Here is a 63,525-nt window from a genome sequence, read left to right as displayed (position 1 = left end):
GGTGAGTGCGGACCCCGGGCCCCCCGCGTGCCCGCTCCCGACGGGCCCGCTGCCGCTGGATGTGGCACCAAGGGGCGGCTGGGGCTCCGTGAAAGGCCCCTCGGAGCCGCCGTGCTCGGCCGCGGCTCGCCGCGCCGCCGGGCTCCCCTGCGGGGACGCTCCGCTCCAGCCGCAGCGAGACGGCAAAGCCCGGCGCTGCAGGCGGTTCTTACGGCAGTGCCTGGAGAACTTCAGCCGCTGAACCGCGTTACTTGGGGAAATGGCACATAGAGCATCATTTCCTGAGCACCTGCACAGGGAGGTGTGTTTGCATGTATGTTTATCTCCAAGCAGAATACTCTCTAGGTTCAAGAATACTGTTTGCTGGAAAAAACTCAGGTTGCTGGTGTATGCTGACAGCAGCAGGTGTATGCGATCTGCTCTCTTAAGCATACATCTTTATGTGCAGACTGCATACACATACGCAAATAGATGCGATGCTATATGTACGGATGTATAGATGGATAGCCACATCCTCTCCATACTGGCATGGATTCACTGCTCCTGAGAAGACTGTTATTTTGTCACTGAGCAGGGAAAAGTATTGGGTCCACGGAAAAACACTGTATCACGCTTGCCTGCTCCGTGCGGGGAGAGGAGGGCTTCCCAAGCGGTGCTCGTTCTCAACGCGTCACTGCCAGCCCTCAGGGAGTCCGTGTCCCTCACCGCAGGGTAGCACTTGCTGCCAAAACCCTCCCTGGGTCAGCTCCTTCCTACGGGAGCAAACCCTGTGTCTGGCCAAAGATCAAACATGCACAGGTAGGTGCTGGCTGCAGTACTGCTTTCACCTACTGCTTCTCATTCCAAAGCTGAGCTGCTGGCTGCAAAACATCTCGGGTCGCATACAGGCGTCCTTCTTACAGTGCATGCTGCACAGGCCAGTGTATTTTTAACTTGATGTGATGGTCTATGGACTGTATCTTTCTTTTCCATCTCTTTGCTATCTCTGCATACACATTTTTATCCTGGTTTATCTAGCTCACAGCTTATTACTTAATCGTCTTCAGATGATATCGGTGTCAGACTTAACTTTGCGATCAGAGGATGTCTGATGGCAGCACCCTGCCCCAGCAGTGCCAGGAGGCGGGCGAGAGACGGGGCGCTTGTTAGCGAGCCCTGCCCAGGTGCAGTGGGAAGCGGTGCTGCTCCCGCCTCCCTCCCAGCAGAATTCCCGAGCGCCCCATGCTGTGCTGTTCCCTCAGGAGGGAGATGACCACTCTGCAGCACAGCACCCGTGGCCCCGCACAGCTTCAGGGGCACGGAGGGGCTGCCTGGTCCTGCCGCGACTGCGGATGGGTCTCCTGGCGGAGACGCCGGGACCGGCTCCAGGCCACGGAAGGAGACCACGTCCTTTAGAGAGTGATCTGCCACATGAGCGTTAGCAAGAGAGTCACTGCTCACCTGCCACCTCTCTGAAACTGCCTCAGGGCTGTGCTAGCTTTGGCAGAAAACAGAGGCAAAGTTAGTTCCTGCAGGTTTTGCTCTGAATAGGCGGAGGGACTTGGGAAGGGATTGGCAAGGCCGATCATGGTGCACACGCCAGGCAAGCCCTGCGCCAGGCCCCACAGGAGGATGGGGGAGCTGGCCAGGCTGCCCTGGAGCCCTCGCATCCCGCGCTGCCCCTGCTGCAGGCCACGGGCCCCGCTCCCGGGCTGCGGAGCCATGGTCGTCCCTGTCCCCAGGCCAAGCCCCTGCCGCAGCCTCGGCGCGGCCGGACCCACCGTGCCGGGCACCGCTGCGCCCCGACACACGCTGCGTCCCAACATGCGCTGCGCCCCGTGCCCCCCCACCCAGTGCTCCCAGGTGCTTCTGCTGCTCTGTCTACAGCCACGCTGCTAAGAACGCCCCAGCCCCTGGGTTCTACATGAGTCATATTTGAGCACTGCACTGTAACTGCCAGGGAAGTCACTCATCAGGTTATATACCACAAACCTTATTTCACAGACATTGCATTGAAGAAAAATGAGTGTTATAACAACTCTTCATGGAATTTTTCCTTTTGCATTTGGTGAAACAATCTAAGAAATGTGATGGAATTAAGAAACCAGCTGCTTTTCATTCTTTTGCATGAATTCCTGAATTACGTTGTCCAGTTAGCAGGACAACTTGATCTGACATTTTCTTAAGGACCTGGAAAAAGTAACAGTGACTTGAGTCAGAATCCATACGAATCAACATCAAGCTGTTTCTTGATCTTAGTGGATTAAGACAATACACTGCCAAGACATTTCTTCTAAGCTACGTTTTTGGCATCTGCTGCTTTCCACATAAATGTGCAAGTCAGTCCATGGTTCCATTTTGATTCAAACATCAACTGGCTTTTATCCTATGATGTGGCAACCAGGGCATGTGGAATTTCTTGATTGATCCCATTCAGTGTAGGAAGGGGAGAGCTTCGCTATCTCATCTTTGTGCTCTTTTTCAACGCGTTTCTTAAAAAATGGCTGCTTACATCCAAAAGAAACCCTACAAAGCAGCCTCTCTTTCTGTTACGTCTCAAATCATTGCCAAATTGACTACATTTTTCCCCAAAGATAGCTAACAAACTAGACAAGAATGCAAAAAGGAATAGATTTTTCTACAATGTCTGAGAGTCCCTTTTGCCTCAGTCCATAATAGAAAGCATAGTCTTGCTTCTGTGCCAGGAACTCTGAATTTGCAAAATCCTGCTGGTCCAAAGACAGCACTAAGTGCTGACAAGCCGTGGGCTTCAGTGCGGTACTGACCTCTGTTTCAGCATGTGCAGCCTGCTGAGGGACAGCCGGCAACCAGCCGCTCTTCACCTCCTCCTGCGGCTGCTCTTCTTCACTATCTCCACCCTTTATTGGCTTTCACAGCAGCACTGGCAGTATTCAGTCTTCACTTAAAATTTCTGTAACTATTTCTTTAGCACGGAGAGGAGAATGGCAAATAACTGCAATGCTTTGATTTCTCTTAGAATACTATTAATGTAGCTGCCTGGCATGACTTTGTTTGTGGCCAAGGAGAAAGTGGTTGAGTGGTTGTCAATTGAGATCATTTCAGAAGCAAGTTACAGACTTGCTCTTCCTTGTAGCAACTTTTTAATGGCAGATATAGATGTCCTGTCTGGTGTTACATATGTGCCGAAAGGCCAACGAGGACTAGAGGAAAATCAGCACTAGTTAAGAGCAGAAACACCCTGGTCAGCTGTACAGTCTCGTCCGTGCATGAGACGCCAGTGCATGTGTGTGCTCTCAGTGCCCTGCTGCTCTCAGCCCCATGATCCGAGTAGGTGCGACTGTGTCACATGCGCTTGTTACAGGGAAATGCCTTCCCGCCCTGTGCAATGCGCTCGACCAGGGGCCGCAGCCACAGGAAAGCCAAGAGCTGCACAGCAGATGATGGGGGTCTCCTCAAGAGCTGCTCGGCTCCTCGAGCCAGCAGCACCTGGAGCCGTGGGCACCACGGAACTTGGCCTGCGGGAAAGCCGCAGGGCAGATGCTGCCAGGAGCGCCTGCAGCAGCGCTGCTGGTTTGTGCATGACCCTGGGAGAGCATCATCTCCCCAGCTAATGCCCCACGCGCCTGGGAGCCCTGCGGCACCGTAACGAGCAAGTGACCAAGCGTCACAGCTCTGCCGAAGATGCCCGCACCGCAGCGCCAGGCAGGGGGTCTGGCCGCCACCTAGGAGATGCAGCCACATCTCATCACGCCAGGGTAGAGCTGCCTTTCTGTCCAGTGTTGGCTTTGCCAGAGCCAGGGAAAGGAAATGCAGCATAGCCAACTTCAGGAAACAACAGAGCAGATTCATATCTTCATACTGGGGAATCTCAGGTTCACTGGTTTTCACCTCTGAACTCAATCCTCCTGGTTTACACCACATTGGAAGGTTTCTAAACAGAGTATTTCTAGCTGTGCCAAAAATAGGAGTATTAGGGACATTAGAAAAAAAGTGAGACTTTTTTTTTCTTTTTCCCTCGTTGATCTCCAATTCCAGGCAAAAAAAAAAAAAAAAAAAAAAAAAGACATGGAAACGACAAAAAGCACTGTTCAAACTGAACTGTTATCTGACTTCTAAATAATTAAGAGTCACCCATCACTAATGCTGTGAATAAGCTCATGCTTTTTATAAAACAAGACCAATCAGTGCTTCTCTGAACCACCCCAAATTCCTGCCTGCAGTAACCTGTCAAAATGAGCTTCATGGGAGAGTTCTGCATTTTGCAAAAGTACATTGCCTTTTTACTGGCACAAGTTTTCCCTTCCCAGTCGCAGACATGGCACCCTGCGTTCCTTCTGTAGCCCCATTTATGATATCCAAATCTGAGCCGCTCATGTCTGCTGCTGCTCATTATTTTCCTCTCTTTTTTGCAGCACAGCCTTTCCCTTGTTCTCTCCACCTAGAGGTCTTTGCTGCTCCTTAACAGTTCTGACTGCCTATTACAAAGTCCTTTCTATTATCATCTAATGATTTAACTGAATTTTTGCTCAACTGTCAATTAATCTGGTCCTAAACAAACCTGTGGCTGTGAGAACTGATAAATAGGGGAAGAAGACTCTCTTCAACCAAGATACGACTTTATTCTTCCATTTTTTCTTCCATTTCACTTCATTCATTTTAACTGAAACATACAGAACAAAGACAAATGATATATTTTCTATTAACAGATACCACTTCACACCCTCCTTTCCTTTGCCTTTTTAATATGAAGAAAGATGTACTCAATTCTTCCAGGTATATTCTGATGATACTGCAGTATGCGGTTTATTGAAAAATCAAATGGCTTTTTTTTTTAAATGTCAGAAGCATTCTGCTGTTTCCCTACTAAAAAGCAACATTTAATTTTCAAGTTGTACATTTGCAGCAGTTGCTGTGGGCAGAGAGTCTGCTTATTTATTTGGTTGATTTTTACTACAATGCACTGTCATGGCAACTGTACTGAGGGCGAATGCATCTTGGAGGTAATTTATACAAGTCATATTGGTTGCAGTAACGCTGGTTCGTACCACTTAAACTTTTCCAACTAGTAGGCAATGGCAAAGTTTTCCTTTTGACATCCTCCTCTTTTGGGAATAGCTCAGATGAACAACCAGTGAATCAAATGGTACCTTGCTGACAGGCACTATTTCTTCAGCTAAATTAGCACAGTCACATTCTACAGTATCTAATTATACATAATCTTCTGTTCATTCATCTAGGTACTCCTGACCCTTTTACTGTAACTTCTGTGCTCTCAGAACATTGATTGGTGATTTTCAATAATTTAAATCTAATGGCTGGCTCTTTAGTTGGTGTAAATCAGTCTATTTTCTTTGGATTCAGAGCTGATCAGAAGAGAGTTTTTTTTTTTTTATGTAGTGGAGAAAGTGGTCTTAAATAATTTCTAAAGCATCTTCGCCCATCACACCTGTCCTAAAGTTAGCTGATAACGATGGCAAGGATAAGAACATCCACACATATTAGCAAAGTAACCATAAGGCCTTATCAAACCAAGTATCTGGAGAAAGTTCAGGTACAGAAATAAACACAAACATTTTTTGTATGCTACTCAACCCTATGCAATTCAGCATACGTGAACTTCAACAACAACGATGAAATACGCCACCGTAAGTCGGGCCTTAAAGACTGACTTGCAAGAGGAGTCAGCACTGATTCCTGCCCGGTGCCAGCCCAACCTTCTAGATGGATCTAGATGGAAAGGTGGTCACACAAGAAGAATAAACCTCAGCTGAGCTTTAATATACTTTCAGCTTAGAAGTTTTAGAGCTTTGTTTTTGATTGCTGCTCAAGATGGAGAGAAATTACATGAGTAAATGCATAAGGGAATAAGTGAATACTTATTTGGTAAGATACATTTTAGGAAGAGGCATATGTGAATATTCACACACACACACAAAAACCCATATACTGAAACAAGGAATACAGTGAGCATATGTTTCTTTGCCAGGACTGTGGATTTCATGAGTGTGTCCCAACTACAAGTTAAGCAAAAGCCATAATATTTTCTTTTCTGGAAAACACTAGATCTTTTCTTCACACTTGCCTGGATCCACAGAGAAATGTTTGACTGAGCAACTAGGAGACTGTATGGAGAAGACCGCTTTTGTTGCAGGAGGTTAGAAGGTCCCAGAGCACAAAGAGGCTGTTCTTACTGGGACAGTCCTTTCGGGGTACACACCAGCCTAACTAACTGCCTGGCAGAGTTCCGGAGTCACCAAGAGACACTTGGTGAAACTTGAAAAGAATTTTCTTTCAAACATTCACCAGCTTTTGTGTAAAAGCATCTACATGCTGACATTTATCGATAGAAATCTACTAAGAAAATTAGCAAGATCATTGCTTTCTTTTAAAGCAAGACGCAGAATAATTCACACAGCTCTCTCTATTGCAGTACAGAGCCCCAAGATATCCTTTCCAAATAATGCCTTACTTGCTGTTGCAAAGAGATTTAATACTCTTATCCATCGTGAGTTGATGCAATTTCATTTGTTTTCTATACACCCACATGTCTATTTCCGTCTGATCTGCATCTGTAGCTTAGCTACTATTGTGCTTAAAAGAAAGTACCCGATAATACTTTCCTAAAAAGATGCCTGTACTGCAGCCGCCTATTCCAATCAGTAACAAAGAACGGAGATGTCAGCTATTTACAAAAGAAAACAGATAACTTAATGTTCCAACCATCCCATGAGAAATGACCTCATCACAGAGGTATTCCTTGGGCATTCTAGGTTAAAGAAACAAGTAATACTGAAGATCTGGTTTTAGCTTCTGCTTAATCAATCATTCTCATAGGATTATTGTCTTTAAAGTGCATAATTATAAACAACAGATGGACAAATGCTTAGCTGAAAGAACCAGCAGGGGAAGCCACCCTGATGACAAGTATTTACTGTCTGGATCTCAACCATCCTTTTTTCACCCTCCCTCCTTCGTATTTCAGGTTTCAGCAGCAGCTGTTAAGCTCCACCGAACATGATAATGGAGGTATCCTCGGGTCTGTACCAACCCCGCCAGCCACTTGGGAACCCACTGCCCATGCAGATGTGAAGCGCCAGGCTCACCCCGACGTCCGGAGAAAATACTATTCCCAGGGAGAAGGCATTGAAGTGATGGGCGGAACTTATGGGAGGAATTGGCACCAACTCAAGAGGTGATTCAGGGTCCATTTAGAAGGCGTGAAGGCCTAGCTTCAGCAAGGGCATGGCCAAAGCTTTCTTCAGGTTACAGAAGTTTCTTCGGCGGACCCAATTTTTGCTTTTTTTCCTCACAGCAGCCTACCTGATGGCTGGCAGCCTTCTGCTACTTCAGCGGTCTCGCTTGGTTATCCAGCAAGGTTCACGTGGGACCTCTACTAATCAGGCGCTGCCTGTTTCGGATGTGATGGTAGGGGTTGGCATAGGGGTGGACATGAGGACGATGCAGAACCCCCGCCCGAGCGCCAGGCTCCTGGTGGGCATGGACGTGCTCCCAGAGTCGGCTCTGGAGCAGAGGCACAGCCCTCAGTGGCTCATGTCCCGCAACTCTGAGCTCAGGCAGCTGCGCCGAAGGTGGTTCCACAGGTTCGTCGAGGAGCAGCCCGCAAAGATGAAAGGATCTAAAGTGATGGAGCGTGTGGCTGAAAGCAAAGGTAAGAGACACTGCCCCTCTACCCCGTTTTCAGGTATCTATGCAAACTGCATCTCCTCCTAGGACTACTCCAGGCAAAGACTACTTACAGAAGTGCTTTTCTTACAGCTCTTCAACACTTCCAAGCCAGCTGTTAAGTGTATGCACATAACAAATTTAAGTTCAGACATGCCTATTTTTGCTGAGCTGTAAATTCCTTGAAAAGTGTTTTTATTGGATGGAATAGCAGCCCAGGTGGTGAAATATGCTTCCTCCTTTTAAATTACTCTCTTTTCAAGAGGGCAAAGATGAACACTATTTGATTTTCTTCCTCAGAAAAGGGAAAATTTTAAAAGTGGGTTTTAAACTGACTCTCCAGAAGCCCACGACACCTTCAGGTAGAAGGTGTCTTCTGCCAGTGAAGACCTTCCTGCAGATCCTGAAGGCTGCTGCTGCTGCAAACAGACCTGTTGTCCTAACCTGCCCTTGTAGCTGTCCTGGCTTTCTGCTGTCCGTAGAGGAGCATGATGTAGGTCAATATAGCCCCTCATCCCCTTACCGCTCCCATGAGATAAGAGCTCCTGGAACAGAGACAGCTCTCAGTGTTTGACAAGTTTGCTAGAAATTAGTAACAATCCAGCAGACTGCCAGAGGAATTTCACCACTGCACAGGGGAGCCTGGTGCCACGCATTAGCAGCCACAGCACAAGATACAAAACTGGATATTCCAGACTTCATGATTTAATGATATCCTAAATGGAAAGCCATTCAGGGGTGATGAAATTTGAGTTCACTTCAGTGCAAGTCTGCTACCCTAACTGCTGCTAACAAATAAATGCATGTACTGCTTTGGTTTAGTCAGTAGCAAACCTTTAGAGAAAGTAGCATCCAGGGCAAGCATAGCAGCAGAGCAGGACTCTGTAGATGTTTGCAATGTCTCTGCACAGCTCTGCAGCCCTGTGCACCCCTGTCTCGCCCTGGGGCAGCACATGAGCCCACTTGCCCGCAGTACAGGCGGTTACACAGCCTGCCTGCTCTCCACAGCAGGGTCACACTCGTCCTTACACTCCTCACACCATTATCCTTGCACCTCACAGCCAAAACAGCTCTCACCGCGTAGCACCGAAGCGCCCTCCTGCTCAGCAATCCCGGGGGAAGCAGTCGGTAACCCAGGGCTGTTCTGAGAAGACAAGTGCTATCTTTCATCCACTGCTTCTTAGAAGAAAGGTTCCTCTTTGAGGTGCTTCACTGCCGCAAGGAATGAGATTTAAACAACCAGACACAATGCTACTCAGCTGCTCTTTATCCTGTTGAATAACGTTATCCCAAAATTCCACAAAAGTGCTCTGTAGTTATTCCTACTGAGTGAGTTTTTGGAAGGGGAAATAAGTTGGTATGGATGGTGTCAGATAGATGAGTCATACTGCGTGAGTCAAGCAAACCAGAACAGCTGGAAGTATCCAAAGCATCATGCAGAGACTTCCCAGAGTTCTCCCATCTCCCATCTCCCCAGGTACTTGATAAATTCCCACACCAGCAGACGTGGCAGCAGAGAACAGAAATTGCAAAGTGCAGATGTTCCCCAGAAAACCCAACTGCATTTCAGTAACTTGCTCTGGACTGAGAACTACAATGTTCAGGGTCCAGCAGCAGCTGCTGGGCTAGCCTGCTGCGAGAGCTGCTCCGCTCTGTGCTGCACGTGGGTGACGGAGCTGAGGCCCATGGAAAGCCTAGCACCCAGGGTGCTGATACGCACTGAGGAGGAGCCCCGTGCGAGCGCCCCGCTGCTCTGCACTGCCCATATGGGACGTGCACGATCTGCACCTCCAGCCTGCACATCTTCTGCAGCTACCTGGGGGGCTGCAAGTTGCCCACGCACATAAACCTGCCTCACTGAACCCAGAAGGTGCCCCGGACTCCTCAACATCTCTCAATTTCAGACTGTACAAAATGGTAGGTTTGGATTTCTATTGGCTATAGCTGCTGGTGGTGTTCTAGTGTCTATAATTAACAAAAGAATAGATCATAAGCACAGAAACAAGGTGAGCTTTTGTGCGCTACTCTAATGCCTGACAAAGTACAGACCAGTGCCTGCCACCACAGATTTCCTGAAGGACTCTAAGAACACAATTAAAAACAAAGGGATTAACTTCAAAAAATATCAATATAAACTAGTTAAAGCTAATGCCCATATCAGCCATTAACCTAGTGCCACACTCAGGCTGTAATTGCTGGCGGAGAAAAGGCCAAAGGGGCTACTTACTGTTGCATACCACTGAATTATGCTGATTCAAATGTGCATCATTTGAATATCAGACTGAAAATGAAATATCATTATTAATAGCTGTGCTTTTAATAAGCATTGTAAACTTTGGAAATTATTATGCATCAAAAATTCAGCTTCCTATATAACATATTTATCTGCCCCACTCACATTTCCTAGTAAGCTTGCAGGCTGCTACTTCACTGGGTATCCCGTGCAAACAGAGTGGAAATCCCTGTGGTTACACCGCCCGCAGGGCAGCACATTGGTAGCACCTTGTCCCCCCGAGTGGCACAGGGGCTCCCACCGGGGTGTGTCTGGCCGCCTCGCGCCTCTCTAGACCAGCCCGGACCCCTGCGGCCGGCCCGGCGTGGGCTGCAGCCTCATGGACGCTGCCTGCTGCGTGCTGGAAGCCGCTCGCTCTGCCCTGCTCCATGTCCGAGCAGGACAAAGCAACCGCAGACAAAGAATTTCACCCTCTTTCCTGTTGGGGCATCACTAGCGTCCATTTGCACTGCTAACCTGTCCTGGGAGCGACTGCATCTTATTCTACCAGGGAAACTGGAAAATACTGTTAATACCACAAACACAAACAGCAGTTTGTTTCATAGTAAATTCTTTTTTTCTGTTAAGAAAAAAAGCACATGGGATGTTTTACGTTGTTTCTCTTAGACAGATTTATGCCATTACATAGAGTTTCAAAAGTGACAGCTACTGAAACACTCCCAAACCCTCCTGAAGTGGAGGAGACACCGCTAGACACCTCACACAGGGCTCCTGGCCAAGTGAAAGGCGTGCAGGAAGACACCAGATGCAGTTGCACTAGTTACACTCCACTGCCTCCTGAGGGAGACACTTGGATCCCATACATTTGGATCCAAGAACCAAAATTAGGAGTCTCCCGTAAAATACACAACATCCCTATTCCAGGTGCATGATTCCCCTCTCACTGACAGCTAACTGTGGGTGTATATTCAGAGTCTGTGAATTTGCTAATTGCATGTTTGCAAATTACCAATGTGCAATTCTTGGAAAGTATTGCTGTAGTATTTAAATGTTTGATTTATCTTCCTAGCTCTAAAATTCTCTGTTAGACTGTCTTCAAGTTTTTCATATTAATGTATTAAGATTCTTTTTAAATTTCATTTCTCACTACATCTTCTCCTCTTGCCAACGGCCCATGTGCTATTTGAATTTTCTGCTATTGTGATCTCAATATTATTACTTCCAAAATCAAATTTCTTTTCTTTCTTCATATTTTAATAACATGTACTTATATATACATGCTTGCTGTATAATAGTGGGAATCTAGGTCATCCTTGCAATCATATATTACAAAAATACAGACTAGATTTTACTGAGTTTTGTTCATGACAACAAAATAAGGGGCTTAATGTAGGATGCAGTCTAACAGAAATATTTATCTTTCATATGTTAAGTAAAGCAGGACATTTTAAGAGATTCATTGGCACTGTAGAGAAAGTGTTTAATATGATAGCTAGACAAGGCTCACTAGTTAAGGCTGGAGTTATCTTTCCATTATAAGCTTTTAATGTAACACTGCATTCCCATGGGAAATTTATTTTTAAAAGTATTTCTCTTGCACCACCTTATTTTCAACTAGAGATTTTCAAGAAAACCTGGGAGAAATCCAAGCAGATTTCTCAAACTTTAAACCATTTTAAAGATTACCTCGTCCTTTCGTTTAGAAGTCTGCCCCGCTCTTCCCCCTCCCAGCTTCTCCGGGGCCGGAGTTTGCCCACGTGCTGTGTCTGCAGTTTGCTGCCCTCGGCGTCTGCAGGCTCCCGCGTGGGACATGGGCAGGTGCTGGATGCAGCGCAGGGATGCAGGTGCAGCAGCTGCCACCACCAGTTAGTAGCTGGAGGGGAGAAGGACCAGGTGCCATGGGAGTGTTTTGAGGAATTGTATGAGGCAGGAAAGCTGTGACTGCAACTGTCGGAAGAGAAAACCGGGCCTGTGTTACTAGGGAAAGGAGTAGGGAGGCACAGCCCCAAGGAACAGTGGCTCTGGGGAAATGGGCAGCCTTCTTTAAAGTAGTCTAAACAAGAAAAAACTAAGAGAAATTTCCCTTCCTTTCCACCACTCATTTGGGTTGATCCTGTCACCACCGCTTAGGAGAGCTCAGTGCCAAGAGCCTCGACTGTGACTGGCCCAGGCTGCTGCGAGGCTTGGCTCCATCCTGGGTGGCTCCACTTGCCATTCACAGCACTGAATTCTCTCGGGAATGCCTGTCCTTCTCCTCCTTCTGGCACATGCACATTGCCTAATGATGTGGTTTTTATGCTCCTAGGAACTTACATGGGCTGCTTCAGCGACGACTCCAGGGAGAGGACATTGAAGGGAGCCGTGTTTTATGACTTAAGAAAAATGACAGTCTCTCACTGTCAGGAAGCCTGTGCTGAGAGGTAAAGTGATTTTTTTTTTTTTTTTTTGCACTGCAAGTTTTTTCTTTTCAGATAACTAGCTGAACCAGATTCATAAAAAAGCATGCATATGTTAGAGACTGCATCTCTAAAAACTGCAGTTATCTCATACCTGCAGGGATGGAACATCTCTGCAACCTGGCTTTTAATATACTATTTCTACTGCTGCCTATCCATGGCTCTTTATTTGACTACTTGCAATATGTTTTCTGTTTAAATATATTTTCTGTCCAAAAATGAACACTTCAACTGTTACAAATTGTTCTGGAGCCCAAATCTGTGGCCTAGGATCTGTGGCTGTCTGCTGGGCTCTGAGGGGCGGGTTCCTAAGCTGGTCAGCTGCAGATTTAGTGCCAAGGAGGGATGCACGCGCTTGAGACACTTCGTTGGGTGTCCCTGCAGGGCGTACGCCTACGCTGGGTTAGAGTACGGAGCAGAGTGCTACTGCGGAAACAGGCTGCCGAGTACGGCCTGCAAGCCCGAGGAGTGCAACAGCGAGTGCCGAGGGGAGAAGGGCTCCATGTGCGGCGGCGTGAACCGGCTTTCTGTCTACAGGGTGGAGGAGTTGCGCGCCGCAGCAAAGCCACGTAAGTGCAGGGTGGCCAGAGCAGCCTGCTCCCCTCCGGGGACCGGTGCTCGTGCCACAACGGCCACTGTCACGACGGCCCAAGCAAGTGGACGCTTCCTGCTGCTCATCCCGCTCCATTTTCACCAAGGACAAAATGCTTGAGGGGCATTGTGTCCCTGTGCCGCCAGCCGGCAACGGCTCCCTCCCCGGAGGCGTCCTGCCCCTTGCACTGTGGTTTCGAGAAGGTGTCTGTAGGTTGCCTCTGTCTCACTGCACAGATAGTGTCCCCAGGCGAGCAAATAAATACAGCGCAGAGCGATAGCAATGTCAGCAGGATACTGTCAGAAAAATGCCTTCTATATTCACTACTAAGGAGCAAATCTATGCATTTGAGAAAAAACTCTAAAATTGGGTGCTTTATAATTGAAGAAAAATGTACTTATCAATGCCATTTTGAGCTAAAAGTGTCCTAAACAACACAAACACAACTGGCATTCCAGCCAGGCAACACAGAGATTCTCCAGAGGAGCACACTTGTACCTCTAGGTGAGAGAAATGGGATCGCAGGTCCTGCAATCTCTAGGACTTCCATTCCCCCAGGAGCTGGCATTTCTGTTCCATCTTTATCTGATGTTCCTTGCTGTTTGTTCATCAATTAGCTGTCATAGCAGATGCAGCAGATAAACCTTTGGGCCAACCCAAAGCATTTAAAATATCCAAACACTTAAGCAGCCTTTATTCTTGGCAAACTCACAAGACCCTATGGATGCTGTTCGCTGAGCACAGGCACCAGGACCTGAGTTCTGCCAGTACTGGTGGTATTTCATTTCTTTGTAAAGTTTGTACATTAATCTACCCAGCTACACATAAATTATACATCAAAGGTACACAGACCTAAATTGCTAGTGTCAGGCTGACAGGCACATTGGCAGGTTTCCCAGGACTTGCATCATTGTTTACATTTTCAGTGTAAAAATATATATGCACATATTTCACTGGGAAAGGTGACATTTATTTTTTCTTAAGTATTAACAAATTAGTCATCAAATGATGGCCTGGGGCCAGATTTGTTTTTTTTTTTTTTTTTGTCCTTAGTAATACCTAATACTTGACTCTCAAAGACTCATGCAGGAATAAGCAAGCTGAGGGGCTAACAACAGTATTAATCAGGATGAACAAGCATATTGGGAAGTAACTCTGAAATGGCCATGAAATTCATGATTTACAATATATAGTATACAAAACAGATCTGGCATTAATAAAATAAGGCAAATCCTTGCGTTTTGCCTGTAACGCTCTGAGCCAGCTAGGGTTTTCCTGCAGCTCCGGCACTGCCAGCTGGGGCAGCAGCTCTGCCCGGCCCTCCCGCCAGCCCCGAGCCGGATCCCGCTCCCAGCCGCTGCAGCCAGGGCTCTCCTAGGGGCAGAGCCCAGCCACAGGCTCCTCCAGCACCTGGGAAATACAAGTATCGTATTGCCACTATTACTTGTGGGTTTTACGGGAATCCTTCTCCCTTCTAATTGTTAATGCAGCCTGCTCAAGTTTTGTTCCTGACAGTATTTAATACAATCCTAAATGTTTTTGTAACAGTTGTTCCAGGGATTTAATACGGGTGTTTGCTTTAGTGGGAAGTCCTTCAAGAGCAGCCTGGGAAGCAGAGGAGCTTCTGCTCCCCTGTCTTTGGTGCAGTGCTCACAGCAGCCTGGTCCCAGAGAGACTCCTTCCCCCTGAACCTGCATCAAGTTGTTTTATTTTCACATGCCCTGGATGATCACAGAGACATAACACTACCCCTAATAACTGTTTTGAGGGTTTGTTCCACTATGCAGTCAATTTAAATCCTCCAGGAAGTGCCAGATAATCTTGCAAGTAATCCTTAGAGAAACAACATCAGGAAAGGAATAAAATAAAGGCATGGGACAAAAGAATGGAAGTCAGTCTAGACAAAATATATAAATAAATCTTCAATCTTCAAAAAAAAATCCCCTTTTTCCCCAATAAAAACTTGGGCAAAACTATTGAGTCTAATCTAGCACACATTGAACAAGGAATTCTCCTCTTCATACTACTGTCTTCTCCTAAATAAAAGATATGTACATTGATTTTTCATTTTGAAAATATCCAAAGGGTCTCCCCAAACAAGATGCTTCTGTCTCATGCATAGTTCTCCAGGGAAAAAAGTTGGAAAGATAGTGTGGTGAGGAGGGAAATCACTATTCTTTAACACTCTCCTGGAAAGCTCTATAAAGATACAGCATAGCACACAACAGACATGAACCTTTTGTCTCCTCTAATTTAATCATTTTCGCATGTATCCTGGGCCTAACTTATTTATGGTTTGTTTCTTCCCCGTGAGTATTGAGGATTGTGCTTTCTGTAGCCCATTATATCCTTTCCTGGGAGGAATCAAAATGAGGCCAGTTTGCTTGGGAATTTCAAAGCTTCTAAGCACCATTTGGAGATGCAGTTTTCCTCATTGTTTTTCATTGGAACTGGGCACCCAAATCTCAGATGGGTTTGAAAATCTCAGGGATGATGAAAAAATGGTCTTTGAAAAGATAGATAAGCCATCTATCTTATTCAGTCTGCATATGTTCACAAAAATTAATGAACATCAACTCAAAGTTTCTAGTTCTTTTGGCGTGGCCTTTGAAATCAGAAAGAGGGGTCTTCCAGAAGAAATTCAAGTACCTGAAATTACGCTGCTGCTGTTAATTATGTCGGTGGGGAGGGTATTCCTGCAGACACTGTGAGCAGAGGGGCTGCCCCAGAACAGATGCAGGCTAAGATGGCCTGCAGGGTGCAGTGGGGCCAGGCAGCAGCGAGGAGCCGTGCGGGCAGGAGCAGGGGGCTCAGGCCCATGACAAGTAGCAAACGGGGATGCCAGAAACACATCTGCACTGTGCTGTGCTTGTTGCAAACCTGTCAACTGTCAAAGAGCAGATCTGGCGCCCTTGGTCCTGGAAATGGCCCACAAAGACACCAAGTCAATCAAGACATTTCAGGGACAGAAACCTACAGGGCAAATCTCAAACAAGAAGGTGGGTAGCACTTGAAGTGCAGCAGTGTCTAACCCAGTGAAAGCCCCACACCGCAGGGAACAATCCAGGAATGTGTAGACACTCAGGTGATGCCGCACTGGTTGGGAGACACTCCTGGCAGGAATTCAAGTTTGGGGGTGAGCACTGTAGTAACCAAGTAGAATTTTGCTCTGTGTTACAGAGAGGAGACAAACTAGAGCATCAAATGGCTTAAAAATTTTTGATTAAGAAAGTTCAGAGACAGAAAACACATCCCTGATGTGAAACACCTTGTAAATACAGTACCAGGGACACTAATGCAGGCTTATCTTCCCATACTCAAAAATACAGTGTCTCAGGCTACACTATGTTAGCAAGGTCCACAGCAAAGAGTGGGGCTGGACTGCAGAACAGCTGCTGCTAGCGCCCCAGCTCAATGCCCTACACACTCTGAAGCCTTTATTTTGGACTAGCTCTATAGGCTGAAGGCCGTTACTGAGCGGAGCATATCAGCGCTTGCCTCAGCACCTCTGCTCTGCTTTCACCAGAGGGAACCCAGCTTCCAAGGCGTAAGACTGCGCCCCGATGCAAAGCGCGGCACCGAGAGCAGGGAGACACACTTCTAGAGCGTATCCCCTGTCTAACCAGGTACACCCTAGTCATGGCCAAGGACAAATCTCAAACACTCTTGTAAGTGAGGAGCTTTTGAGATTTGCTTTTGGCTTGTGAAGGAGAATCTGGGCCCTCCTAACAGAAAATTCACATAGAATCAAAACCATCCTTCAAAATGACACCTTATCTCTGTTTATCCAACACATTTCCCACATGAGTTCTGTTGAGAATTGCTTAAGATAGGCAGCAGTGCCTCAAGAACAGAGCTATGGACCAGGACTCAGAAGACCCAATTTCATTCCCAAACCCACATGTCTCCCTATTAAGTGATGTTAGCAGATTACTTCATGTCTATTTATCCAAATGTCCATGACACAAAGATATTTTCCAATTTTGCAAAGCCCCCAAAATTCCAGGGAGTTCAGAAGTGCTGCACAACAAAGTTTCCTCTTTTTCTAACCTAGGCACACAATATCACTGTCTTCATTATCATCAATTCACCTATGTGAGCCCATTGCTATGCCTGGGGGAGTAAGCTTCTATGACACATTGGGGATTTCATCTGGTTTTATCAGGAGGCAGTTTGGTTTTATTAGGAGCAGAAGGGAGAATTATACTACTCTTAGTAGCAAGGGTTAGGGCCAAATCCTGATGTCACACTGATGAAAAAATGGAGCAGCTCTGCCAAGCTCTGTGGCATTTATACAAGAGCAGATGAGATCAGAGACTGATGCTTAAGACTTTAGGAAAGCTTTTCTCCCTGAACAACTCACAAAAAGCTTCCTTTAGATTTTGAAGGATGCAGCAAACTCCCTTGCCTTGAAAGGAAAGCTACTGAACGGGAAGAGAAGAGGGATATCTCAGTACCCCAGCAGCTGTGCTGGAAGGTGAGTCCCTGTAGAGGCTTTCTGAATTCATTTAAATTCCATTCCTTTTCTTGTGCAGATCAGGGGAAGCTTTGTAGATTTTTATCAGGGTTTTTAAGCCTTTCAGGGGAAAGTACATCCTCAAAAGAAAACTGGGACTTGCAAACAATAGCAATGCCCTCCACTGGTAGAATTTAACTTAAACTCTTTGCTGCAGCCCTACTTCTCGCAGTCAGTACAAAGCTAAAGGCATGTGCTCCTTTCAATGCCATGGGATTTGGAACACGTTTTTCTAGTGTATATCACAGTTTCTCTTATTTCTAAAGTATTTGGAATATAAAGTTTATTTTTTAGCTTCTGAAGCAAATATTGTTCTTGGTGCTAGGATACTATGGACATTGTTTTCTCAAGAGAAACCTATTTCATATCCCTGCAGGGAGGAACGTTATCTATCGAGGATGTTTTAGAGCTCCAGAAAATTTAACAGACACCTTTCCAGCCTCTTTGATACAGCCCAATTTGACGGTGGAGATGTGCTCTGAATTTTGCTCCAAGAAAGTAAGAACAGTTCTCATTTCGCATCCTTTTTTTTTTTTTTTTTTAGTGGGTGTGTATTATTTTAAATTTAATTCTATTAAGGGAATAGGAAAGATTAGTACCTTAGAGCTTTGAATTTGTAAATGAGTTTTGGAAGGACAAAACTCATCAGAATAAGTATCTAGTGATGTATCTGGTCCAGTTCCTCTTGCATGGGGAAGGTGGGAAGGAAAGTTATCAGAATTATGCCACTACGTGTGATGCGCAGAAACGCCATTCCAGACAACAAATATAAACGGCAGGACAGATCAATTCCGTTTCCTGGTGACATTCAACCCGATAGCAGAGGTGCCCCACAGCAGCTCACACCGCGCAGGCTGCGCCGCGGTGCCCGTTCCCGCCCGCTGTGCCAGCCTCGCCGCTCACCACTGCTGCCACCCCTGCTGCCTCCCTGGGCACACACGGAAAGAGTAAGCGCTGCTGCAGGCAGGACCACCACCCCGTACACATCAACCCTACCTGCAGCAATAGCTGTGCTGCAGAAATGAGGCCTTGGGAAAAACAGCTCTGACTTGTTCAAAGCAGGAATGCTGATCAAAGATCTGACTTTGCTTCCCTACTGATCAGCATGTAGCTGCATCTGTCCTCCTTAAAAACAGCTTCAGCACCAGCACCCTCAGTATATAATCTTAATTAAAAAATAGCTGCAATAGAACTATTTTAGCAGGTAAGCATTCCTAGAGCAGAGGAGCTTCCCTGGCTCTTCTTTACAAGCCTCTTTCCACACTAGGAGCATTGGCTCTGCTTTCACGGTTAGCCAGCTGGGAAGAGCATCCAAGATGAGCTGGGTTTGGGCTGCTTGGTGCCAGCAGGCAGCAGCCCACGAGCAGTCGACAAGCTCAGGTGTGATACTGCCTTCCGGGCACACGCCAGCACCCACCTGTCCTCGGGCAGCTCTTGCTCTAAAGGGACACCTTAGTTTGTCCTCTCAATTTATCGGTCGGGCTGTGGACTGCTGTGGACATACGAGCCGAAAGCGGGTTTGACCCAGACAGGTTCAGGCAGCCTAACAGGAGAGTAATGCCACTTCATCTCTTAGCAAAATGCTACACAACAGCACAATAGCAGAATTACACCTTTTCTTACGATTTCACATTTTCAAAGTTGCCCGTTCTTTTTTTTTTTTTTTTTTCTCTGAAATGTTTCTGTGGTGGCAATGTGATTTTCTGCATGCCTCAGCTGGCACAGACATAGCAGCTTAGTGTTATTAGTTATGGATGAAGAATGCAGAATGGAAAAACTTGCAAAATCTCTGTTAGAAATTTTCAATGAAACTTGCAACATGGCTTGCAAGGCCATATTTTTATTTCGCACTTTGTTTTTCGTGTGTACTTTCTACAAATAATCAGATTGAAGTGGAAAAAAACACTAAGATCAAACTGCCTGATTTCAATTTCATTCAAATCACTCCCCCATAAAAGCAACTCCATTAACCTCAGTGATTTATGCTCTAATAAGTGAGGATAAGATGCAAAATGAAGGAAGAACTACAATGTACACAAACTACAAGTAACTCAATGCAAACAAAGGCTGGTACAGGATGAGACTGAGCTTTAACTCCACATGATACTACAACTGTTCCAGGAGATTATAAACATTTGTCCTAGTTTTCATTCCCTTCCTTTCAAAAGAAGATGCCTAGCTTAGCTTCATAGACCCTATGAACCGTCCTAATTTTCCTGAAATCCAGAAAGCCTTGTCATTTTAGTACAGCATACTATGGATAACAGAATCATTTCACCAACCTTATGCATTCAGATTAAGCTAGCAGGCCTTTTAATGGGACTAGCTGAATACTTAAAAGCTAAAATAAATCTTTTGTTCTTTGGGACTTAAGAACAATTGCAGGCACACCATATTTATTTGTTACTCTTGCAAATTGTTTTATGCAACTGCAGTGGGAGTGTGGAAGCATCAGAGGAATGAATTTGAGGTAGCAACTTTAGATGAAACATACTGAATACCCTTAATTATCATTTTTTTTCTTAATTAACATAGTGATGACATGGTTTAATAGCAATCCATTATCACCCCATAATACAGCCAGGAAAGTGTTCCTCTGCCAGGTCCTTTGGCCAGAAGCCATAATTGTCATATATGATCTTCTATAAACCAACCTGAATCCCAGATGAGGGGAGCCTTCACCATTTGAATTAATGCCCCCCCACACTTTTTGTTTCTTAAAAAAAAAAAAAAAAAAAAAAAAAAAAAAAAAACACAGTCCATTTACTAGTGAGCGATTCTATGTAGTTGTATATAAGACTAAAACAGCACTGCACTGAGCACAAAATGTCAACATCTTGACCCACAAGGGTGTTTCTTCAAGAATATGCCAAACTATCAACTTCAGAAGCAGACCTGTCATTCTGGGGTCTGGATGCAGCTATGTGCTATTGTTTATCCTTCAACAAAAGACTGCTAGGATTTTGATCCTAATCCCATTGCAGAAATAGGAGAATGTTTCCGGAGGCTTCAGATAGAACTCATTTTGAAACAGTAAAACAAACGTAACTAGGCCAGCTCCTCAGCTACTGCAACAACTGCAGGCCCACTGACTTTGTTCAAGCAGTGAGAGGGGATTAATTCAGGATCAGGATTCATCAAGGACCTGCCCCCTTGCCGTAACAGACAGCAACATAGAACAAGCCAGCATTTTTATTCAAGGGATGATTTATTCTTTGCTCTTAGAACATCTGTGCCAACGGAACCTTGATGAATGACATCTAGATTTCATGCAAAGTGACCACACTCAATCTTAAATGAACCAAGCATTATTTTCACTTGAGAAAGACATTTCTTTTCACAGGTAGCCCCTCACTGTCTTATTCTTTTGGCACTTTTCTCTTTAAGTTATAACTTTGTCTTAGGAAAGTTAGTAAAGGAGCAGGAAAGGAATTTAGCAGAGGGGGGTATTTTTAATGAGGGGGTATTTTTAATCTATTGGGAATCCATAATTTGACTATAATCTAATAGAAACAGTGATTGAATGATCACATTATCTTGCTCCTGGAGATCGATTGCTTTCGTTAACATCGCAACTTAAGTGCTGTAAAGTGAAAGGCAGATTTACGTGCGTTGAACTTGAAGTGGACTAGTCCTGCAGTTAAAAAGATATGTATTTGCTTAAGGAAGTAACCATCGGTTGGGACTTGCATAAATTCACAAGATGAGTGAAAATGGACGGATTTTAGCTGTTGATTAAATAGTGATGGGAAGATATGATTGAATATATTATTTGCAATCAGTCCACATGCCACAATCAGATCGGCACACCAGCGGAATAATCAGTGAGCTGATAGGGCTTAGCACTGCCACTGAGGATCCTGGTGCATTCCCCAGAACTGTTCTTGTGCTTTTACAAGGATCAGAGCACACTTGTTGAAAGCGTTTTCTCCTCTGGCTTCAACATATGTTTTGAGAAAGAAAAAGACATGTATATTTATTTTTTATGGAAATAAACTCCTAGATATCTCCTACAGAACTGAAAAATGCTCTGCATTTTCAGGATCAAGACGTGGTGCTGAAACCTTTATGTTGTAAATAAAGCAAGATTATTATCTGAATTTTCCCAGTCATTCTGCAAATGTAAAAATGAGGTTTGACAGTTTAATTTACTTGACGAAACAAAACAATTCAAAGAGTTAAAGGCGAGGTCTTCCTTTGATTTAAAAATTGCTATCATATTAAAGTCAGCAGCACTGAAGAAATAAGGAGTAGGGAGGTAAAAGCGGCAATTCTTGTTATCTTGGTTTCTCATTGCAATTGACAAATGTACAAGGATTTGACATGAAAAAGGCACTGCGTTTGCCACGTTTAAATTAGCTACCTGAGCAAAGTGTCATTTTATGTGGTTGAAGGAACATTTCCTGAAGTGGGTAAGGGCATGATTTGTCCACATCCTTCACAATCAGTTTTGTACCTTTAGGGTGAGAGAGGCCAAATAATATTCCTAAAATAGGAAAGGGAGTGAGTGAAGTCCATCCTTTGTTTTCTCTGGGTTAGGGTCCCATTACCTACAGTAACCCTATATTGGAGGGCACAAGCACTCACCCACACAGCCACAGAGAAACACTCACGATCCCACCTTCACGCAACTACATGTCAGCTACTCTTCCCACTGCAACACCACTTTTTTTCCCCTCCTCCCACAGGAATAAAGAAATATTTCTTTAGATCTCTTAATAAATTCGCCAACCTTCCAAAATAATTAAACACTTTACAAATGCCAAGTAGCACAAAACTGGTACATTTTTATTCTACACTTTTATTCTACACTATTCTACTCTATTCTACACTTGAGGGCCAGGTCACGTACTAATTTCTCAAATGGAACAACGCTGCTTCATTTTAAGGAAAAAAACTTCTATCTGCAGGCAGAATTAGAAATATTTTGCCTTTGGATCAAATCCATAAATAGTTTTTGACAATGTCATATCTCATTCACTAAGCAAATGTTGGCTGTTTGGGCACAGATGGCACATGTGTTGTATTTGACTCCTTATCAGAGGAGAAGCGTGTGGGGGAAGAGCGGGAGATAAGCTGCTCAGCGGTTCTGTCACGCGCTTCTAGACTCTAGAAGATTTTTAAAAGGCAAAAAGTGTTGATATGGAATAGGTAGAATTCAATGCTCTGTGCTCAAATAACCCCCTGAGCTTCCTGCAACCATTCTGCCATTGAAGTCGAGCCTGCCCCTGCATGCCAGGGCACACACACTTCTGATCTACTCATCAGGGACACCTTGGAAACCCAAGAAAAAGCAAGCACAGTCTTCCCAGTATGAGAAGGGCTGAATTTCCGTGCCAATTTTACCTGAAAAATAAGTGTACTTTTCCTATAAAGCACATAAGCAATTGCATATTTATTCTGCAAATAATTAGCACACATTTTCTTCTACAACTTCTCTTATTATTATTAGCATAATTTGAGCAGGAAGCTGCGTGCCTGGGTAAAGAAAAATCAAGATTCATTAATATAGGACCTCATGTTTCCTCATACTGCACTAAACTGACCTTCACGGATTTATTCCATATCACCAGTTCTTCAGCCCCAGACCATTTATTTGCTGCAGGAGGCAGGGTTTCTTTGAGGACAAAGATGTCTCCTTCCTATCTTACAGACGCTCCTGGCCCTGATCCTGCAGCACTGCTTCATTTCTCGATAGAGCATCACTATTGCATTGCAGCCACCTTAGAAAAAGGTGCACCAAAAGTTTACCGACATCTCATTCCTCGTAGCCAGAAATTTTCACGGTTCACAAGCATGATTTCAGGGTACCACTGCTGCTTCATGCAGAGCCACACAGGCAGTCAGCGCAATGCCTCCGACACAGGCAGTAAAACTTGGTGATTTGGTGTCCTGTTCTTCAATATTCTTTCCAAAAATAAATTCAGTAACTCTCACATTTGCTTCACCCGATATGTGAACAAAGCATACTAGGATATGAGTAGTTTTTTAGGGCTTGTCCTCTCTTCTAAAAGATGCAGTAGTTACTGGGTCTGAATTCCCATTCTCCCCTTAATGCTGTAAGCTTTAGGACAGGTTTCCTTCATAGATCCTGATGAAGCCAACTAAGCAAGTTAAACCTTCTATCAGCCAAATGCTCAATTTAGAGTCTAAAAATGGAGGTTTAAGAGGCAGCATCTGATTCTTAATGCAGACTTGGAGGATAAATAAGAACTATAGCTTCATTGAAGATGTTGGGTGAAATTCTGCACCAAGTCCTGCAGGAATATTACTGAGTTACCTTTTTATAAAAAAAAAAGAAAAAATGCTCAGATATTCTAGTTATAGAATATGAAACACAAGCTTTACAGGTAAAGGCGAAATGCCGCGCTGCTCTAGCCATTGGCCCTGTGGAGATGAAGCTCCCCACGCACACGGAGGTCGTGTTGAGGCCCACGCCCTGACACGCTCTCCTTTGGCAGGAGTTCCCGCTGGCAGTGATCCGAGGCGTCGAGTGCTACTGTGGCTACCCCACGCGGCACTTCACGCTGCACGAGGGCGCGGAGGGGCCGCGCTGCCTGCAGCGGCACGATGGCAGCGGAGCGGGCGCCGCAGCAGCCAGCACCCACTGCCTGGTCTACCAGACGCCCGTGCAAGGTACGGCCGCGGCTGCAGCACGGGCAAGGCCTCAGCCACAACGACGGCTCTTGCCTATGGACAGGAGCGCAGAATGTCCCCTCATCCATCCCTCTCGTACCTCCCCTTATTAACGTGTTTTTCCAAGTATTTTCCTAATATCTTTTCATTAAGTAACATAGCCTCACGGCAGGAAAAGTTAGTTGTTTTGCAGATGAAGTATACGAGGCACAGGCAGGGAAAGCATCCCCAGGGTGGCAGGGAATGAGGATCCTGCTCCAATTCCCATTCCCGTTCACCACCCTCATCCTACCTGTGCACATGCATCTAGTTCCACTGAACTCCTGCTACTTCTAACTATGTTTGTTTTGGATGGCATCCAGAGAAATAAGGGCGGGATTTTCAAAAGCACATATGAAAAGCAGGTGTCCAGTCCCCACTGAATTTGTGTAACCAGGGTTTTAACTGCCTTAGGCCTTTTTGAGGCAAATCACAGCCTAGGAGGTTTAAGTGAACTCAAGCTCACATCAGCAGGAGGGGTTTCTCCAGCAGTTTGCAGGCACAACTCACAGTCCAGCCTTCACTGAAGAGCCAGCCTGCTGACAAACAGCTGGTGACAAACAGGCATGAAAGGCCTTTTATCAGGACTTGCTGGCAAGTACAATTGTTAGCTGGTTAGCTGCGGTTCCAACAATAAAGCATGTCCTAACACAAACCCCGCAAAAACCTCTCCAGAGGATAATCTCTTCAGCCTCTTATGGATGAATTAATTTGGGGAAGCAGCTGACTCACAACCAGATTCAAATTGATACCTTGTATTGATAAAAGTATAAAAAAGCTGAAATAGACCCTGTAATCACAAGCTGTTGGTAGGATTATTAAAAAGTCACAATACTAACGGTAAACATCTCTTCTGTGCTCCGCAGACACCCGCTGCACAGACAGGAAGTTCTTAACCACAAAATCCAAGGTGTTCGTTGCTTTGTCTAGCTTTCCCGGGGCTGGAAACACCTGGGCTCGTCACTTAATAGAACATGCCACGGGATACTACACGGGCAGCTACTACTTCGACGGCACCCTATACAACAAAGGTACCGTTCCCAGCAGTGGCAAAGTGTTTTGGACATGACCGTTCACCTGCTCTGACATTCTCCTGTTTAGAATGAAACAGACTGTCACTGTCATCACATCTGGTAAAGCTTAAACGTATCCCTGGAATGAATGGGCTCATGTGATGGAGACAGCAGACAGTTTAAAAGAAAGCATGTGAAGCCTGACAGGCAGATAGTTCCACAAAAACACTCTGCACAGTCTGCAGGTCACCTGCAGTGGTGTCACTGTGCAGGTGCACACGCAGAACCAACGTGCCAAAAGACACGCGGGCTGAACACCAACAGCAAGACCCTTTGGCAGCACATGGGAGTTGTGGGATAAGTTTAAGTGCTACCACTGCTTGGAGAGGCCCCCATGCTCAGGACGAGCGGCACAGTGACCCTGTGAAGTGCAGCGCTGTCCGCAGCAAGGGGCCCAGGCCCTCCCGCCCGCACGGGGAAGCCCTGGCTTCCAGCACACGCCTCCGCTGAAAGCAGGCACAGTGGCTGCAGGCTGCGGCCAGGGGCAAAGAGGACACGCAGAAAGAGGACCCAAGCCAAGTAAAACACAGATGCCTTGTAGTGGTCAGAGGCAAGGCCAAGAATAAACTCCAGCTCTAGCCACGGGTCCTAGATGATCCAAGTGGTGCTCTCATAACATTTTACACTATGTTTTACGATGTGGAAGGCACAGACATCCTTCCAAGTGAAAAAAAAAAATCATCCTGTCCTTACAAAACAGGTTTTAAAGGAGAAAAGGACCACTGGAGAAGCAGAAGGACCATCTGTGTGAAAACACATGAAAGTGGTAAGACAGACATTGAGATGTTTGACTCTGCCATCTTGCTGATACGGAACCCGTACAAGTCGCTGATGGCAGAATTCAACAGAAAATACGCTGGGCACCTGGGCTATGCAACGGACAGGAACTGGAAGAGCAAAGGTAAGGCATCACTCCCAAGCACAGCTTCAGCCATGTCTATCTCAACCCTCAGAAAATTAAACTGAGGGTCAGAAGCAGCAAGTGCAAGACACTGAGGTATCACTAAGCCCACGGCAAAGGCAGAAAAACAATTCCATAAATTATGTCCCAAGAATCCTGGCAGATGACCCCCAAGTCCTTCCCATGGGCCAGGAAGTGGAGAACCTTCCTTGTTAATCGTATTTCCTACCTGATCTTCCCAGAGCAGGGTGGTAAGTAGGCGGCACATCTGAAGTCAGGAGCACATGTGGCCCCAGCCAGGAGCATGGCAGCATCATGCTGCATACCCATGCACAGATATAGCAAAGGCCCGCCTGTTTTCTTAGGCTACATTTGAAAAGAGGATTAAAAGGCAGGGGAACCGCAGTGGTGAAAGGATTTGCTTCAGGTTACCCAAAGCTTAGACCAGCATTAGAGTTATCACCTTACACCAAAGTAACATGTGGGAAATGGTTAAAGCACAGCATGACTAACGCTGTCTTGTTCTCCCGTTTTCCCCCTAGAATGGCCCGATTTTGTGAATAGCTATGCCTCGTGGTGGGCATCCCATGTCCTGGACTGGCTTAAGTATGGGAAACGCCTGCTTGTCATCCACTATGAGGACCTAAAGCAAAGCCTCATCCCTACGCTGAAGGAGATGGTGGCGTTCCTAAACATGACAGTGACAGAAGACCGGCTGCTTTGCGTGGAAAACAATCGGGATGGGAACTTCAAGCGCTCGGGCACTAAGCAGAAGGGCTTTGAGCCATTCACCCCAGAGATGAAGGATCTGATCAACAGCTATATCCTGACTGTGGATGAGGCCCTGAGGAAAAGGAATTTCACCGGGCTGCCCAGAGAGTACGTGCCGAGATGATAGCCTTAAAAGCACACAGCTGCACTTGAGAATTGAAAGACAGTAATAGGGAGGTGAGAGCTTTGGAGCAGCGCACAGACACTGACAAAGCTGCGGAGGCTCCCTGGGTGCCGTGCTGAGGAGCTGCATGTGGCAACACTCCTGGCACTGTCCCCCACACCCGGGCCAGGCGTGCAACACCTCGACACTCATAAATGCTCCTCATAAACACTCCTCACCCAGCTTCTAATACGACAAGCTGCTCTTTCTTAGCTGGCCACTGTGGCGAGGGCCAGGAGGGAGCGGGAAGTCCTGTGGGGAGGTAGGGCACCGAGGGGCAGTTTTGTGTGCGCTCTGAGGGGTGGCTTTGCGTGCGCCCCCACAGGCCGTGGCGCCTGGCTGAGGTGACCTGGGAGCACCCGAGCAGGGCGGATGGGCGCAGAGGCTGCGCTGCTGCTCAGCCAGGGCCGCAGCGCCCGGGACGGGCGAGCTGCCACCCCTGGCCCTGTCGCCCGCCCTCGCGCACCGCGGCCCTGCCGAGCATCGCAGCAGGCGACGTGGAGCCGCAGCCTGCGCCATGCAGAGCCCAGAGCCCTCCATCAGCGGCGTGGAAACGTGGTTTTAATAAAGACCTTTTTCTAAGGGAGCTGCACTTCCTTCACGAGAACATACAAGGCTTTAAAATCACTACTTCTGTACAGGCAGAAGCAGCTAGTTGATCTAGCCTTGCTCACAAACACAGCCAAATCACATCAGGTTATTGGGGCACAAAAGCACTGCAGACAGAAAAGACACCATACATTTAACCTTGCCTCCATCACTGATCACTAATCACAGCCCACCTGTGGCTCTAGCAATGCAGAGATCACTTTCTTTCTGCATTTCTAGCTTTGGTAATGAGAGGTGGAGAGGAGATATCTGGACAGGGCAGCATTTCTATCCCGAGCTCCAATAATGTGCACGTTAAAACAGTTATCTTTGCCCCATTCTGCCCTAAACTTGGTTTGGAGATGGCTCACCCTCCCTATTCCCCTTGTGATTATCTCAAAACTGAGAAATCATGAAGTAGCACAACTTCTCAGACGCTAGTATAACAGATGTACCTCTTCCTATGTCTGGAGAAGCAAGGCAGTGGTTCGAGTCCAAAACCTGCCAGCAGGATCCAGAGGACAAGAGGCTCTGGACAAGTAGATCTGACTGCTCAGTGTAGGTTTAGACTACATTTTACTAGAATCTGCTTCATGCCAGGCCAGGGGTTGACACTACCCATAAAACTAATAAAACTGGTCAAATTAAGTCACATTTGGGATTGGTGTGTCATAGATCATCTGTGAATGCTAGGTTTAATTTGAATTACTTTTTCTCTTGTACCCATTTTAATGGGATACAGGAGCTGATGAAGAAAAAAGTATTAAAAAAAAAAGCAATTCCCCTGCAAGGCAGGTTTTCCTCCTCTCAACAAGCTCTCCACTTATTATACTGAGCTTTAATTAACCAGAATGTTTTAGCCAGAAATATAAGCTATCATCCTATTAAAAAAATATGTTGCTGTTCACTCCACATACATTCTCCTTATTCAATAGTAGCACACAAGAAACAGAAACATGAATGCAATTCCCTCAAGCTTTCAGTTTTCTTTGTAAAAAAGCCAAAACAATAACAAAAATCCCCATCAAAACAGAGATGTTGTATGCATAAGAGAAGACGAATTTTAAGATCTGAACTAACCAAACAACTATCAGAACAAGCAAGTTGGAATCAAGTCTCTGCCTTAAGCTGCCACCAGGATTCAGGTTACCAGAGAGCCAGCCTGATCCCGACCCCTCTGCCCTGGTGCCACCAGCTCCGGACACCAAGCCCGGCTGCAGCCAAGTTGCTCCACATGCACCTGACTACAAACACCCCCCAGCAGCACAAAAACAAATGTTAGTTTTGCTAGATTTGGTGCTTTTGGATGAGTGGGAAGGGAGCATTTTGTCATGTTTCTTGCACTGGGGAACAAGTGGCTATTTCGGTTAAACTGGCTATTTACCAGTAAAGTACACTTGCAGTGCTTATACATGAGGAGAAAGAAAAAAGCTAAACCTAACCAGGAACACGGCACATAATAGCAGACAAAATGGTTTTACTTCCTGGAAAACTGCTGAAAATATAAACCCCTTTAAAGCAACACTAGAACACATTAACGTCATCACTTGCCTTCATATGCAATGCAGCCATCCTATCTTGCTTTATTAATTTTCCATTAAACTCATTTCTACTGAAACCTATTATTCATCACCAAGATGAAGCTACCACTCTAATACATAAGCATTAACCTCCATAAAATAATTAAAGGATGGATTTTCAACACGAGACCTTGCGTGTCACCTCTCTGGATCCTAATGTGCCTTTCAATGGCCTCAGATATAATGAGATATTTAAATATAGAAAGCCAAGTTACAGTTTCTCATTGTGACATTTATCCAGCCAGAGAGATTCAACTTCTCAGCTACATTACTTATAATTTACTTTTGACCTTGGGTAGTTGAAAATAATCCTTAAGGAAGCAATGCTTTTAATCTCCTTTTTGTACTAGCATTTGATTACTCCAACAAGTTACCAGGATGTACAAATTATAAAGGACTAAGTCAATTCTTCCCTTTCAAACTGCGGTATCACAGAGGAAGGCATTTTTTAAGCTTTCTTCATGCTCAGACCAGCCGAACATTTTATCTCAGCATTTGTTCTTCTTCTTTAGAGCATCTATTTATTTTTAATTAAGGGATCTTAGGTCAGAAGTTTTTTCTAATGCAACACTGCCTCCCACTTGAACAGCACAGCCCAACAGGGCTCTCAGACAGCAATGGGATACTATTTTTCTAACAAATGCAGCAGCTCACACGTACATCCAAGAACACACAGGAAGCACATCAGGAAAGTATACCATTTAGAAATGTGAGGCACAATCACCATTAACAGAGCAGTGCTTTTGATCAGGCCACACTGCGGCTTTCTGCAACAGCAGCTAAGTGGCTGATCTTACTTGCGTTAAACAGTGTCAAACACTCACACAACTGGGAATAAATGCAATTAAGGTACATTATTAAAATGAAATGCTTTACACAATAGTTAAAATGGTATAATGAACTCAAAGATTTGTCTTTTAATAATAATAAAAACATCCAATGAGTGCCGTCTCACTGCAGCAGGTGAGTTGTCGCCCCGTTTGGGGCAGTGGCGCCGGCAGCCCCAGCTCCTTCTGCTGCGCCGGGCTCTGCAGGGGCCGCACACAGAGCCAGGGGACACTCGGGCTACCGGGCCACGGGAGCATCGCACCGCGGGCTAAGAAAGGCCCTGGGAAGGAGCAGACGGCAGGGGAGGGCAGTTCCGGACAGAGGCAGAGGAGGGACATGGTGGTAGCTCCCTCTGCCCAGAGGAGACCCAGGGAATCACACGTGAGTCTCCAGGACAACTATGGAAAAAGAAAGGTTTTGTGGCGCAGACCATGGCACAGTGATCTTGCAGGTCAATGTGGCATCACGGGCTGCATCAGGAAGAGCCCAGAGCTGCCTGCAGAAGCACTGGTTGCACTGTGAGCAGTTATCCTGAAATCACTGCAGAGGCAGAACCACCAGACTATGTTATTTTAAGATACATTGAAAGTCTGCATTAAGCTGTAATGCTTCTGAAGGAAAGCACTTAGCATTGTCTTCGCAAAATTATGTGGCCCATTTTGCAGAAGAAAGTGTGTCACAATGGATAAACCGTTTCCCTAAGCCTGTTTTTTTAAAGGAAACACCTTGCAAATGACACACACATTTTCTTGACAAGCGGCCTTAGAAAGGAATGGTCTGAAGTAAAACTGCATCCTTCCTGAGGCATCAAGTATTCTGGAAAATAACCCAAATCTTCCATGCTGCCATACCCTATTAAAAAGATGTTCTGGAGAATCATTAAACAGATGCACGTACGCGCACATGGTCACACGTACGGCCGTCTCTTCGCCCTGTGCTGAGGGATGGCGACGGCTGGTTCAGCACCAGGTCCCGGCACCCTGGCCGTGGGCATGGAGAGGTCCGAACTTGGCCCAGACCCATGGGCACCAGGGGCCCAGCTGCGGGCAAGGGAAGGCAGCCAGTGTCCTCATCCCATCCCTGGCACAAACGCAGCACGCGTTCATCTAAAGCTGTGCAGAACATTTGTTTCTTAGAAGCTGCCTTTCTTCTGCAGCCATTCATTTAAATGGACTCTGCTGCGCCCCTTTCATGCCTCTCTCCATTCCAGCAGAGACCAAATAAAGCAGTGAAGTTCACTGAGAAACCCCATGAGACTTTAGTGCTATTACCCAAAATTCTAGGAATTAGAAGAGGGAGAGCAAGAGTAGGAACTACTCCCTCCCTCCCACTGCTTCCTACAGCCTGTGCCTGAAGTGACCTAGAACAAGCAGGCTCTTTTCTCCAAGATATCAAAAACCTACACACTGCTTGGAAAACTAGCAGCCTAAGAAAATGGAAAAGGTTTCCCATAAAAGGAACAGAGAACTAATCATTGCAATTTTGTATAAAACTGGGTAGCTGCCAGCTTGACTCCAAGTACACAGGCTGTCAAAATGCCTATTTACAGCAATTTTCCCGGCATAGCTACAGTCCAAGGAAATCCAGTACTTTTTTTGTCTTCAGGGAGAAAAACAACAATTTAGCACAAGTTAGAAAGAGACCTCGTCTGAAGACTGCATCAATAAATAGGATGCATCTGGAGTTCACCAAATATGCACTAATTTGGTCACATTAAGGCTGCGCCTCCAGTATTGCAGAACTGCATGAACAACTACGTACTCAGAAGAAAGCCCAGATGTGCACGCGGATGAGTGATCAAAGTCCTAATAACGCGAATTACTGTATGTCCCTGAATATAATTCTAGAAACCATGTTCTACCAGAAATGACTGGTCTAAATCTGGTCTAGCACCACTGATGTTTTCAACCAGAGGAGTAGAGCAGCTGGTACAGCACTGGGCGTACGTTGTTTGATGCAGAGATGACGCTACAGGCAGACACACAGAGTGTGAGCTTTTCTTGCCCAGAACACTGCTTTCAAAATGGGTAAGGTCTTGTTTATGTATTGTAATGGCTATCACTTTTGCCCAGGCCCTCTCAATGAGCAGAATGATTAGTGTCATCTAATCATCCTTTCAAGGCCATCTCACTCCTCAGAGACTGTAAACAGTAAGGCGAGCACTTTGCACAAACCTAACAAGCTCGGTCAAGCCCTTAGAGAACAACACTGCATTCTGGAGACTATAAAAATTTTAGTGAATTTTAAATGAGAGAACAATAAATGTTATAGTGATACTTGTATCATATTTTGAACCTACCCAGAGCATCAAATATATCTTTTGGAGAGTGAAAAAATTATGAGCTGCAGACAAACTTATTCACATTACCTGTTTTATAGTGCATTTGCTGTGAGCAAGGTCAACCTGGTGTAAGCTAGAAAAGCCACCCACTTCTGCTTAAAATATCAGGAAAGTCAGTGTTAAAGAAGGAAATTCACTCAAATCAAACAGAAGCACCAGCCCTTTCAACAACTTACTTTCAACTAACCTCCATCGTGAGGTTTGAATTGAGCTGTATTAGTTTAGAAGGCCAGTGTAGCTCTATTTGCAAGACTTGAGTTTCTTCCAAAACGAGTCAAACTCTCTGAATGGAAGAGCCCATCCCAGGGCAGAGCAGCTGAGCAGCGTCTTTCAAGAGCAGCACAAGGTACCCACGACTCCGCTGTGGTTCAGGAGAACTGCCCGCGCAGAGGCGCAAGGAGCCCTGGGGAAGTGGGAAGATGCGGAGCAGGGGCTGATACTCTCCTCAGCTGCATGAGAACACCCCAGCCCGCGGATTAACTGCAGGCTGAGCACAGCGCCCTGCTTCCAACTCGGAAAGACCACACGCTTCGTTCTTATCACAGTGTGGTGCTCTCCATGGGCACAGCCAGCAATGTAGAAATCACCTAGTCACCACCAGACACATACATTCATGCTGCCTTTAATCTAAACCATGCAGAATGGAGTTTCTACAACAACTTACATTTCCATAATATCTTATAAAAAATGATACTGTATTTGTATTCTGCTAAACTCCAAAAAATAAGTCTGCCTTAATATTGCTGAGAAATGAACTTTAAAGCTACATAGCACCAGAATATAAAATTCCAGTCAACCCTTCTGATTTTAATCCTGCTGGGCACATAAAATTAAAAATAAATAAATTTTAAAGCATGAAAAAAGAGAAGGATTTTCATTTACCTAATCTAAAAATTAATTAAAATAAAGATTAGCTGTCAGTTGTAAGCAAAGGAACACAACATTATCCTAATAATAGCTTATCACATTATTTTTCTGCTAGAATGCAATATTGATTAGAAATCCTTGGTATGGAACAAATTGAATACTGGAGCAAGTTTAGTAACAAATGTTTGCTTATAAATACAGACATTTATTGTTTAATTTGAAATCAACATGAAGTTCTAGATGTTGGCAAAAAAATATCCCATGCAATTATGAACTTAGTTAAGAGCTGCATTTAATCCCAGGCAGTCCGCAACTGTGCAAAGGTCTGCTTGCTACAGCACCTACAGAACCTGATCCTCCCCCAATCACCCTAAGCCAGCAGGACGAACAGCCCCTAATGCCTGCGCTGAAGTGTCCATGGATAACTGAGCCCACAAGGGGGGAAAGGAAGAGAGAAGGGCGTAAGAGGGATTATTGGATTCACAATCTGAAAAGTAACTTTGACATGAAATAAGGCCTTTGGAAAATCCCTTTTCAGCATGACTTACATGCTTCATTATGAACTGTTTCACCCTGTTTTGTTGCCTTCTTGATTCTTTTTTAATTTCTATCCATTCCTGAAGAGCAACGCTGCACTGCAACACTTAAAAACATTTCTACAGCCCAGTGTTTTCTTCTGTTTGAACATATGAGCAAAATTTCAATTAGATTCTGGCCAAAACAAGAGTCACAGTGCATTTTTACAGCTTTGTAACAACAAAGCTCAGTTATCTAAAACACTATTAAAAAGAACTTTTTGTACTTCAGTCCCAAAGCTAGTGAAAACATATGATATTGATTTCAGGCCAGGGAACCTCATTTTCCAACACTGCCCCTTTGTACCCTACAGACAAGGGCAGAATGAGCTTTGTGCCCAAAATTCAATAAAGAGACTGCTGCAAGAACCCCAGGTAAAGATGGAGAAAGTCAAGAAACACTACAGTGCTGCAGGTTACTCCAATCCCTGCACACTGCTGACACTTGGCTTGTGGGAGACACAACAGCAAAGAAAAATGCAAACAAAGGCGTTGGGAAGGAACAACTGAGGGCAGCCAGATCTGCTCTTAAGTCACACAGCAAAGCACCAACACGCTAACTTGAAAAACAGGGCACTGGATAATACCCACAGGTCTTAAATTACCGCCATGGCTGAGTTCATGAACAATATTGCTGCATTACTGAATTCTTGCTCTTGCAAAAAAGTCAAGAAAAAGCAAGCATGCTTTTATTAGTAATTTATTTCAACATAAGTTTTAAACCTTCAATTTATTTCTGTCATTGCCAACATTTAGCTTAATCTGTTGCTCTGTCTCTTTCACACTGCTAAGAATTTCAGAAGGGTAAGAAGGAATTGATATACATAAAGAACTGAATCTCAATTAATGCAGGCAGTTGCTAATTTTTTTAAACATGTAACTAAGAAATATTTAAATTCACTATTTTCTGATTGCTGAGACTCTGGAGAAAAAGCTTCTACATATATATTTTTTTCCTGCATGTTGGTATTCATCACCAACAACAGCTATTTCGATGCCATGTAGGTTTGCAAGCAACACCTGTGTTATTAGATTGCATGGGGTACCACCTCAGGAGCCCCCGACGTCCTGCAAAGGGCAGAGCAGAACAGTGCAGAGAAACCCAAGGCAGCTACATGATACATGCTTACAGCTCAGCTTCTCTCGTGGATCCAGATTCACAGAAAAGAATCCTGCATAGAAAGAGAAGTGAACTGTTTATAAATGTTACTCCCAATTGCAGATGCTCAGCATTTGAAAATCTGTTCCCCAAGATTTCCCTAGTAGACAGCCAGTTCCTGTCTTTGACCAGTGTATAACCTAAATGTACATATTTAGGCTCATCTGTATAACCCAAAGGCTGTAGAGAAGTATCATGTGCTTTTAGTTTTGATATTAGGGTGTAGACAGTTTAAATAATAGTTTGAAATTAACATTAAGTAAAAATATGAAGCAATATTCCTTGATGGCTCCTTAGGAAACAGAAGAGAATTAAAAAGCCAATATCAATTTAAATTATTACGTATGCCAGATGTCATATGTAATATCACTGAGGACCAGCAACCAACTGCTCACAGGAGCGACACGTGTTCCTGCACTGTGTCCAACGCCCAATCCAAATCCACCAGAGCTGGACCCAAATGCCTGCCTCTGGCTCCTGCTTACAGGAGCAGATGGCAATTTTCATTTTGCAAGGATTAGCTTATTGGCAACAGGCAAGGTTCAAAGACCCTGTTTTCCTTGAGCTTTAAAAACACATCCAGTATCAGTAACCCGTTAGACTGCACTCTCTGATCATGGCAGGGATGACACAGATTTTCCCTTTTGAGGTTGCAAGGCTGACAGTACCCTAAGCTACCGCAAAACCAAAAATCCAGTGGTCTAAGAGCCAAGGTCCGCATTAATCCATAAGCTCCTTTGGCATCAATGTTTCATCATCAACATAATCCATTTTGCAAAATAAAAGGCACATTACAGAACTGAGTGAATATGTGAGCCTACAGAAACACACATGTGCAGAGACAGCACACATGGTGTCTAACGAAAGCACTGGCAAACACCAGTGCAGAACAACAAACAGAGCGGCCCCAGGCAGGCAGCCCCGGGGGTACCTTCTGGCCAGGGTGCCAGGGGCACCTCAGCTTGTTCCTTGTGGACAGCAGCATCCACAAATTAACACAGACATGCAGTGGAAATATGAGATGAGTTAGCTTCTATTAGGAATTATTTATTCATCTTGCGTAAAAGGCCAAAGTCGTATTTTTAACTTTGTTTCATTTTTCTCACAGCTGCAGATTTATCAACAGTTTTGCATTTTCTAGGACTCAGGAGTTCCTGCATTATTCAGGGCGATCCTTTCTGCAATCATTCTTCACCATGAACAATCATCAAAAACTTATGAGTTTCATAACCTGCCAGGTAGAGCAAAAAGATCTACCTGTCTCGAGTCTGAAGGAGGCCAAAGCAAATGAGAGCTGTATCAGGACAATGAAAGGAGCATTTTTCCTGCTCTACTGACTATTGCAAACTCTCAGCCTCACTTGGAAGACAGAAAAATTTAAGCTTTATTTATTTATTAAGCTGCTTGCCTGTGTTATCAGAAATTATCTCACTCAATAGTAAGCATTAAACAACCTTTTCCAAAGCACAACCAGGAGTCTTTTAAGTGTATACATTTAAAATGCATGGAGAAAGGAAGGCAGGCACAAATGGGCATGTATTGCTGTAAGAAGTAACTGCAGAGAGAATCACAAACAGGCAAATGTTTTATTCTTCTCAACAGCAAGCCTTGAAGCAGTAAAAACTAGAAACGCTTTCATTAATTTCTGGACAGATCAATACCACTGACACCAACTAAAACAGGGCCTTTTTTTCCTCAAAATGCACAACAGGACAGAGTCAAACCACAGTCACTGGGAACAGAGCTCTGAAACGCCTGGCCCTTGGCGCCGTGAGCGCCTGCTCTGGCTGTGCGGAGCCCTTGGGCTGTGGCTACCATCCCACGCTGCGTCCACAGACGCTGCGTCCCCGTCCCTGCAGCCAGCCTTGCCCAGGCTGCTGCGCCCTGCCCCTTGTCTGCATCTGCTTCACTGCGTTTTAAACATACCACTGAGGAGCTCCGCTCACTTCCAGACAGCAAAGGAATATAAAATAAATATAACTGCCATTTAATGAAAGATGCAGGATTATAACTAGAGTATCTAAAGCAAGAAATAGCTGTATTTCCTATTCAAAACCTTGTCACCACGTTGAGTGAATAAGCCATAACGATGCCTTCTTGTACTCTTGGGGAAGGGAACTCCCCACGAGGGGCCATTCTGTGACAGGGCAGAATTTCACCCCAATTCTGCAAGGGGTCACTTCATCTTCCCTAGAAAAAAAAGAAAAAAAAATCATATTCCCTTTTGGAACTTACCACTTACAAATACCAAGGCTGTACTTTTTGTTTACTAGTGCATATAGAATTAAACTTGTGTGTTCCTCACGGCTCACAGCCATTTCCATCACAGTCTGTTCCATTTGCACTGCTGGTGGAAGGCGACCAGCACCCGGGTGCTGAGCACCTCCAGCTTGTGCCTCGCTCCTACACCAACCAAAGCCCACGTGCAGCAGGTAAACTCATCACATCCCCATAAAAGCTAATGCTCAAGCTGGAACAGCTCTACTTTCAAAATGCCTTCCTTTAATGTGGTTAGTGATGCTTTCATAAAGAAAAGGACATCTAGTATTTAATGGTCTTCATCTTTCAAAAGTGAGCAAATACTAGTAATTAATTTAATTATGATAATCATGTAGGTGTCTTACATGCTGCAAGTTATGTTTTGATTTTCAAGACGTTACCTCCTAAAAGGAAAGGCGATGCTCCTTTCTCTACGCTGCCAGTGACAGGAAAGACAGGGAATAATTAATCACTGCAGGACCCATAAGGAAATGGGCAGCTTTCATCCGGCAAGCAGGGTTAAGCCTCCAAGAAATACAGAATGCAGCCAGCTCTGAGGGCACCTCCACTTGGGGGCAGGAACTGTCACTTACACTTCAAAAACAGTCCCACAATTTTACAAGCAGTTTATTTCCCATTAAGAACATTGTATATCCTTTGATTTAACCAAGCTGATGAGAAGGGCCTGAATTTGTCCAAGTCTGACCAAGCAGTGAAAGCCACACACCCAATCTCTTTTAAAGCATCCCAGAACATCAGCAAATGGGAATCAGGCACTCGCTGTTGCTTTTCTCACACAGGGTCTCAATGAATTTCTGCATCTTTTCTAGTTTGTTCTTTTGTTTGCTTTTAAAATATGATTTTTTCTTACCAGCACAGCTTGAGGTCTCAACCAGGGAAAACTCCTGCAAGCACAGATAAAACACTAAGAAACACAAACCAGGATTATGTGCAGATATTCCCAGAAATAGAAGCAGTAAAGCCAGCTCTGACCCTGTTTCCCAGGGGAAGCACAACAGCGGATGCTTTTCAAAACCTTCCGAAGGTTTAGAGCAAGTCATCTGTAGGAGAGAGAAAATACTAATTTGCTGCCATTGGGAACAGCAGACGGTTTAAACGCAGGTAGCAGGAATTTTCTCCCTTCAGCCATTCACTTTCTGCCGCTGTGAAGCCCCGGTCTGTGTGCAGCTCCCTGGTGCCCACGCGCACCGTGCGCCCCGCTGCCGACAACGGCGCCTTTGGGAAAGCAGCGTAGCAGGCGGGAGAGACTGACGCTTCTGCCTCTTTTCCCTAGAAAGGGCTGCGTCCCAATGCTGCATCAGTAGTTTGAAGAAGGGGGAGGAAAGAATAAAACAGACCCTCAGTTAAAACATCCTAAATCTGACAGAGTTACTGAGCTGTAAAGAAAAACTGAAGTCCTTTAATTGTTCCTGGAATTGCATGGTGTCCTCCCAATACTCAGCTTTAATTTCTGAATTAAAAAGTCTCTCTTTTTAACAGTCGCTCACAATGACTAACTGCTACCTTCTGTTAGTCCCATAAGGAGCTCAGTAGCCAAATTATCACTCCTTTATTTCTCAGTAATAGCTGGGCTCTCAAAGGAAGACCTTGGTTCAGGGGAAACTCATGAAGAAGTTCAACTGTACATTAAATAAAGCTGAATTACACTGGAATTTGCATTTATATTAATACCAGATGAGTTCATTATGATTCATCTAACAATAATGCATGCTAAAGGAATAAGTAATGAACATGATGTTACAATTGTGCCATAATTCTGTCGTTGCAATATCAGGCTCTTTCCTATCTTTTGCTACAGCACATGTTACTATCAGTTACTTTACTGAGGTAAAGAGAAGGCTAGAAACTGAAATTAAAGCATTTAGAATTTTTCTTTTTTCTTTTTTTAAATAATAAAATCCCAAAGCTGATCCACTGCAATGTAAACGGTGGGTAAATACAGAACCAAACTTGACCATTTTTTCTGATTCATCTCACTGAATCCCTCTAATACTGTCTGTCTTATAATGTAAATTGGGCTTCTGACATGCAGGTGTGATTTAAGTCACTGTGGACTTTTGATGCCAATGACTCAACTAATTTTGAAATTAAAGGATGTGGCCCAAGTTAGTGGTTTTACACTAGTTGAAAAACTATCTGAAGAAATATCCTGTCCTCATAAACCCTATAATACTGATTCTGTTTCAAATCTTTTTCTACAGTATTTTGCTTTCTTAATGTTGCTTTAAGCCCCCTTGGCAAGAACAGCCAAGTTTCAATAACAGCTTGGAAAAATTAGTATGTATGTTAGATAGAAACATCCTATTGTTTCCATGGATACCATTGCAAAAGCCTTTCTGTGATGTGTCTTCCTGCAAAATGTTTAATCAGCAACAAAAAGCCCAAACAATTACAAGTAGAGAATGAGCTTTAAAAACCCCATTAGACAGCTCATGATACTTCCTTCTATACTAACATGTACATGACATGCATGACAGCAATGCCGCCTCTTTGTTTACTTGCCTTTTGTTTTTCCTTGTTTGTTTCAAAAAATTTGGTCTGTGTTCTTAGTATGCACTTGGAAAGCTGACACTGTTTCCTGGCTGCTGGCCCTCTGGGGTCGCTCATGGCTGATCGGTCTACAAGCTGACACTGCCCCAGGTCTCCATCAGGCTGCCCGTGTCTGCATGCCAGGCTGCTGGTGGAGTGGGCAGAAATGAGAAGCCTCACATGGTTTTTCCCCTGGGTCCCTTTCTGAGGACTGATGCTTTTACAGCAGTGGTAAAAAAAAAGGGGCTCATGAAAGATTCACATTCCCCAGGCTGCACTGCACCAGGAGAGGGGCACAGAGTGAGGGCTCAGTTGTATTCACGGCAGCAGCGTCGTTTGATGATGGTGATTTGGACCAAGACAACAGGCAGCACTATCTGGCTGTGAAACTAACTGGCTAAATCACAGCAGCCACAGCTCCCCCAGGACCAGGCAGCCGAGACAAGTGACACATTCTGGCCTTGTGGACAGGGTGGCCTGGGAACACACAGCAGCTGGGCCTCCATTGTGTGCCTGCTGCTCAAAAATGGTATTGTCTTCCCAAAATAGAGGTGGTTACACCAGGGCCGAAGTTGCTCATACCTGTCACACAGCTTTTCCTCCACAGAAATAAACAAAACTGATGTGTCACAGAACCTTGGAACAGGTTCACACGAGAGACAGGACTGCTATGGCAGCTGGGGGTGCGGAGAAGGAGTGATGAGAAGGCAATGAGCAGATAAAATGCAAAGTATTAACCAAGGCAAATGTCGTTTTTCTGTGGGACAGGAATGGTACAGCAGAAATATCTGCTCCATGGAAGGGTCATTCTTAACCAAGAAACACTTGAAGAGGAGAAAAAAAGATCCTGTTAACACGTAACATCAAGTAGGCCCTACACTGTCCTTTCTCTTCCCTTGACGCTATGTCCTTTTAACACATTTGCTTTTTCCTTCCAGATGGGGTGCACACTTACAAGAGAGACTGCCATGAATGAAGCACACCCAGAAGAGCGCATCGAGCAGCACTGCCCAGCGAGTACAGCACCGACCAGAGAGCAGCACTCACACCTGCTTTGCAGGGTATGAGTTGTGCAACGGCTTTACTTTCCGACAGAGCATCTCCCTTCCATTACATCTCCTATTTGCAAAACACCCTAAGATAGGTGGATAGAAATACTACAAGACCAGTTATTACCTAATGGAAAGACTCTTTATTCAGTTATATCTATCTCAATTAAATAATATCCTGGAGTGAGTGCTCAGTTATTTTGACAGAGGTGAACTTCAAAATTAATTTGATTTCCCTTTGCTGGGCAATGTTTCCTCCTGGGCTGGTAGGTATCCTCAACCGTCAGCTCACTTTTCCCAGCTGTTATTTTCCCTTTCCTTCAGGCAACCCGTCCTAGCTCAAATGGTGCAAAAAGAAGGTAAGAACAAATCCGATCACAGTTCATTCAAAGCAGGGGACACAAAGCCAACGGGGCTGCTGTGGCCAGCACTCCGACCCACAGCCCCCACTGTGTGGGATTAGACTTAAACCTCCCCCTACACTCCCTCAGTTATGCATCATTAGTGCTTTACAGGAGTTGTTTTAGCTAGACATACAGAGTAGCACTTGACAGGTTATTGACTTACCATAAAATGCTTTATTAAAAAAAATCAGGAGGGATCGAAGCTCTTAGCTCCTTAAAGTGCAAACTTGTTAGGTGAATTTGGTGATATGAAAACTATTATGATAACCAGCAGAAACAGTCCTTCTGAGACATCCAGAAGAACAAAAGGTTAAATTAAAACTTCCCTGCTACAGCATAATCAGGACATTGCCAGGCACAGGTTCTATTTTACCATGCTGTTCACGCTTACGTTAGAACAGCAGAGTTGATTTTTTTTTTACATATATACACACACATATAAAAATGAAGATGATATAATATATAGACCTTTTCCCTCCCTCTCCAAATGGCCTTTTTTTCCCCACTTCTGACTAAATTTGAAGCTATTAGATCTTGATTCAAAGCTGACTGAAGAAAATATGACTTTCACAGCGGAAGATTGGCTTCAGATAGACCTGTGGTGCTCTAGTCTGGATGCTAGTAAAATCCTACCTGTGAAAGTCCTGACAGACGCCTATTTAATTATGGTCTAGGCAATATTCATGGCATTGATATAACACCATCAGCTGATGCAATGAACAATATCTTGACAGGGCCAACCTTGAAACATCTTCACCGAGTACTTTCTAGACGTGACCACACACGCAACTCACCACGACAGACTGAGCCTAGAGCCACAGCTGCCAAGCAGGTCCTGGGGCGGCGAGCAGGGCTGCCTCCCTCCCTGCCCAGCCTGCAGAAGGAGAACAGCTCCAGCATCCACACCACGAAACAGGGGGCACACAGACTTCCAGACCCAACGTGAGGCAGATGGCTCTGCAGGGACCAGAGTTACCGTACGCATTGCTGTTGGCAAACAGACCCCACGCCACAGCAGGGCACAGCCACACGCGCTGCTGGGCATCGACAACTCACCTCCTTCCCTGCCCACACAGCACAAACGCATCCAGACGCCTGCTTGCAAACAGCTCAGTCCAAAGATTTGCCCAAGCCTCAGAACAGCAGCTGAACAGTGTTGACAAACAACTAACATATACCCAACTAAGCCATTAAATCAAAGGGAAGTGGGGAATCCTAACAGTCAATGCAACTACTGTATTAGTTACAAAAACTGATGTATGTAGCTACTACAAGACAGAAACATCAGTTAAGAAAAAGCAGGAGCCGCTGGCCTGAACTGCTGCCTCTGCAGCTCTAGAGAACACCTATGGGGAGTCACGGAGCATGCCTGGTTTGAAGCGAAGGCAAAACTTATTACAAATATTAACTGGCAAGACTGAAGTGTCATGAACATCTGTGTTCAAAACCGTTCGTATGCTAGTTGAGGAGCACAAAATGCTAGTGTATGGGATTAAGTTCGAGGTATTTCACTTAGAAGACAGCTTCTCTGGGGCAAGGGCCCAACCCACCTCCTCATCCTGCAAGAAGAAATAACTTCCATTTCCAACAGAGATCACAGAGCCTGGAGAGCAAGCACAGCTATAAAATGGCAGCTGTTTGATCCTTGATTTTCTAACTATTATATCAGCTCCTCTCAGGAGATGAGAAAAAAAATATTAGCCAGGAAATTAATTCTAAGTTATTTCAAGTTGTGTTTTGCAATGCTGACTGAGGTGAAGGTGACAGAAACATTTCCTAAATATCAATAATATTACGCACACAATTAAAGTGCAGCCAAGAGCTTTAATATAACAGAAAACAAGCTTACGAGTTAGTGTAAGGATTCAATGACGTTGCTAGGTTAAATCTTTAACTAAGCAGAATATGTGAAAATGTACTTCTTCCCTCCTTCTACAAATCCCTTTTAATATTCACAATTGATTTCTCTGTGAGCAATTTCCAGCTCTGAAATGTTGTTTAAGTAGCTGAGGATTATCTCTGATAAAGCACTGTTATTGAGTACAAATCTCTACAGACATGTTTACTAAATAACTCTGGTATTTTACAGAATAAATTATATTAATTATAAGCACAAAAGCAGCAATAACAAAAATAGGTGGTAAAATGTTCCAGTCACAGCTATCATTAAAAATAATAATAAATCAGTGTAGAATCTTCTCTTAGAATATGTCCCTGACAAGCTTCTGTGAATCTTCATGCCTCCCTGGACTGAGAAAGGAGCCCAAAGAAGAGGGGCCGTTTGCCTCAGCTGCTCCACGAGGCCGGGCAGGGTCCCCGCGGGTGCCCCATGGCAGGAGGGCCCTGCAAGGCAGGGAAGGGCTGCACCCCAGGACTGCCCTCTGCAGCACGCCCAGCCCGATGCCAGCCACCAAGGCCCTGCTCCAGCATCTGCCATGCGGCTCTCATCTGACAAGGCCTCCAAGCTCCCTGTGGTCACAACAGCCCTTGGAGACAAGCCCTGGCACTGCCACAGAAGCGGAGGCGCTTCTGGGGATATAAACAAGGCTAAAGAAACATCCCAGACAAGTAAGGGCTTCCATAAGCATCATCAGAAAAAGGATCTCCCTGTTCTGAAAGAGCTACCCTGAGAGCAGCTACTCAAGCCCCACTTGGTGGCCTATCCCAAGGCTGGGACATTCCCACCGTCTGGCAGAGAAGCAAGCCGCTCCAGCGGCGATGTTTCCAGGATACACAGCTCACTGTAGTGAAGGAAGATAAACGGTCGTAATGAGGAGCTACTGCAGGATGCTCTGACTCAGAGACGGGCTTCTCAGCTGCTAAGTAGTTTCCAAAGCAGATGTTTCCTGTGTACAATTATTGTATTGCAAGTGCAGAACAGAGAAGGAAAGGAAGATGTTCTCTTGACCTCTACTTTCAGGAGTGTGATTGGCTGCTTCTTATTTCTGGTACCTAATCTAAACATATTCATCAAGGGGAAGCTAACAACAAAAAGGAGAGCAGCCGTGATAACAGCTGCCTCCCTCCCCCACCAAGTTTTTTTTACTTGTCTGAGTAACAAACACAGAAGAAAACATGGAAATGACATTGCGCTTCTTTCACTTCCCTTAGCACTTCTTTGCCTCAACATCCAGCGAGGGGGGGCCTGTCTCAGCTGCAGCTGCTGTCACCAGCACGTGGTGCTCCCTTCTCACCTGGGCAACACGGCTTTGCCCTGGCAGCATCCACGCTGGTCTCAGCAGAAGTTGCCACAAAGCTTAATGAGATAGAAGAGGAGATCTTTTTAAAAAATGAAAAGCAAAACAAGGATTTCAGCCAGCACAAGGTCAGGGCAGACAAAGTTCCTGTCAACATAATAAAGACAGAGTGATGAAGACCTATATATGCTTGGAGCAAATGACAACATTTCTGGTCTTGGGAGTCTTAACTAGCTAAAGTCAAAATGTGGGAACACCCTAGGGGGGTATTTTCCCCCGACAAGTCTAACACTTCTACAATAGTAATTGCAGTTCCTTGCTGGAATGACAGGCACTTAGTAACACCTTCAATTAAGGATTTCAATTGTCCCAAATAAGCTCTCTAATACAGATTTAATAAGATTGTCTATGTTAATTACATATTTATTGTTAAAAGAGCACTAACGATTTAATAAGAGATAATCTATATGTATTCTAAATATTTGAAAACTGCATGAAGTAATAAGGGTGAAATTAATTGCAATGCAGCAGGTCAGTGTTACTCTGATGCAAAACTTGACTTCTACTCAAACCCAGAGGCTCAAGCACCACATTGGTCTTGATCTGAACCTCCCCTCCCCTCACAGAAGCAGACTTCACTGTAAATGCCTAATGACCTGTTCATCAATACTAGATACTTGCAAAGAGGGTTTTTCTGTTTTGTTTTTAATCCATTTAATGCTTCACTTGCAATTCAATACCAAATGTCACTAGGCACATTCAGCTATTACTCATTTGGATTGCTAATATTCAGCTACATGATATCTGAACAAAAAAGTAAAACAGGTTTTTATTCAAAATACAAATATCAGTATTAAAATCTAACAGGTATCTGGCAGAGATATTTTTTAAACACTGCTCATGCATGTGTTCATTTGTGAGCAAGCTTATCAGATACTGCTCTACACTTTGTCCAGAGCCTGCAAAGAGGACCAGGAGTCAGGAGAATCTCAAGAGATACATAAATCCATCTTCGCTTCCATGACTAGGCCCAGGAGAGACATACTTAACCTGACCTCTAAAGCTCCACTGGTGTCATCACACTTTTCAGGACAATCAACTACAGCGCCCCGGGGACCAAGACAGCCTTTCCAGGTGGGGAATAAGCATTATCTGCCAGTGGTTAGACCAAACACTGGATTTAAACATCCACGGGACCCAAACTGGATCAGGACATTTCCCACATGACTACCCCCACCTTGCAAGAACAGCTCAACACAACAGCAGAGCTGCACAGCTGGGCTCAGGGTGCTGAGTTTACCCTGAACTGCCACTCAAACCCTGGATCTTTTATTCACCAAACCTTCCTCTGCAGGACAAAAAAGCAAAGAAAACATACTGACAAAATGCCAGTGCCTTACTGCAGCTGCTCCATCATCCTTCTCCCACAGCTTTTTCCCTTACTATTAACAGCACCTCTTTATAATTATTTCATTTTAGGGGAACTGCCCAAATCCCTGAATGTGTCACTCCATAAATGCCATGAATTACTAACAGTACACATGAGAATATCACTTGTTGCTTGATTTAAAACAATTATTTGATTTGATGAATCATTTTGTGACTAATGTCTCAGTAATTAATTACTAAAAAAAGTAAGAACAAGACAAAAAACACTGGGGTGTCCCATTAAGAGCAGTTTTAGGTGGAAAAGCTCTACAAAGGGACAATACAATGGCTCTTTAGCTAAACTAGGCCTACATGAGGAGGCCAGAAAGTAAAGCACAACAGGAGCATCTCAGTTTAATTAATGATTCAGAACCAGCTGTAATATAGAAGTGTGAAATAAGGTGCTTGCTGTAGTGATGATAGGGTATCAATTATGCTTTTAAGTTTCTTTGTCTCTGATGTGTTCATTTTCTTTGCTGGCTGGCCTCTGTTCTGAATTATTCAAGAGAATTTAGAGTCACTCCAGGATGGATTAACAGCTCCATGGCACAGACTGAGCCTTAGGTTACTTGCAAACAGGAGACTACCCTGCCTTGCCTCCACCAAACAGCCCAGACTGGGCTGGTGCTGGAAACCTCCGAACTGTGCAGGGATATCCCTGTCCCCATTCTCATGGGCACCCTCAAGCCATGGACTAACCAAGCAGCAGGTCTGAAGTGCTTCAAGAGGATGAACTGAGCAGTTTAAACCACCCAGGTAATTTCAAGCTGAGGTCCTCCAGAAGGACTGGTGTTTCTGACATCATGTGCCTCTGTCCCCAGGCACGAGCGTGTGACAGCTGTCTCAGCATAAAGCCAAACACCTTGATTTACACCTTATGGAAGTGGAAGGTGTAGTCTCAAGAAGCAGGTATTACACAAGAGTTTTGACTATGAAAAGCATCTAAGGAAGACAAAATTCATGGAACAAGCTCATTCAGATGAGGACTAGCTCCGATTACCATACAAGGAACAAGCAGGTAGGAAAAGAAGGGAAGAAAGCACATAAATCAAGTCTAAGCACTCCACCAATCACCAGCTCCCTAAATCAACAGATTTGGCAGATTTTCCAAGTGAGAATCAATCTTCCTGTCTCTTTTGTAAATACTGTAATCCTTTTTCCAGCATGGTTTAGAAAACCCAACTCCCATATCCAAGATTTATTGAAAAATATCTGTCAGATTGCTTGAATGTTACTTTTCAAGGTGTTTTTAAGCAATAGGTCAAGACAACTAGCACTCGTTAATGCTCTCCCCCCCGCCGCCAAAAGTTACACTTTGCCCTAACTCCATTTTTATCACAAAATGTTTTTACAAAATGGGAAATCTCCAACTGGCTTTACCACATGTACACGCCTCAGCCCAATAGATGCATCCCTCTTAACCTAAGAGTCCTAACAGAGACGCAACTAGACCACACATCTACAAAAACAAACAAAATCCTTATTTTGTGTTGTCTCAAGACACTCCAAAGCAGGTCCCTGCCAGCAACACTGGGTCTTGTTAAAGGATGGGGGTATTTGAAGGCTTAAGGACTCCTAGGCTTGTGTTGAAGGTTGTGCAGAGGACAGAAAGACACTCTTGGTCAAACCAAGTCCCCAGAGACACAGTCACCTGAGACACACAATACCTTGTATTTGTACCGTGATCACAGAACTCAGCATTCTGCTTCTCTGCAGGTGTGAGCAGAGGGGCCAGCTATAAGTTGAGCTCATGTAAAAACAAACCTAACCCAAGTCACCTTCATTATATTTTCTACAAATCAGAACAGATTTTCTTTGGCTCACCTTGTTCCCTGCCTGTCAGACATCAAGGGCTTCACTAGCTTATACAGCCCACACTTCTTCCGGTGTGATGGACACAGCATCCTGATGAATACACCAGAACTTCTACAAAGCCAGAATTTGCCATCTTTAGGAGCATTTTCCCTCCTTCCCTTTTTCATAGTCACTGAGGCCATCACAGCTGTAACATGGAAATGCAGTCTGCAATGGCAGCCATGGTGGTGCAGGTGACAGTACTTGCAGAGCAAGATAAGCAGATGCTGCCTCCTAGACCTCTGCGGTAGCTGCCCAAGCACAAGGTGGGCAGGGGAGGTATCAAAATAACCTGGAACAAGCAACAGCCCCATGCTAAAATCTCACCTCCCCAATACACTGTCCCAACTGCTCCCAGCTACTTCAGAGGTGCAAATCAAAAGTTCAACCCTTGCAACCTCTAATTCTGTTAGAAAGGAACTCCAACCACAGAGATCACTAGAAAACTGCCTATTAATTCCCAACACAAGGGTAAATCAGTGCTGCTTGTGCTGAAATATGTTTACGAAAGAAGAAAACAGTAATTTTGCATAAGTAATCCTGAGGCAATAGACTGTTTCCTCTCCCTTTGCCTAATAGATTAACAAATTACTTAAACTAATAAGCCACTGAAATAACTAAGGGAGCTCCCAATGCAGAACAACAGATCAGCAAGACCTATTCTTCTCTTCACACCTGGCTGAAGACAACATGGCTTCACCATGTGCTCGACTGAAACCAGGCAAACCTGCAAGTGTTCACACTGTGGAGCAGCGTTCGGCCCAGGGGCAGCTGCGCTTCACTACTGGGTGGAATGACAGCCAAGCCACATATCATGTGAGACTTCTCAAAGTACATTCTTCAAGTCAAAAGCTTATAAAAACAGAGGCTTTATTGCAGATCTGTTCTCTGCACCGTTAGGATGTAGGTTCCTTAAAGCAGAGGCTATGTTAAGAGGACAGAATTCAGTCTTAAATCTTCCTGCACATCAAATGAATGATACAGGTATTTTCCAAGCTGACCCTGAAGGTGGGGGACTGAGGCATGAGCAACCTTTTGCATCTGGCTTTTGGGAAGAGAACTGACCTCAGTAAAAGCTGCAGAAATTCAGGATGCTTATTGCTGCTAAGAAGTAGCCAGCATGTTTCCTTACTTGTTTATCCTGTATTTTCTACAAAAACTTAGGATAAGAGCTGAGTTAACGTTGGCTTATAACGAGACAATTTGTATGCCAGCCAGTAAAGCTGAGGTTTGATTTTCCTTCAAAGCATGTATGAATACCACAGCACATGTGTCTGCAAAGCAGCAGAAGGGAACCTTGCAGAATATTTTTTCTACAGTGGTAAGGATGGTTATTTTTCTTCAAAGAAATACATAGCTTTGTCTCAGTTTTCTTCATGTGTTTTCCATTTCTCAGAGGCTACAGCAACATATTTTGAAAATGCTGTGACAGTCCCCAGGAGCTGCAGCGCAGATGTCACCTTTCCATCTCCCTGTGAGCAGGGCCCATTCCTCACCTCATCTGTCAGGAGAGGCGCCCCAGGGGGAGAAGCATGATGCTTCTGTAGATGAATGTACAGTGAAGGAAGGAGTTGGTCTGGTGCTAAAAAAATGAGCAAGAATTTTCTTTAAAAATTAATTACTGATGGCATCTAATACAATTGTGGTAACTAGGCAGACACTAGCAATTAATTAATCTAGAGTTTTCAAAAAAGAGAGTATTGATTTGCTGTTACTCATAAATCCAGAATATTAGATTGAGGATGAGACAATTATGCAAAGCAAGTGAACAAAACAGGCATCGTGAATAAGACAAATAGAAAGGAGCCTGTTTTTCTCTTGGTTTCTTGCAGGATACTTGCATCCTCAGCAAGATGACTGCATCAGAAAAAACACACTGAATATAGCCAAACCATTCTTCCAAAAAATTAAGTCTCTCAAAAAACCCCTCAACCAACCAACCAAGGCACACACCATGCTGCTGAGCTGGGGCCTCTGTAACATGACACCCACAACCATGGTCCCCACCACTGAGGTAACAGACTGTCTCCAAACTTCCCAATATTCCCTCTCCAAAGCCTACAAGGCAGGAAACCTTCTGTTGTTCCCATTTCATGGAGAGGCTAGATTGTCTGTCCAAGGCTACACCAAGGTGTGCTAAAACGGAGTTCTGAGCCCGAGGACAAGGCTGACTCCACAGCCTCTGGCCTCTAGTCCCTACTGCAGCAGGGGACTTGGACAGCACTAGTGCCAAAGCCTGCAGCAAGCACGGGTCATCCTGGCTAGAAATCCAGAGGAAATTGTGCAGGCTTCCAGGCTACAACCACATGCGCATCTTTGATGGACAGCCCAGGTGCATGGGAACAAGAGGCAGCAAGGACCTTTATGACCCTGTGCCTGCGTGCAGTGGCAGCTCATGGTCACAACCAGGCAAAGAACAGAGCCCCTGCTGTAGCTCTGATGGAGCCAGAGTCATCAGGCTGTCTCTGAAAGAGGTAGTGCAGAGGGGACACAGGACAGGTTTTGCCTGTGGAGAACCTGGAGGCCACATGTGAGCTAAGGGTAGCACTGCCAGGTCAAGATCGGTCCTTGCTACCCATGGGCCACATGCCTGGCAGGCAAAGTCAAACATGGGTTGTTCCATGCCATGACAGTGAATTTCAGCAGGGCTCCAAAATAATTCGGCAGCATCTTCCGTAGCCTGAGCACAGCCCTGCTATTCCACCATGACAAGGCAGCCCGAGGCCTTCTCCAGGTGAGCTGCTTTAAACAATAGACCTTTTTACAGCTACAGAAGCCCTTCTTATTCCTTCTTGTTCCTATTAGATGGGTTTTCCTGGGGATGAAAGAACCATGTGAAGGAGGAGGAGGTTAGCAAGACATGGCATGTTATTGACCTTTTCTCCCAAGTGGAAATTCACTGATGCTGCTCTGAGCGTCCTTTGCCTCGTCAACAAATGTGCCAGGTCCACGGACAGCAACACCAGGCACGCTGATCTGCTGCCCACAAGGGGTTCTCCTCGCACGGGGTCACAGAGACGGCTCCCAAAGGCTGACAGCCCTGGCATGGCGCAGCCCTGGCATTTATTTATTTCCTAGTTCTGCAAGGTATCTCTTAGAAGCAAGGTATTGCTCCTGATGGTTCCTAGGTCAGGCTGCAGCAGAGAAGGGAGAAGATCGAATTAAACCTCCACATCATGCCAGGGTCGGCGATGCTGAGGCTGCAGATGGGAAACACAAAGTCTGAAGAACTTTTTTCCAGCATGTTTTTCTGTAGTGCCCTGTCAGGTATGTTCTGCTTACCTGGGGCGCAGCCCGTACTGGAATGAATTAGAAGCAAAGCTCTTCATGAATACCCATTTTTAGATATTTTCTGTCTTCTCCAAGAAAAACCACTGTACCTGGGAATAACCAATAAAAACTCTAGGGATGAGATGCACTGTCCATGTCTCGTACTCCATTCTCTGCTACAACTCCGGTTTACCATCCCAAATCACACCTCTCCGTCCATCTCTCTTCACAGAGATTATATCTCCTCATAAATACTAATTTTCCAAAGAAATGGAAGCTCCCATTTGCACTGGCTCAAGAGAAATGCATTCTTAATGTCTAAATGTTTTGCATTTTTTAACATTTTTTAAATTTCATTTAAAATGTGTTATGTTTCATTTTAAATGAAACATTCTCCACAGGCTCTATGTGCACCTCAGCTATCTGCACCCACAGTAAGTCACCTCCCTGCTGCCACCTGGCACCACTCATCCCATCCTGTGGCAGCTCTCCAAAGGAAGAGCACATAATTTGAGTGGTGAATATTAACTGTGATGACACAGTATTTGATGACCACACAGTCACACACACATACATATCCCAGTGAAAAATAAACACTGGGAAAATCTCATGCAGGCTGTTTCCATGGATGCAAGGCATAACAGTTGGCTTGAGCTAACTGGCTAAAAAACATATACTATTTTGTCCAGAATTTCACACACTTTCTCTCTGCAACTCTGTGCATGGTTTTTACACTGTTAATTGACGTTTCCATTTCTGCTCATAACACACCCTTGCCTGTAAAAGATGAGAACAAGCTATGTGTGGGTTCGGGAATGGTCCAGTGTGCCTTTGCACCCCACACTCCTGGGATGGCTGCTCTAAGGTGCACTTCCTAATTCGCTGCCATGTACCACTTATTGCCATGCGTGTGGCTTGCTGCTATTACAGTCTGCAGCAAGTGTGTCTTCCCAGCTCCAAGCATGGCATTTGTTCCTGTTGGCTAGAGGTTAGCTGGATTTCTCATGCCCAGATGGGCCGTAAGACATGTGCAGAGAAGATGCACACTGTAGAAAAGGCTGGGCTGCTGGGTTGAGGAGGCACCTTACAGACCAACTCTGCAAAATGAAACAGCTCTGACTCCAGGAACACAATGAAACTTGCTGTTCGGCTGACATGGATGTCAAGGCCATGTTACCATTGGAGTGTAACGCCACCCAGCGCCATCTGCTCCACAGGCAGCCAAACCTCATGCTCTGCTGCGGAGCTCTTGGCCGGGGGGAGGGGGGGGGGGAACACTCCTGCTTCACAGGCTGCTCCTCAGGCGCTGAAAGCCAGGACTGCTGCCCTGCCCTGCACTCACTGGGGCTGCGCCCTCCGTGCCAGGAGACCTGCGCAGAGGCAGCAGGATTCACCACTCTGAGCCTCACAGTAACATTTACAGTAGCACCTCAGGGAGCTGGACCTTAGGCTTTACTTTCAAGTCTAATCTATGACCATATTTTCACAGATATTCAAGGAGGCAAACAGGGAGCAAAGGAGGCTTTCAAAATGTTTGCCAGTGTGATTACGTCTCCAGACCTCTGGATACGTCTCTCTTAAGAGCCATATTGAAGCAGCATTCCCCCATCCACATTTTTAAATTGCCATTTAAGATCCTAAATCACCGAGGTACTCACAGCTGCTCAATCCATCAATCTCTACGTCAGCATCCAGTTTAATAGGAGGAAGATTTTCAGACAAGACTTTCAATCCCTCTATACTCCACAGTTTCTGCCTCTTCCAGAAACTATCCCCCAGAGATGTGAAAGCACGTTACCTGCCTGATTTACAAGACAGGTCAGGGAACAGGGAAGCCATCGCCTTTCGCATTTAGTGTTCAGCACACTGACAAACAACCCAATATTGCATTTTCAAAGAATTAAAGCCTGACTCAGAAAAGCAAGACTTCATTAACAGAATCTTTTTTGTTCTCACCAAGATGATAGAGGCTGTCCACCACTATAAATTTTGATGGGATTTTGCCATTGGGGTTATTCAGAGTCCAACTCTAAGCAGGAATAGTTCAGCATGGCTCCCCCCTTGGGTTGATGAGCGTGAGCAATATGTGCAGATTTGGAAAACAGTCTTACAGGATTGTTTCTTAACAAGCCTAGGTTCACCCCTTCCTCTGTAACGCCTCCTAGGATAGCAATAATGATAAAATAGCACACCCTGTACAAAAGCTAGCAAAAGTTAAGTGATATTTTTGTTGCACGTATCTTTTCAGGAAAGCAGTATACTAGTCCAAACCCTTCCCAAAGAAGCCTTGCAGACTGAAGTAGCTCAAATGTACCAGGAAATGCACCAGAAAGATGTTGCCTGAACTGTCCCCCAAGTGCTAGACCAATGGGAAACTCTGAGGTCTTGTCCAGAAAAGCTGTAGGTGACACTTTACTGAAGAGAGTAGCTCAGCCCGCACTTGTACCCTTTAAATAACATCTCAATAGAGCCAAAAGAACCATGTTAGCTTCAATACAAACACCCTGTAGATCCATTCAGAAGTACAAACAGCTTTTATGTGGTTTAATCCCTTGCAGAAAAGGGAGAACGCCCTGAGCTGGTGTGAGACACTCAAAAGGTAAGTATGCAGGTCATCATCCCACAATGAATAAGGAAGAGAAAGCTATGAGAGGATCTAGGTAGCGTAGGTCAGAGAACAGCTCTGTGGAACATCAGTTTTGGATTTAAGAATCATTGAGGATTGAGAATCTACGATAAAAATTGAAAAAAAATATATCAAATATTGGTAGAGAAGAAGATAAATAGCCTCTACTAGCACAGGCATGCAGGAACCAAGTTCTGCAATGCTGACTGCAGATCTGCGTGCTCCTCTGTGTACCAGCACAAGGCAGCTCCGAACTGGAAACTCGGTCTCAGTTTATCCACCCTGGTTTCTTGGCAGGGCTCAGCACCACACCAAGCAGTTTCCTGGTGTCAGACTGCTACCCAGTCAGATCAGCTAGGAAGATGTAGGCACAATATCGCAAGCTCCAGTTCTCCTGAGAATGCCTCATAGCTGAACACCTACCAGTGCTAGCACAAAAACCAGGTACAAGCCAAGGAAAATTGGACACAGGTAGAAACTGGTACAAAAAGAGTTGCTGGAAATGGCTGACCAGAATGCAGAACATTCATTTAATTCATTGAAAATGTCAAGATCTTTCCAGTTCCTCTGCCTGTACCATTATATTACTGATCAAGTCCTGTGTGAGCAGGGGGGTTAGACTAGATGACCTCTGAGGTCCCTTCCAACCTTAAGCATTCTATGATTCTATGAGTCTGTTCATTCCAGTGCCATTGCAGACACCAAAACCAACACATACTTTTCCTTCCTTTTAGTTCAATCTATTGTCCAAGTTCCAAACCCATATAGAGAGATTTTAGTTGCAGAGATACAGCAGCAACATCACTGCTTTGGATGCAGCCCAGTGCGACAAAGAACTGGAGGATAACAGGGGACAGCACTCCCAAGCTTGGCCAGCACAAAGATTTCCAGCCAGGCCTCAGAGACTTGGGCTGTTCTGGAAATTTCATTGTACTGGGGAGGCAAAGGAGGTCAGAACGAGAGGCACTGATTGCACAGACCAGATTCAGTCTCCAAAGTCTTGTATTTCTTTTCAGCATGCTCCACTTGTTGCACTGTGTATTTTTTCTTCCTATTGAGGCACTACAGAAGCAAATCTAGTTAGAAACATCTCACCAGAGGCTTTGGTTTCAGGAAGTGGAAGGAAGCAGTATTAAAAGCATACCGAATATTCATTCAACAATGAAATTATAATTCTGCTTAGCAGTTCATCACGTAGAAGAACATTTCAAAGTGAAACTTGAACATCAAGGTGAATATTAATTATGCTGATGTTTTTCTCTAACTCATTTCTAAGTCACAATTCTGCAGAAATTTTTTTTACAAGACTAAGCTTTTTGCCGACGCTGAGCAGAAGAACAACACAGATAAGATTTATGCGTGGGGTGTGTAGCAGCTACTAAAGATAGTAGACTGCAAGGTCTAAAGCATTTCAATATAAAACAACCATCAAATCCCTAAGTGTTCTCCAGAGCATCCTGGTTTCAATGGGAACTTTAAGCCTGAATGAGGAAGGACCAGCTGAGAGGTGGGGTCACGTTTTGGCTGACTGGCCAAACAGCAACATCCTTAGCTAGTAACCTGTGCCTTAGGCACTCATCACCTACACGTCCAGACCCTTAGAGAAACATGATAGGACAGCAACATAAAGAAAAGCGGCATCTTGCAGCCAGCTACACATTACAAGAAAGTGAGAGAAGGGATGGGCATCGTGCTTAAGGGGTTCTCATGCTCTTTAATTTAAAGTATTCCTTGTTTTTTCCAAAAAAGAAGCAATTGTCCCTACTCGTTGTTATCAGACACAATTTGCAATGTATGTGTGCCAAGAAAATAAGAACAGTCGGTTTTTATGGAGAACCTGCCTTACGGTTTTCATTCAAAATAGTAGTCCTCAATTTTATTAAAATCAATAGGAGATTTTATTACAGTATAAATTAAATGAGCAGTTATTTGCTCCTCAGATACCAGAAGCAATAGTATGAAAACTGCTTCAAGTCATGATAATCATCCAGATTTCTCAGCTAATGTTATTTACGTGCAAGCGTGGAGTTTTCATTTCTCTCTTACACCTCCATCCCTTGAACACAAGGCATAGCTCATGAAGCGTAGATGAGGCTTACAAACACTACCCAGGCATTTTTAAATATTCACACCAGCGCAGGTGATAATCCCGGCTCTCTGCCAGTTTCTGCGTCAAGAGAGACAGCACCACGAGCGCGGAGGCGAGCCTGGCCTGTGCCCTCGCAGGGATGTCACAGGCAGCGAGCGGAGGCACTGCCAGCCGCGGGATTAGCAGGGTGGGATGCTCCCGCGGCAGCCGAGTGCCAAGTCAAGCAGCAGCTTTGTGTTTAGCAGTTTACTGAGAGATTTGTGTGTTCACATCGATGGACAGTACCTCTGCTCTACTAGACCTCGAGAGACCAGCAGACACTGCTAGTAATAGCAGTGTTTTGAGAGCCGAAATTTCTAAAGCCATAGTAGGAAAACTGAGGTTTGATTGAAATGCAAGGATTTTGGTGGTGCTACAGAATAAACCTGAAATGCTGTTTTTCTGGAGACACAAGAAAAGCAGAAATAATAGCTAAGAGTCTGTCTAAATTGTGCTAATAGTCACTTAAACTGGACATAGGTGCTTGAAAGGCTAATGCAGTAACAATTCATCCTAACAAGCTGCCACACATTTCCGCAGACAAATCATCTAAATAAATACACATACACTGGGAAGAGGATCAAGCAGGGTCTGCAAGTGCAGATTACACTGAAATGCTGCCAGGTATCATCCCTCTACAGCAGAAATGGATGTTGAGCCGACTAGCACAGAGAGGGGCCAGCCTAAAGATCAAAGACGACATCCCACCACACTTGCTGGTCCTCCACACTGCCTAGATACCGGTTCGGGGCGAAAAAGATTCCAGCCAGGAGACTCTGCCACAGTGCTGGCTCTGGGGAAAGTCATCCACCGCCCTACAGTTTTTGTAGAAACTTTACTAATCCTCTTAATGTATTTTTGGATTAATTGCAAAACGTGGGAAACAGATTTTGAAATTATTTCCCCTCAGCTTTCTGCACCATTGATCCATCGGCAGCTCCATCCCTTGCGACCGAGTCATGATGTGTGCTGCAGACCAAGAAGGACAGGAGTGAGTAGCAGTACCTCTAGTCTTCTTCAACATAGTAGGGTTTAAAGTAATCCTCTTTTCACTTTAAATCAGACCTTTAGTTTCATTAGAAGTGTCAGAAGACAGGGATGAGCACTGAATAGCTATTTAGAAGTACAAAAAGAAAAGGATTAGGTGTTTTACCAGGCATATAAACAAAGAGAAACAACTACATAAGGTTCCTGCTCTTATGCAAGCACCATTGGCAAACGAAGCGAGAAATACAGAAATACAAAAATACAAAAATCAAAACCCTGGTTGTTGCTCATTGCCATCAAAGTTGAGGTGTGCTGGCACAACATCACCAGGGATACCTGCTAACCAGAGAATGATTGCTACAGACCCCGGGGTTCAGGGGCAGAAGCTACTGCATATTTGTTCTTTCAAAAGCAATATATTCAGTAATGCTAATTTAAAAAAAAAAGGCAAAACAAACCAAAGTAGAAAAAAATCACAAACTGACTTAACACATTAACGATGATTTGTTAACAGTAACAAATCACCCTTGATTGTGCATAATGAATCTGCAAACCTTTTCTGATCCCCACAAGGAATAACAAATCTGAGTGCTGTGACTGTACAAAAGGATCCGGATGCTATTTATTTCATGAAAGTTACTCTGCATATAAGTACATTATCCACTAGTACAGACGGCAAATGGCTTAGTCATTAGTGCTTTTTCACACTCCCCCTCACATCAACCATCCTCTGACTCATTTGTGCATGATGTTTTTAAACAAAGGTGAACATAGAAAAAAAAAAGCAGCCTTTTGCATGTTTTTCTACTCTGCATTCAGGGAGCTCATTTTCAGAATGAGCAAATTCCCTTGTTCTCCAGCTCCCTCAGTCTGCCTGGGCCTTATAAATTAGATAGAACTAAATTTATTATGCCAGTGCTTTATGGCTGCTTTCACCAGAATATCTGAATCTTCCAAACACTCAGCAAACAGCAGTGGCTTTCCTCTGCTGCTGCACCCTGCCTCCCCACCTGTCCCACTCTCACAGTCCCAATCTCTTTTCTTCCTCATCCTCTAGGAGAATTAGCTTTGATGCATGCCAACAATGCTTAAACAGGCAGTGCCTCCCATCTAATCACAGTTATCTGCATCGTACTTACTCCAGCCTGATTAAGCCCATCTCTCATCAGTGAGAGATGCATCCAGAAGGCAATTTGTCTCATCCCAAGAAAAGTGTTCAAAGCAGGAAGAATGAACTGACCACTGGCAGGGCACTTTGTTCACTCTGCAGCAGAAGACAAGGCCTTGCAGCTGGAGACAAGACACTTGTGCTCCCACAAGCGGCGTGCTGGGAACACCCTGCACTGCCCACCTTACTGTCATCACAAGACATTCTTCAAGATAAACTTGCCCAGCTGGAGCTTCCAGGAGTGTCCAAGAGCAGCAGTTCGTGACCAGATCCTGACAGGGTTGGGGTTGGCATTATCACAGACTCCGAGGGCCTGATTTACAGACTGCTGCACCAGTCCCCTGAGTACAGGGCATGTGTGAAATATTACCACCCATAACTATTAGCAAATTTAAGTGAAAATGAACTCAATTCTATTGTTTGACTCTCAGCTTGGCTGCTTAAGAGAGTAGGGCAAGATAAGACACCTGCAGCAGAAACACTGAAGGTATGCAGTAGCACAGACACTTTCAACCCAATGAAATTTAGATGTGGGACACTAGTTTGCTTTTTTAAATGTAGGGCAAATGACCAAAATAGAACATGCAGCAAAATTAGTAGAGCAGAAAAGGCAGCAAGATGTGGCAATAATTCATTCTGTTAAAATAAAGTACCTGGTGATACACTGTGTAATTCAGTACCACTACTGTTACAACTTCTGGAGAGCAGAGTACAGAACAACTGAAAAACCACAAAGAAATACTTCTGGCAAAGCACACTGATGTCTTGTTTCATCTTTGGCTTTCAAACAATAACTTTGCTTTTGTTTGTTTCTTGTTTTCTAGTGTATCACTTAAAGGAATTCAGATCAAAAAAACACATGAAAATCAGCTTTCTTAATTGGCTCCAGTGTCCCATATTGGATGGCAAAACCCATTCTCTAGAAACATATTTGCCTGGTAAGCCTGAGATTTCACAACACGTCCATTGGGTGGCTGCTGCGCACACAGTCCATGGTGGCAGAGGATAGCGAGCAAGCTAGGCCTGTGCCCCACGCTCAGCAAGGAGGCCTCTGCCACCCTGCTGCAGGAGGACTGCAAGCCACAGGGGCTGCACAGGGACTGCTGTGCAAAGGGGAAAGGGAAGAGAATTTGCTAGGAGGATTTATCCCTGGCATCTCTGCAACAAGTAGAGTCCCACAGATAACAATCGCCAAGCTCAAATACTGTTTCAGCTAAAGACATGGGAACGCATGCCTGCCTTCTGATTATCCGCACAGGCAGAACGGGTATAAGTCTTAATTAACTCTTGATGCAGGATGTCATAGCAATGATAAATGATGCAATGAAAGTAATGTTTTCCACATCCTGCATTTGACTTCTGTAGGAAGAAAGGCTCATCCTCTGGATTGTGGTGGAGGCATCCATCACTAAGACTCTTACACATACCCTCTTACATAAAAAATCATGTCTTAATAGCCTGGCACTGAGTCTCAATAATCCTATTTGCTTCATACAACAATACACATAAGAGACGTTTGAGAATTTTTTTCTTAATTTAAGTTTTATGCTTGCCATTTATTTCTGTCACTTGCAGTGTTTATATAACTCTGTCATTACCAGCTGTCTATGCCACTGGGAATTTTAGTCAGCCAGGAACACCGTGTCTCTAGAGAAAGAGAACATCTCCTCTCAGAATAAAAACGATGGGGCAAACAATCTGCTGCAGACTTGACCAGCACCTGACCCTATGCACAGAAATCTCATTTATCCTGTGGATAGTAATGGGTGTACGTGGCATTTAAGCCCATTTTAGTACTTCTTCAGGGCACCACAAGGTCTTTACATCACTGATAACTTAGGGTTGCATGTCTGATGAGATGAAGACAGTGGGGAGATGATGAATATCCTCAATTTTAAGGAGTTTTCAGCTGACCAAGTGCCCACAAAGTGTTCGGGGGGCCAGATGATGGGGCTGTGAGCTCAGGGCTTTGGAGAGCTCTGTCTGGAAGGCAGCTCTGCAGCATGAAGCTTAGGGCAAGGTCAGTGCTGGATATTCAGGGGCTCTCAAGAGCCCCTGAGACATGTCTTTGGGCTCTAAATGCACTAGCAAATATACCCTGGAGATTGCCTTGGGTAAGGAACTGCCAGGATTTCTTTCATCACAGGACTGCTACAGAATTCCTAAAGCACCAAGTATAAACTTTTAACTCTGGAAGTTGTCCAACATCACTGAGGAGCAAACAAATGCAGGAGTACCACGCTCAAGGCCAGAGACAGCAGACAGGCCAGGGACACAGCCAGTGCCAGGTGCACCCCGTGTGACCGTGCATAGAGCACGCAGCCACCCTGCGCTCTCGGCAGGTAGCAGCAGCTCCATCACAAACTAAGATTTAAAAATATTCCTTACCATATAGGCTAAGGTCTGTTGTCAATTGAAGAGTACCATAAGGCTTCATCTAGAGTACATGCTTGCCTACTTTAGTATTTACCACTTGTGTATGTTTTTCATGGTAAGGGATATACCAGGAAACTAATGACTGCATACTATGCCTTGAATAAGGGCAAGGGACAAGCTGCTTTGCCTCAAAAGCAGAGGTAACCCTGACAGTAAGCAAGGTTTGGTGCTTCCAGACCTCTGGCATCAACTGGCAACAAAACTAGTCGCTGACTACTGCAAATCCTCTATACCACTACCAGAAAAAGGAGTTTCTGTTCTCTAAAAGTTCTCTGTTCTGTTTTATTCAAAATGTGAATTCCTAGCACAACCACCACAGTCATGATATTTTGCTTGAATAATTCCTAGCACAGCAGTATCTTCCATCACAGGAGCTTCTGACCTCCCTGCATTTCTTCTCTAACTACCTAGGAAATTGACTCCCCTGTGATTTGGATTATCTGATTTAAAGCAAAATGTTCATAATCAGGCCAAAAAGCAAATACTTTGCAAGTTTTTTATGAAGTGAAAATTTCAGTGACACTTCAAATGTAGTTTGGGGTAATTTGGACACTTTCCACATATTCTAAATATTTGCTTGGTTTTAGCCCTCATGTTTATGAATGTGTTTTACAGCTCATTTTCCAGCTTAGCTCTAAGCCCCATACTGTGTTCTCGTAATAGACGAGATCTGCTCAGCCTGAGGACACGAGAACACTGCATACAGCATGAGTGCCCTTTGAGGTGGTTGACACACAATTACAACAGGCACCAGGATCTGGAAAAGCCTCTGGGCTCCCCTGGTCCACTGCAGGAGATAAAATGTCTAGACCCTGAATGAGAAGTATTAATTAGACAGTTACTATTAAGTACCATGTGTTTTGGCCATTTCAACTAGCATATATGTTACTATACACTGATAATACGAACAAAAGAGGCACCTAAACACAAAGAACTCAAAATACATTTCACATCAGTTGTCAAAGGCTAATTGCCTATAAAACATGGAAACAAATCCAACATTACAACTGCCATAAAACAAAAGCCTCAAACAAAATGGAGGCCAGACTCTCCAAAGCACGAGACAAGGATATCAAGAAGAAACACCCAGTTTTCATTTTCTTTAAAATAATAGTGAATGCCTTCCGATTATCAGTATCGGTTTGAAAATGTGCTAGTGATATACGAAAAAAAACATTTCCCAAAACATCACAAGAAAACTGACTGATATTTGCCAAAAGGGTAACTATCTCATAGCAGCTTTTACACCTGAACTCCTGACAAGCTCTTCAGAGTAGAATTAAATATTCATCCTTCACATTTATTTTCCCCTGCACTCATTTATCATGTTGCTCTTTCCCCTCATCCACTATTACAAGCTGAGATAACAACCAGGCAAACGGCTGCAAGCTGTCCATAGGCACGGACCGACTTGGCCATTTCCCACATGTACTATAAGTGTGGGCAGATTATTTACCCTGATCCACAGCACTGGCAGGAAATGGCTCTGCTCCACTCTCTGTTCATCTCTGTGACTCATATGTTTATCTTTCCACTGCTAACATCACCACAGTTAGTCATAACAAGTTGTGCTGTACGCTGATAAGCCCCAAGGGAAGAAATGTCTGACATTCTGAATGAAAAACTTTTAATCCTCCTTATAAGAAGTCATCCTGACAAGTTGGTATAAAAGATTTGCCATGCACTGTAGTGCTTTGCAATGAGCTTACAGTTGAATGTGGCACACAGTTTGAAAACCAAAGTATCACTAACACAAAGGAGAGCCATCCTCACACACAGCTGGCGAGGAGCTGCAGCGCTTCCCGAGCTGCCAGGAGTTCTCCTCCCATTTCAGCAGGTATCTCCAGCTACGGCAGGCTCCCTGGCCTGCACAGAACAGGAGGCCTTGCTAAAAAACCAGACACCCAGATACAAAGGAGCTGCAAGGAAGAGGAAATCCCGTCCTCAGAGAACTTAACGTGTGCATTACTTTCAACTTTATCACAGCATCTTTCTCACCACTGACCCCTGAAACTTCTGGATTTGGAAATAATCTACATCACTTTATTTCTATTTTCTCTACTGTATCAAGAAGCCTTTGAACTAAAATAATCTTAAATCTCCAAATCTCTATAATCACTACAATGAGCAGTAAACAGGGGATTTGACTTGTACACCAATGAATAAAAATTGTTATAAAACAGCAAAATTTAACACTATGAACGTATACTTTGTAATATATTGTTTATCTCCACACCATTAGTTCATTAAAATTAGGAATGCATAAAATAGGCAGTGTCTGGTAACTAAGACAGTTAAAATACAAAATGAGCTTTGAACAATTCCATTTAACCTCCCTGTTTACAGGGCTGGCTGCTAAGCGGGCAGTGGTGCTGGGGACTTCACCACTAGCACTGCCCCCAAAACAGTTAGTTACACAGGGACAGTCATGTAAGATTGTATCAGATTTCTCAATTTGGATCCCTGTAAATTTAAACAAATTCGCAACATATTCCTAGCAGTAGAATAATTTCCTCAACCTACTTGCTAATTCATAGTTCAGCATAACCATATCTACCACAGACTCTCCAACTGTACTGCTCTTTACTGCTTACCTAGTTATGCTTTAACTTTTCTCTTATGCTTGCCAATAAAATTCTTACAAAAAAGGAAATGCTGACTACTAAGCTTCTTTACTCTAAATCATTAATCCTACAGTAAGGGTAGAAAAAATGTATTTCATTTTACTCTCCCAGAAGTTTAATATATAGTAAGAATGATATTAAATTTTGAATACTGAGCCTTCAAAAATTTCTAATCCCAAATACTTTTTCTGATTTTTTCCTTTCATGTCTCATTTTTCTCCTTTTATAAAGCACACAGGAACACAACCATGAACCGTGAGTTCTTAGAGGCATGACTGCATTTTCTGTAGAAATGACCACGGGAGGCACTGACTCTTGAACTCCAGGCTAAGTCTACGGGACATCATATAGTAACAATAATCTTCATTTACAATTATTTCAATCGCCCTTCAGGGTGATAATTTTTAAATGAGTTGTGGTGTTTTTGACAGTCTCAGCATTAGTATGTCTGAGAATAATCTGGGCAGAAGGTTAATCAAAGTTGCTTCACCACATCAATCTGCCAGTATGACTGTGATCCAGAGGTAAGCCACAAGGGAAAGGTCACCTCAGACATCATCATTTTTTCCCATTGACATTATTC

At 44.5% G+C, this 63,525-nt stretch overlaps 1 protein-coding gene across 1 annotated transcript; it reads left to right on the top strand.

The window, feature by feature from the left end:
• Nucleotides 1-6,954: 6,954 nt before the first annotated feature.
• WSCD1 (WSC domain containing 1) lies at nt 6,955-27,389 on the top strand. Its single transcript, XM_026047986.1, has 8 exons — nt 6,955-7,630; nt 12,183-12,297; nt 12,718-12,902; nt 17,818-17,939; nt 23,903-24,077; nt 24,983-25,147; nt 25,890-26,090; nt 26,633-27,389. The coding sequence occupies exons 1-8, from the start codon at nt 7,204-7,206 to the stop codon at nt 26,983-26,985; spliced, it is 1,743 nt and encodes a 580-aa protein (XP_025903771.1). The 5' UTR covers nt 6,955-7,203; the 3' UTR covers nt 26,986-27,389.
• Nucleotides 27,390-63,525: the final 36,136 nt, after the last annotated feature.

The sequence above is a fragment of the Nothoprocta perdicaria genome, unplaced genomic scaffold (genome assembly GCF_003342845.1).
Source record: "Nothoprocta perdicaria isolate Ctin4 unplaced genomic scaffold, notPer1 scaffold_50, whole genome shotgun sequence".
NCBI lineage: Eukaryota > Metazoa > Chordata > Aves > Tinamiformes > Tinamidae > Nothoprocta > Nothoprocta perdicaria.
This window is presented reverse-complemented; position numbering and strand designations above follow the sequence as displayed.

What these genes read in the sequence shown, in the direction of transcription:
- WSCD1 (XM_026047986.1), top strand. Translation starts at nt 7,204, where the DNA reads ATGGCCAAAGCTTTCTTCAGGTTACAGAAGTTTCTTCGGCGGACCCAA. An exon ending in CAGGAAGCCTGTGCTGAGAG is followed by an intron (nt 12,298 to 12,717) that starts GTAAAGTGATTT and finishes GTGTCCCTGCAG; the next exon opens with GGCGTACGCCTACGCTGGGT. An exon ending in CTGAATTTTGCTCCAAGAAA is followed by an intron (nt 17,940 to 23,902) that starts GTAAGAACAGTT and finishes CTCCTTTGGCAG; the next exon opens with GAGTTCCCGCTGGCAGTGAT.